This window comes from Pan paniscus, chromosome 12 (assembly GCF_029289425.2).
Source record: "Pan paniscus chromosome 12, NHGRI_mPanPan1-v2.0_pri, whole genome shotgun sequence".
Lineage (NCBI taxonomy): Eukaryota > Metazoa > Chordata > Mammalia > Primates > Hominidae > Pan > Pan paniscus.
In genome coordinates, this window is record NC_073261.2 from 33,329,567 (window position 1) to 33,401,655 (window position 72,089).

Consider the following 72,089-nt stretch of genomic DNA (forward strand, 5'->3'; position numbering starts at 1 on the left):
GCCACAGTGTTGGCATAGAATCAGGTAGATTTGGAGTTGAGGAAAGGGAGCTGGAAACCCAGATAGGCCAAGACGTGTGAAGACCCCAGTATAGACAGTGGATTGCAGAACACCGTTCAGAGAGAGAGCCCCACAGAAGGTAGGAGAGAGACCCAGGCTTGATAGAGTGCAGATCAGTGTGTGGGAGACAGGGCAAGTTGGACACGAGAGGGAGCTGTCTTCAAAATATACAACTGTCCAAAAATATACAAAATATTTGCCTAAAAAGTTTAAAATATGCAGAAATGTACCATAATAAAGCCAAATAAAAGACAGGTGGATTCACTACATGAAAACTTAGAGAAGTGTGTTTCCAAGCAAATGGTAATACCAACGAGGGAGAACAAATTAATTCCACCATGGCAATCGGCTTAAGAGAAAGACATTCAGAACGTGAAGAAGCTTCAAACACAAATATGAATAGAGTCATCTAATTACCAGAGTGGTGGCATGAGGAGCCCTAAGCTTTCCACCGAAACAATCACTTCTGGTAAAACAACAACAACAACAACAACAACAACAACAACAAACCCCGTAAATCTCAACCATTAAAAATCAATGCTTAGATGACGAGTTAGTGGGTGCAGCGCACCAGCATGGCACATGTATACATATGTAACTAACCTGCACAATGTGCACATGTACCCTAAAACTTAAAGTATAATTAAAAAAAAGAAAATAAGTCCAAAAAAAAAATCAATGCAAATTATTCTAAGAAAATGCAGTAAATAAAAATTATTGATTAATAAAATGTACTGCTGTAGACTGAATGTTTATAACCCCCGACAATGCCTGTGTTGGAATTCTAAACCCAACGTGATGGTGTTAGGAAGTGGGGGCTTTGGTAAACGAATAGGTGTTTTGGGGAGGTGTCGAGGTGCTATCTTTGTAAGTAGGATTAGTGCCTTTATGAGAAACTTCAGAGACTTTTCTGTCCTCTTCCCCCATGTGAGGACACAGTAGGAAGATGGTCATCTATGAATAAGGAATTGGGTCTTCACCAGATGCCAATTTCAAAAGTATCTTGATCTTTAACTTCCTAGCCTTAAGAATTCAGAAAAATATGTTTGTTATTTTGGAGCCACCCACTTTATGGAGTTCTCTTATAGCAACTGAAACAGACTAAAACATTTACCAAGTCTCAGTAAGGGCAGTGAGGGTCCATCATACTTGTGAGATGAGAATTACTCTCTCATTTGCAACTCAGGATGACAGAAGCTTGACGTTGAACTGATCTGACAAGAAGATGGTGCTTCCTCTCCACAGATCTCAGTTGAGGCCCTGGAGTCAGATCTCTATGGCAGAGACTAAATTCCAGTCTGAGATGTGATGGATTCCTATCTCCTCCCAGCCCCACTTACAAGACAGAGCTTCTATGCCATGTGCTGTAGGACAAGACCAGGGGGCACCCAATTATTCTCACTCCAGCCCACTTGTAGGGTAGAGGATCCGGGTAGCTTTCTGGGAGAGGCACAATGGGGTTATAGGAGTCCTCCATTCTCATGCGGGTTTCTGTTCTTAAAGCAGGAGTGTCCCTCTGAGATACAGGAAACTTTTCTTCTGCAACAAGGAAGGGGCAGTTATATTTTTATAGTTAAAGTAGCAGGGCATGAAAAATAGAGATACAAAACTCTCTCTAAAGGGTGCCACTTTATTTGCAGTTGAATGTGAATAATTTCTACCACAAGGTTCTCCTAAAATATGTGATGTATTTTTATGGTAAATAATTAATGGAAAGCTGACAGCTCCATAAGAGCAATATGTTAAACAATAATACACTCGGTTTAGCTGAGAGAATGAGAAAGATCAGAATTTAAGAATAATCAGCAGGGCACTGTGGCACGTGCCTGTATTTCTAACTAGTCAGGACACTAAGGTGGAAGGATCATCTGAGCCCAGGATTTCAAGGCCAGCCTGTGAAATATTGCTAGACCCAATTTCTTGAAAAAAAAATTGTGGGTCATGACAAATCTCAAAACCTGATCCTCCAAATAGGAACAAATTTAATTGCATTTGACTGTGGATCAATTTATGACACAAAACAGTGACACCATGCCAGCAATGAGTGCGGAAAACAACATCTAGTTGTTACATTAAGAGATATAGACGCCCAAACAGAGACATCAGGTAAACAGGCTGTCAAAGGCAACACTGCCGAATGACAGCTTTTCCATGGCTATTGTGTATATATCCAGGGATGCACCTGTGAATAATGACATCATGCCTTTTATAATGTAAGGTAAAGAGACATCACTACCCATCTGACAAAGGATTCATATTGAGAATATGCAAGGATCTCAAACAACTCTACAGGAAAAACATCTATTAAACCAAATGAAAACCAGGCAAAGTTTTTTTCTCAAAATAAGACTTACAAATGGCAAACAAGCATATGAAAATGTGCTCTACAGCACTGATCATCAGAAAAATGCAAAAGAAAAATACAAGGAAATATCATCTTGTCCCATTTGAAATGGCTTTTATGCAAAAGGCAGGCAATAACAAATGCTGGTGAGGATATGGAGAAAAGGGAATCCTCATACCCTCATAAACTTGGTGGGCATTTAAATTAGTACAACCATTATAAAGAACAGTTTTGATTTCCTTAAAAAAGTAGTAATAGAGCTATCATATGATCAGCAGTTCTACTGCTGGTATATGTGCCCCCCAAAAAGAAAATTAATATGTCAAAGGAATATCTGCACTATCATATTTGTTATAGCACTTTTTATAATAACCAAAATTTGAAAGCAACCTAAGTGTCCATCAACAGATGAAAGGATAGATAAAATGTGGTGCATATAGGATATGGGTTAATATTATGTCATAAAAATGAGTCAGATTCTGTCATTTGCAACAACATGGATGAAACTGGTGTTCATTATATTGATTGAAATAAGCCCAGAAGAGAAAGACAAACTTCACATGCTCTCATTTATTTCTGGATGGTAAAAATTGAGACAATTGAACTCGTGGAGAGAGAGAGTAAAAATATGGTAACCAGAGGCTGGGAAGGTCTGTGGTTGATGGGGGTTATTGGGGATGGTAAAGAGTACAAAAGGTAGTTAGAGATAATGAATAAAACCTAATATTTGATAACACAACAGCGTAAGTGTAGTCCTTAATAATTTAATTGTAGATTTTAAAATAACTAAAAATGGGCCGGGCGCAGTGGCTCACACCTGTAATCTCAGCACTTTGGGAGGCTGAGATGGGTGGGTCACGAGGTCAGGAGATCGAGACCATCCTGGCTAACACGGTGAAACCCTGTCTCTACTAAAAATACAAAAAAAATTAGCCGAGCGTGGTGGGGGGCACCTGTAGTCCCAGCTACATGGGAGGCTGAGGCAGGAGAATGGCGTGAACCTGGGAGGTAGAGCTTGCAGTGAGCTGAGATTGCACCACTGCACTCCAGCCTGGGTGACGGAGCAAGACTCCATCTCAAAAAATAAAATAAAATAAAATAAAATAAAATAAAATAAAATAACTAAAAATGTACAATTGCAATGTTGGTAACTCAAAGGATTAATGCCTGAAGGGATGTATAACCCCTTTACCAAAATGTGATTATTATGCATTTCATGCTGTATCAAAGTATTTCATGTACCCATAAATATATACATATACTATTTACTGGCAAAAATTAAAGTGTTTATGTATCTAATCTTCTGTATCCACATTACATTAAACATAAGAATACACTGGTGTCTTCACCCTACTGTGATCCACATGGACATTCATAGCCTTCCTTCTTTGCCTGTCCATAATCCCACACTCAAAGGTGAGGAAGCCTCTCTTACCATATGACATTAATTTACTTAGTGCATAATTTCAAGATACACAAATTGTGTTAGGATTGTTTAACTGATGCTTGTTGGAAGTGTGTTTATCAACTAGAATACAGTGCTTATGTGCAGCTTATTTATATTTTACAAACAGAAAACTGAATTCTTTCCAAAGTTACTTGTGTCAGAGATTTATGCCCGACCTTCTTCAATGAAATTAGTTCAAACAAACATTTTTGTAGTTGTGAGATGTTTTCACACAGCTTTCATTTCCTGCAGTGTTTCATGACCTGCTAGATACTTTTTATGCTGTTATGCATTTAGGTTAACACTTTGTCTCAAAAAATTCTGAGTTTTCACAAATTATTTATGCCAAGTGTTCATCATTGGCTATCACAAAAAATAGTTTCATTGTGATTAAAAAGCATCTGTGTTTCACCTATTCCACACACCCTCTCCCCAAATTCCTGGAAAACCTTAAAGGTTTGCTAGATCTATACTGTTTTATTTGGCAAAGTAGCCTGGCTGTTCTCTGCGCCTCTTCTGCAAAGCATCAAGATTCACCTCCACTGACTACAGCATGAATTGGGCCCAGACGGCTGCAGGACAGAGGCTGGAGTGGATGGTAGCAGTGAGTGATTCAAGTGAAAGTTCTCAGTGATGCCCTGCGTCAGTACAAAGAAGATTCAGAATTCCCAGGGACAACACTTGCCAGCACAGTCTCCCTTAAAATGATCTGCCTGAGAGCTGAGGAGTAGGTAGTGTATTACTGTGAGAGACACAGTGAGGGGACATCTGTGTGAGCCCGGACACAAACCTCCCTGCAGGGAGACAGGAGGGGACCTCGTAATAAATGGCGCTCAGGACACCAGGGGGTACTCAAGACACCAGGGGGTGCTCAGAACCACCAGGGGGCACTGAGGACACCAGGGGGCTCAGGACAAGCAGGGGACACAGAATCACGATGGTGGATTCTAGATCACCAAGAAACACGCAGGACCACCAAGAGGTTCTCAGGAACCACCAGGGGTAACATGACCACCTAAAGGCACACAAGACCATCAGGAGGCACTCAGGACACCAGGGGGAATTCAGGGCCAACGGGGAGTGCTCAGGCCACCATGCAGCTCTCAGCAACCACCAGGGAATTGCTCAGGACACCAGGGTTCTCTTAGGAGGCAGCTTCATATCAGATTCCTGGGGAGGGTGCGGTTTGCTTTTTGATCTTGCCGATTCCTGAGCTGGTCAAGCAAAAGTTTTCTCGGGAGCTCTCACCTTGTAATCTATGGTTTCTTTCAACTACAAATCATTAACTTAGAAGAGGGATTTAATTCAACTTTTGATCTTTCATATTTCTAGAACAATACTAGCAATACTAATACTAGCAATACTCAGTATGATTTTGATAATATAATAAGAAATTGCGTATGCCTAATTTAAACTCTTGTTCTATGCATGGGTTTTTGATTTCTGTGCTGTGTCCGTCACACTCTTGTAAATGCCTTTTTAACTGTAACACAGCATATGCATGGTGTTGAGTTTCTTTTCCTTTCATCTGCCTTTGTGGAGTTGAAACACCACCTTAAATGCTCAGTTCCTCTGTCTTCGCTGGGTTCTGATGTTCTGCTCTTCAGACTGTTTCTCTACTTTTCCTTCTTCTGTTTGCCTTTTGTCTTCCTCAGCTTCCTGGCAAGGAAACAGCAAGTCCTTTTATTTTCTCTCTTCCATGTCTGGTGAATCAGTTCACTTCTCTTCATGATCACTGAAGCCAACCATGTTTAGTAGGGTAACAGTTATCCTTAGAACATGCTCATCTACCTGTAGACTCTCCGCCCTCCTCACCCTTTTTTATAGTTCTTCAGACTCACCCCACCCCATCCCGTCTCTTCCCTAAGTACCACAGAGCGGACTCTGCAGCTCCTGCTGCCTCCTGTGTGCTCATCCCTGGGACTCACTAGTGCTTTGATGATGAAGTCCAAATTCCTAATGCGTTGAAACACTGCCAGACGACACTCTAGCAAGCTGCCATTGTGAGTGCATTCTGGGAATCCTGGGCTGATTTCAGTTCCATATTACTGGATGTTCTCTAGCATCCAGGAGTATTGGCAAATAAACATCTAGAATTTGTATTGAAAATTCATGCAAAAACAATTGTCAAAAACAAACCTAATTTCTTCTTTTTCTTAATTTTATTTATTCATTTATTATTATTATACTTTAAGTTTTAGGGTACATGTGCACAATGTGCAGGTTAGTTACATATGTTTACATGTGCCATGCTGGTGCACTGCACCCACCAACTCGTCATCTAGCATTAGGTATTTTATCCTGAGTTTTATAAAAAATACAATGTGAACTTAACCAATAATGTGATACAATTTTAAAGGTGTTTATCTTATTGGTTATTACATGTATTAATAATTGACTGATATTTAAAAATTATGTCAGCCAGGCACAGTGGCTCATGCCTGTAAATCCAGCAATTTGGGAGGCTGAGGTGGGTGGATCAAGAGGTCAGGAGTTTGAGACCAGCCTGACCAACATGGTGAAACCCTGTCTCTACTAAATATACAAAAAATTAGCCGGGTGTGGTGGCGGGCACCTATAATCTCAGCTACTCAGGAGGCTGAGGCACAAGAATCACTTGAACCCAGGAGGTGGAGGTTGCAGTGAGCCGAGATTGTGTCACTGCACTCTAGCCTGGACGACAGAGCATGACTCCATCTCAAAATACATATATACACACAAACACACACACATATATATATGTGTATATAGAATATATACACGTATATATATTGTATATGTATTTTATATATACACAAAAAATGTAAATGACAAATAAACCAACACAGAGTTTATGCATAAATACTATGTACATTTAATTAATGTATTTGGCAAGAATGGCATTTACATTTAGTTTTACCAAAACATGCATTTAGATATATTTGTTTATTGGCATTGGGATAGAGAAACAATCACATAGAAAAACATTATTTTGCACTACATCATAGTGTAAAACAAAATAATTTCAATTAAATTCAATAACTATAACAATAGTAAATAAATTCAGGTTTTGTTTTGGTATTTGATGTGTTCATTTTTGTATTTCCCTATGTACCTGTAAGTACTGGGCATATGTGTGTATGTGTATGCGTGATTATGAAGTTCTGAAATATATTATTAACCTGTATAGTTGTGTAAATTGAAGAGCAGAGACTGGGGCTATGCCTGAGTCTGGGGTAGGGGCTGGTCCTGCACACCTCAAAGCCTGTGGAGAAGCCAAGTGCAGTTTTACAAACTCAGCTGTTTTCTCATTCAAGTGGGGTGACCTCCACTGCCTCCGATTTCTGCTAAGATACTGTGGGGGTCTGTGAGATGTTAAGATACTTTTCTATTATTGTATTTTTTTCTATTTCACCCTTTATATCTCTTAAAGTTTGCTTAATGCAGATATACTTATATTTTTAAAAATGTTAAAAAGATGTAAAATATATTGCTAAGTGATTTTCATGGCACAATCACATATTAAGTAATTATGCTTCTCTAAACTCTTTTGTTGCCACTAAACTCCAGGAGTCTCACATCTGCTCTGGGCCCTGTCCTATCCTAAGGCATCCCACCTTAGAGCTTGCTATGTAGTAGGAGACATTCCAATTGGGTTCTCCTTCTACTGATAAAAAACAGCCCAGTTCTGGTCCTGCATCTCTGGGAGAGGAGTACCAGCCCTGGGATTTCCAGGTGTTTCCACTTGGTAATCAGTACTGAACACAAGATTCAGTATGGGCTTTAAGCTATACTAGATTTTTCTTGTTGCTATTTTAAAAGCTTATTCATGGAGAATTAGAGATAGTGAGTATAAGTGGATGTGAGTGAGAGGAACAGTGGATACATTTGGCAGTTTCTAACCATGCCTATGTATATGAAGATGTCAAGTGAGGTTCAGCTGGTGGAGTCTGGAGAAGGCCTGAGACAGCCTGGAGGGTTTTGAGAGTCTTCTGTGCAGCCCGTGGATTCAAATTTAGTAGCTACTGAATGAGAAGCTACTGAATTAGCTGAGTCCACCAGGCTTCAGAGAAGGTGCTGGAGTGAGCAGTAAATACGAAGTATGATGAATCAGTTATACCATTCAAAATCTGTGAAGGACAGATTCACCATTTCCAAAGACAATGCCAAGAACTCACTGTAGCTGTGAATGAACAGTCAGAGCTGAGAACATGGCCTCGTATTATTGTACATAAGGTACCAAGTGAGGGAACACCAGTGTCAGCCAAAACGCAAAATTTCCTGCAGCGAGAAGGAAGGAGCCTGGGCTGCAGAGGGCACTCACTCCCACAGAAGTTAGGGGCATCCCCAGGGCAGGTGCAGTTGAAGGTCAAGGGCCGCTTTCCTTCAGGGTCTGTGGCTTCCTCTGCATCGAACAGTTTCCCTGGGAGCCTCTCTATATTTGTGTTTCTGTGCCTACCACTGAGGTCTCTAGATTAGAAAAGTTTATTTAAAAAATTTCTTATTTGTCCCAAAGTGAGATGTAAGGCAGGCAGAAAAACACACAGGAGGCTGGGTGAGGCTGTAGACACTGTCAGGCCAGGATGCCAGTCTTACAACTAGTGATGGGGAAATGTGGGAGTTTGGTGGTGCTTCCTAGTTAACCTGTGGAGCAAGTTAAGTCCGGCAAGGCTGTTGATGACTTCCTGATTACAGATGCCCATCAGGAATCTCCGATGAGTCCCAGGAGCAGCCATAGCTTAACATCTCCCCTGTGCACAACCATTTTTTGGGAAGAGCTCCCAGGGTTAATGCTCTTGGCACAAACCAGGTGATATATGTCAGAGAGCAGAAGCTGGTTTCCTGTGTAAACATCAATTTCTGAATCAGTGTTTTAAATATTTTGAAACACAGCCACTAGATCATATTTCAACTTTTTTATCTCTGTTAAAAAAAAAAGTCAAAATGTATTTCATTTTGTGCATGCACCATTTGGGATTCCCAACATAAATGCAAATTAGTTCTTGTTTTTTCACATTCTTACGGCCATTTTTCACCATGAGGATTGTGCATTTTAACCATTCTAATAGGTGAGCAATGGAATCTAATTTTTGTTTCAATGCTCATATCCCTAATGAAAAATTTATATTTAACAATTTTTATATAATGTTGTTGAGTTTACTTGCATATTCATTATAGAAGTCAATTAATTCTTTACTGAATTAAAAGAAATTATTTAACAAAAATGCTACTTGAAAATATTTTCTCCAAGTCTGTGATTGTCTTTTTAGTTGCTTATCAGTGTTTATTGCAGAAAAATGTGTGTTTGCAAATTTGGATACATTACCATGAATAATTGTGTTCACTCAGAGACCATGTTTTTGGCATTATTTCTAAAAACTGGTTATAAAATAAACTGGCAGTGATTTTTTTCCCCATGTCTATAATCTCAGACCACAATCAACACGAGTGTTTAAACCTCACCTACATGATGAGAATATTATCAGCCTAAAATATTTTGAATAACTCTGTAAGGAAGATTCGTCCTTCTTTTCACATTTTATTTACTCATCTATTATAACAGTATTGGCTTAAAGATGCTTATTTTATACTATGAGGAAGATCCATGCTTCATTATTTATGCTTTTGCTCAAATCATCACAGTTTTTTTTTATGTGCTTGGAGTTCATTTAATTTGGATCCTGTATCCTTACATGACATCTCTTCCTTTTGTTTTTGAACACTTCCCCATTTTCTGGTATTATAAGAAATCGTAAGCTTATTTTCCGTATTATCTTTTCCATACATAGAATCTGCTGTTTTTCTGAAGATTACTGGCTTCTGGTGTTGAAGAATGGTATTAAAATAGAGAATTGTGAAGTTGGGTGTATATATTGTTAGTGGGATGTAAGTGCCTCAAGGACCTCTCAACTAAATGGCTTAGAAAATGTGCAGGTGTTTATTAACCCACGTTTAGAGATACATCTCAACTATTTACATATCTAGTCTTCTGTACCTGTAACACATTAAAAATGAGAACACATTCTTGTCTCCACCCAATTACAATACCACATGGACATTTCTAGCCTGCCTGCCTTGCCTGTCAATCACCACCCACTGCCAAATGAGGAACTCCATCCCACCGTATTCCATTGTATTACTTAGCAGCACAATTTCAGGAAACGTGCATAGCGGAATCAAAATTGTGAAGCTGTAACTCTGCCGGAAACATGTTTATCCACTAGAGTACAGTGATTATGTGCAGTTTACTTACACTTTAGACTTTCAGAATTCCCTCATTTCCAAAGTTATTTAGGTCATAGCCTATTTTGCACTTTCTTCAAAGAAGTATTTTCGTTTAATTTATTGCATGCAGATTATGTCAATCATACAAAATTACTAGCACTTTCACTCTAATCCAGTACTACATGGACATTTCTCACCGTTCTTCCTTGCTGTCTGTAACCTCCCACTCCAAGTGTGAGGAACCCCCTCCCACCACACACCATCTATGCCCTGTGTTGTCCAATTCTAGGATTCTTGTAGCGTGGAATCACAATTGGTAAGCTGTGCTCCTTGTGGAACATCATCATCAACTAGAGGACAGTGCTGACGTGGTTTATTTTTTAGTCTTATTGGCGTCACTATTTCTAAAGTGATTTAGCAGCCTTTTTCACATACTTTATTCGACAAAGTTGTTTCGTGCATTTATAAGGACATCAGATATTTTCTGTACGATCTGCATTCCATCTTGGGGTCCCTCATCTTTTATTTGTATTTTTTGTAAAGTAAAATCTAGCCTTCATGCTGTATAGTCTGTGGATTTTGACAAATTTATGACATCACATACCTACCATTGCAATATTATACATAATAGTTTCATCATCCTTTAAAGTCTTCTTTTTTTTAATCTATTCTCACCTTCTCCCCAAATTGCTGGCAAATATAATTTTTTTTCACTTTGTTTAAAGTTTGGCCTTCTCCAGATCAAATAAATTAAATTATATATTGTATAGCTTTATCAGACTATTTTACTTAACAATATGCATTTAAGATTTATTCATGTGTTTTCATGGTTTGCTAGCACTTCTTTATCATTGCTATATCATTCCATTATATGAATTTATCACAGTTTGGTTTTCACCTACAGAAAAACTTTCTGAATGTTTATAGTTTTGGGAAAATGTAAATGAAGCTATTGTAATTACTCATGTGCAGTTTTCTTTGTGGACTTACTTTTGCAGTCAGATAAACACTTAAAAGCATGATTGCTGGATTACATAGACAAAGGATGTGATAATTTGACTAAAATCACCTCCTAGTAGTTGTCTGAAGTGAAGGCACTCAACTGACCTTGTCTCCTTGCTGGGAGGAAGCCCAGTTCACAGTGGTAGGGCCACCTGGGTGGATCCAGGCCCAGCTCCCTCTCAACCATTATGAAGAGCAACCGCCCTATGTATGCACATCTAGGAAGCAGATGCCCCAGACGTGCATTGTCCAGGAACACAGAGAAGCTCAGCACTCTGGCAGGATGGGGCGCACTGAGGAGCAAGTGCTGGGACAGACAAGGAGGGGAGCTTCTGGACAAATCCTGGGTCATCCTTTAGCGGAACCACATCTAACCCTCGGGAGACCTTCCACTCCATCATTTGTAACCCACGCCCTGAAACTTTCCAAGCTCAAACACAGTAAAATTAGGTGATTTAGCTACAAGTGTGAAAAAACTGAAATGAAAACGACTCCAGTTAATTCTGAGACAATTGGTCATTTTCCATGGAACAACCCAATACTGACAACAATCATATTAATGTCAAAAGCCACACACACAGTCAGCATGATAGCTGTGTGTCTCACGGTAGAATAAACTTATTTGCTTGAAAGTTACATTCACACTAGTCTGTTCCCACAGAAAACCCCACTTTCTCTTCTCACACAGCCAATTTCAGCATCCTGATCCTCAGAGTTGGAAGCACCGTGTCCTCAGGAGGTAGGAGGGGAAATCACTAGCATGGCCCTGGAGTCCTGGTGCCACATCCTTCTTCATCTTTGTGGCAATCAAAGGAAAAGATTTTGTACATAGTTGAAGGACTTTATAAACAAATTATGATTTAATTTACAAGAATACTATCTCAAACACGTACACACACAGGTTTTTAATATTTGTTTGTTGTCTTATCCGTGATAATCTTATATGTTTATTTTAATTTTTTTTTTTTATTATACTTTAAGTTTTAGGGTACATGTGCACATTGTGCAGGTTAGTTACATATGTATACATGTGCCATGCTGGTGCGCTGCACCCACTAACTCGTCATCTAGCATTAGGTATATCTCCCAATGCTATCCCTCCCCCCTCCCCCCTCCCCACCACAGTCCCCAGAGTATGATATTCCCCTTCCTGTGTCCATGTGATCTCATTGTTCAATTCCCACCTATGAGTGAGAATATGCGGTGTTTGGTTTTTTGTTCTTGCGATAGTTTACTGAGAATGATGGTTTCCAATTTCATCCATGTCCCTACAAAGGATATGAACTCATCATTTTTTATGGCTGCATAGTATTCCATGGTGTATATGTGCCACATTTTCTTAATCCAGTCTATCATTGTTGGACATTTGGGTTGGTTCCAAGTCTTTGCTATTGTGAATAATGCCGCAATAAACATACGTGTGCATTTAATTTCATGTACGTTCCTCATTCCTTAATCTGTGTATTACATTTCTCTACAATTATAACATATTTTATATACTTTGCAACATAAAGCTCCTGGATGCAGTTGTCTGTGAAGCCAGCAGGGGGAGCAGAAGGAAATGGGTCACACTCCTGACACTCCCTGCACACCAGCATGTTCCCAAAAGCAGAGTTCCCTGCTCTGCACCTTCTCTGGGGACAGCTTTATTATTGGTAAGTTTTGTGCTTAATTATTGAGAGTTTCTGTTTTAGGTGTGCTGGTCGATGTGCAGCTAATGAGTCCAGTGCAGGAGTGGAAATAAGCTTCCAAAACATAGTATCACCTGAGAGATAACTGAGTCCATCTCTGTAGTACCACCTGAGTTCCAGCTTCCTGGAGAAAACCTCAGAATCAAAAAATTTTTCATGTGTTCTGTGGTGTGGGTCTTCTGTGTCACTGCATGTTCAGCTACATCTGTGGTGCCACTTACACTTAATGAGATGAGATTCCTGCTGCTTGTCAGGTCAATGGTGATCTCTGAAGCTACTTCTGTTTTCCACTTTAATATGTAAAGAGCATGTCAGTCATCCCCTACATTCCTACAACAATGAAAGCCTGGAAAATTGATTATCAATAACTTCTTGGATCTATTTAAGAAATCAAATTGCAGGGAAAACCAAGACCCAAAAACTAGAAAGACATTAAAATAGAGATCATCAGACTGATGGAACAATCTTGTTGTGGCAATAAGATACCAAATTATAAACAAGACCCAAGGCCACATCAAGCAAATATTAAGTCACTCACTCCTACACTTAAAAAATAGACTATGTTGTAACTGCCACAGGGCTTTTCATTTTCTTTAGCAGCTAAAAAACACTGGTCCTAAGATAAGAATATTAAAATATTTGCAGCTCATGGAACTCAAGACACTGGGTAACTGTGCCCCTGTTTCACAGCCATAAAAAGAGCTTTGAATGGAGAAGGACTGATTTCAGTAACTTTCTCCTGAGACCACTCACCATGGACTTGTCCTTGCCAAATTATGGAGGCTGTGCACTGTGTGTCCTTCTGCCTCTGCACAAAGCCCTTTTGATGTACACGGCCCAATTGTAATTTGTTTAGTTCTTAAGTCCTCCCCCCAAAGCAAACATGAAATGCATGTAACATTTGTGTTTGCTTATTATGCATGACAGCCTGCCCACCATGTGAATATTCATAGCTCCTTCTATAGCCTGCTGAGTATGTGCACTTGGCTAATCCATTTGCATGAACTCATTTCTCACCTTTCCCTCTCTTGAAGTGCCTGCTCACTGTCTCTGTGGGAGACTTTGCTTTCCGGCCTGTTAAGATGGCCATCCTGCAGCTTCACCCATTTATCAGAAATAAAGTTTCTTTTCTAAATTTATAAATTGGGTGACTCTTCCATTGAAAGCACAAGCTGGTGGAAACAGTTACATGATAATTCCATAAATGCCTAGCAGACAAGTGTGGATAGGGTAGGGTAAGAACTCCTGGGGGCCACACACCCCACACTTTTATGGAATTTCCCTCCAGAAACTTCTGGGTTCTCAAGATGAGAATCCAAACAGATTCCCTCATGGCTCTGATATCAGGAGAACTGTTCTCTGATAAATATGCCCAGAACTTTGCCCGGACAGACCCTACATAGAAAAAATACTTTTCAAGATCTTTATTCCATGTGAGGAGAACGAATTCTTTTCCATCCAAGACAGCTTCATCTTAGCCTTCCTGTGTCACGAAAAGGGGTATAATTAATAAAACAACTGGGGTCAGATTCAAGAGAGCAATCTGTTGATGCTGCAGCCATGAAGGGGATTAGAGTATGGAGGAAAATCAGCTGTATCACTGGAGACTCCTTGTAAAGGGCACAGCCTAGAGAAAGTACAGCAAGAAATCACTGGAATTCAATGTCAAGAACATTTACTGCTTCCCTGCCCACCACATCACCTTCTCACCACTAGGATTAATATGGATTAAAGAGAGAAGTGTGGCAAGGCACAGACTCCGTCTAACGACTAGAATGTAGGGAAACCAAAGGTGGTAGGAGAGAACAAATCAAGGACAGGGAAGTGAGACCATCAGGCCTCTGAGACCAACAGCTTCAGAACCAAGATCACAGCCCCTCCCTAAATGGCCTTAGATTTACCTCTCATGGGGCATCTGCAGGGTTCTCAGGTGAGAACTGGCAAAAACAATATGAAGGCACTTTCCAAATCACCAGTAGTACTGAGCTTGCTTTAGCTCTGGAAAAAACAAAACAACAACAAACATAAGCAGGACTAAGGTCAGTGTTGGAAGCACCTTTCTTTGGGAAGACACTATGAAGGAGGGCAAATTCGAGGCCCATTACTGTGCAAATATGCCACTGTGTGTTGGGGGACTTTGAGACATAGGGTCTGTGTGTAAAGTTAGAATCTGATGGGATATTCAAACACAGAATCCTAAAAAAGAGGCTGCCCCAAAGTCCCCATCAGTTCCTGGACTCGACATGTGTCTGGACCGTATCAGTGCACCTGGAGCTCCAGGGAAGGGGCTCCCTCGTGGCTTTAGTGATCCCTTGCTTGCTGTGCTGAGGTCTCCCTGTAGGATAAGGCCTACTCCTACTGTAAGGCCTATTTCCTACTGTAAGAGATGGTGGGAGAAGCAATTGCTGCCACTAAAACTTCATTCTGAGCCAAGGCATAGCCACTTCATACTGGGCTTGATATGCTGGGTGGAGAATTCTCTGTGAGCCCAGACAGGAACTTCTATGCAGGGCAGGAGCTGAGCTGCAGGGGGGTCCTCGGGGTGCACCCAGCACAGGATTTAGCCCTGGAGCAGGTGCACAGGAGGACGGGGTGGGGTTTTCTCTCAGGAATTGAATGTTTCTTATTTCAAAGCAATAATGACCTAAAATTTAAATAAGAATTTAGCAAGTACTGAGGTACCGTTAAGTATTTTATCGTATATGGAGCCGATACCTAACCCAATAATTTAATGCAAACCATATTTAAATGGAGAAATGTCTAGTCTTTTCAAATGTATTTATAGTTAGGAATTGAGTGGTTGTTTTATTAATTCAATGGGTGTTACTACTGGGAGATACACTCATCCTAGAAGTTAAGGTGCAGAGGTGAAGGACCAGGAAATGTTCAGGTTGTCAGAGTTCCATAGGAACAAGGAATCACATTGAGGACAATGTCCTGGGAGACTGTGGTTTTCTGTGAGACGAGTTCTGTCTTCACGGACTTCTGAGCATGTCAGAGGACAAATATCATTAAACAAAGTACAGGGCATGGAGCTCAGCATCCCACTGTGGCGTGGTCTGTGTGTCACCTAACTTCTTCCTCAGGTTGGGGGGCTTGAGCTACGAAATAGGTAGCTGCCTCATGAATATGCAAATGCACTGGTGTTTACCGAGGTAAATACAGATCTGTCCTTGCCCAGGGAGCATCACACAACAACCACATCCCTCCTCTGTAGAAGTCCCCAGAGCACAGCACATCACCATGGACTGGACCTGGAGGATCCTCCTCTTGGTGGCAGCAGCTACAGGTAAGAGAATTCTAAGTTCCATGGCTGATGACGGGACTGGGTCCAGTTAAGTGGGGTCTCATTCACTCCTCTGTCCTCTCCACAGGTGCCCAGTCCCAGGTCCAGCCAGTGCAGTCTGGGGCTGAGGTGAGGAAACCTGGGGCCTTAGTGAAAGTCTACCCAAGGCTTCCAGCTACACCTTCACCTTCCACTACATGCACTGGGTGCCACAGGCCCCTGGAAAAGGGCTTGAGTGGATGGGACATGTTGATCCTGAAGATGGTGAAACAATATATGCACAGAAGTTCCAGGGCAGAGTCACCATGACCGCAGGCATGTCTACAGACACAGCCTATGTGGAGCTGAGCAGCGTGAGATCTGAGGACACGGCCATATATTACAGTGCAAGACACACAGTGTGAAAATCCAGATACTGAGAGTGTGAGAAACCTTGAGGAAGGAGGCAGCTGTGCTGGGGATGAGAAGATAACAGGATTTATGAGGTTTAAACGTGTTTAGAAAATGGGTTAAGTACACACAATAATAATGGGAGGCTTTAACACCCCACTGTCAACATTAGACAGATCAACGAGACAGAAAGTTAACAAGGATATCCAGGAATTAAACTCAGCTCTGCACCAAGCGGACCTAATAGACATCTACAGAACTCTCCACCCCAAATCAACAGAATATACATTCTTCTCAGCACCACATCGCACTTATTCCAAAATTGACCACATAGTTGGAAGTAAAGGACTCCTCAGCAAATGTAAAAGAACAGAAATTATAACCAACTCTCTCTCAGACCACAGTGCAATCTAACTAGAACTCAGGATTAAGAAACTCACTCAAAACAGCACAAATACATGGAAACTGAACAACCTGCTCCTGAATGACTACTGGGTAAATAACGAAATGAAGACAAAAATATAGATGTTCTTTATAAACAATGAGAACAAAGACACAAAATACCAGAATCTCTGGGACGCGTTCAAAGCAGTGTGTAGAGGGAAATTTATAGCACAAAATGCCCACAAGACAAAGCAGGAAAGATCTAAAATTGACACCCCAACATCACAATTAAAAGAACTAGAGAAGCAAGAGCAAACACATTCAAAAGCTAGCAGAAGGCAAGAAATAACTAAGATCAGAGAAGAACTGAAGGAGATAGAAACACAAAAAACCCTTCAAAAAAATCAATGAATCCAGGAGCTGGTTTTATGAAAAGATCAGCAAAATCGATAGACTGCTAGCAAGACTAATAAAGAAGAAAAGAGACAAGAATCAAATATGTGCAGTAAATAATAATAAAGGGGATATCACCACCGACCCCACAGAAATACAAACTACCATCAGAGAATACTATAAACACCTCTATGCAAATAAACTAGAAAATCTAGAAGAAATGGATAAACTCCTGGACACATACACCCTCCCAAGACTAAACCAGAAAGAACTTTAATCCCTGAATAGATCAATAACAGGCTATGAAATTGAGGCAATAATAGCCTACCAACCAAAAAAAGTCCAGGGGATTTACAGCTGAATTCTACCAGAGGTACAAGGAGGAGTTGGTACCATTCCTTCTGAAATTATTCCAATCAATAGAAAAAGAGGGAATCCTCCCTTGCTCATTTTATGAGGCCAACATCATCCTGATACCAAAGCCTGGCAGAGACACAACAAAAAAAGAGAATTTTAGACCAATGTCCCTGATGAATATTGATGCGAAAATCCTCAATAAAATACTGGCAAACCGAATCCAGCAGCACATCAGAAAGCTTATCCACCATGATCAAGTGGGCTTCATCCCTGGGATGCAAGGCTGGTTCAATATATGCAAATCAATAAATGTAATCCAGCATATAAACAGTACCAAAGACTAAAACCACATGATTATCTCAATAGATGCAGAAAAGGCCTTTGACAAAATTCAACAGCCCTTCATGCTAAAAACTGTCAATAAATTAGGTAATGATGGGACGTATCTCAAAATAATAAGAGCTATTTATGACAAACCCACAGCCAATATCATACTGAATGGGCAAAAACTGGAAGAATTCCCTTTGAAAACTGGCACAAGACAGGGATGCCCTCTCTCACCACTCCTATTCAACATAGTGATGGAAGTTCTGGCCAGGACAATCAGGCAGGAGAAAGAAATAAAGGGTATTCAATTAAGAAAAGAGGAAGTCAAATTGTCCGTTTGCAGATGACATGATTGTATATCTAGAAAACCCCATCATCTCAGCCCAAAATCTCCTTAAGCTAATAAGCAACTTCAGCAAAGTCTCAGGATACAAAATCAATGTGCAAAAATCACAAGCATTCTTATACACCAATAACAAACAGAGAGCCAAATCATGAGTGAACTCCCATTCACAATTGCTTCAAAGAGAATAAAATACCTAGGTTTCCAACTTACAAGGGATGTGAAGGACCTCTTCAAGAAGAACTACGAACCACTGCTCAATGAAATAAAAGAGGATACAAACAAATGGAAGAACATTCCATGCTCATGGATAGGAATAATCAATATTGTGAAAATGGCCATACTGCCCAAGGTAATTTATAGATTCAATGCCATCCCCATCAAGCTACCAATGACTTTCTTCATAGAATTGGAAAAAACTACTTTAAAGTGCATATGGAACCAAAAAAGAGCCCACATTGCCAAGACAATCCTAAGCCAAAAGAACAAAGCTGGAGGCATCACGCTACCTGGCTTCAAACTATACTACAAGGCTGCAGTAACCAAAACAGCACGGTACTGGTACCAAAACAGAGATATAGACCAATGGAACAGAACACAGCCCTCAGAAATAATACCACACATCTACAACCACCTGATCTTTGACAAACCTGACAAAAAGAAGAAATGGGGAAAGGATTCCTTATTTAATAAATGGTGCTGGGAAAACTGGCTAGCCATATGTAGAAAGCTGAAACTGGATCCCTTCCTTACACCTTATACAAACATTAATTCAAGATGGATTAAAGACTTAAATATTAGACCTAAAACCATAAAAACCCTAGAAGAAAACCTAGGCAATACCATTCAGGACATAGGCATGGGCAAGGACTTCATGTCTAGAACACCAAAAGCAATGGCAACAAAAGCCAAAATTGACAAATGGGATCTAATTAAACTAAAGGGGTTCTGCACAGCAAAAGAAACTACCATCAGAGTGAACAGGCAACCTACAGAATGGGAGAAAAGTTTTGCAATCTACCCATTTGACAAAGGGCTAATATCCAGAATCTACAAAGAACTCAAACTTACAAGAAAAAAACAACCCCATCAAAAAGTGGCCGAAGGATATGAACAGACACTTCTCAAAAGAAGACATTTATGCAGCCAAAAGACACATGAAAAAATGCTCATCATCACTGGCCATCAGAGAAATGCAAATCAAAACTACAATGAGATACCATCTCACACCAGTTAGAATGGTGATCATTAAAAAGTCAGGAAACAACAGGTGTTGGAGAGGATGTGGAGAAACAGGAAGGCTTTTACACTGTTGGTGGGGCTGTAAACTAGTTCAACCATTGTGGAAGACTGTGTGGCGATTCCTCAAGGATCTAGAACTAGAAATACCATTTGACCCAGCCATCCCATTACTGGGTATATACCCAAAGGATTATAAATCATGCTGCTATAAAGGCACATGCAAATGTATGTTTATTGCGGTACTATTCACAATAGCAAAGACTTGGAACCAACCCAAATGTCCATCAATGATAGACTGGATTAAGAAAATGTGGCACATATACACCATGGAATACTATGCAGCCACAAAAAAGGATGAGTTCACGTCCTTTGTAGGGACATGAATGAAGCTGGAAACCATCATTCTCAGCAAACTATCACAAGAACAAAAAACCAAACACTGAGTGTTCTCACTCATAGGTGGGAATTGAACAATGAAAACACTTGGACACAGGAAGCGGAACATCACACACTGGGGCCTGTTGTGGGGTTGGGGGAGGGGGAGGGAAAGCATTAGGAGATATACCTCACATAAATGACGAGTTAATGGGTGCAGCACACCAACATGGCACATGTATACATATGTAACAAACCTGCACATTATGGACATGTACCTTAGAACTTAAAGTATAATTTAAAAATGCAAATATTGTTAAGGTGCTTAATACGAAAACAAATTACGATAAATGTGTTCACTGTAATACTACCTATCATTTATAACAAATAAATGCCTGATACACACAAGAAAAAGCTAAAATATCTAAGTATTTGTGTTGAGTAAAATAAGCTAAACCAATAAGAATATATACTATGTTATTTCATTGTTATAAATCCTGATAAATAAAAATGCATCTAACATAAAATAATGAAGATCAGTAGTTGCCCGGGAAACTGGTAGAAGAAGGGAAGGGGAAAGGAGGAGGAATATAGCTGAACAAGAGGAAATGTTGAGAAGAATTCCCATGTACACTTTCTTGATAATGATGACAGTTCTATCATGTTTATTAATTGTACATTTTAAATATGTGAAATGCATTATCTTTCAAATAAGCCTCATAAATTGTATTACAAGCAAACAAATGGAACCTTAGACAAGGAGTAATAGAGAGAACAAATATGTTAAATGTCAGAAGTACCTGAAAATTAATGTGCCTGGACCCTAGTTTTCCCCGTATTTTCAGATGAGTGCTGGAGTGCAGCAAAACCACACATGCTCTTACTACGGAAAGTGGGCTCTGAAAAAAAACATTAGACACATCCAGCTTTGTACTGGAGTTGGCTTAGGGAGCAGTCGGAGCCAGTGATGAGAAGCACAGGGCTAGATACCAGGGTTCACTCATCCTAGACATGAGCTCTTAGATACACACAGAGCCCCCTCCATGTGTGGATTTACTTCCACATCTGTAAATGAAAAAATATTGACTCCTACAGAACATAATTTACACAAATATTTTAAAATGAAATAGGGTGATAAAGGCAAAATGTTTATCACAGCACAATTTCATAATAAGACAGCATATTTTCCAAATACCATAATTACCAGCCAACTTCTGCGGGTAACAGCTTCTTATCTAGATACAGCCTACTTCTCAAGTGTCCCACCCTAGCACTTGCTATATAGTTGGAGATATGAAATTAGTGCCCTCCCTCTACTGATGAAAACCAACCCAACCCCGACCCTGCAGCTCTGAGAGGAGCCTTAACCCCGGGACTCCAAGGCATTTCCACTTGGCGATCAGCACCGAACACAAAGGACTCACCATGGAGTTCGGGCTGAGCTGAGTTTTCCTTGTTGCTATTTTAGAAGGTGATTCATGGAAAACTAGGGAGTTAGAGTGTGAGTGGATATAAGTGAGAGAAACAGTGAATATGTGTGGCAATTTCTGACCAGGATGTCTCTTTATTTGCAGGTGTCCAGTTTGAGGGGCAACTGGTCGAGTCTGGGGGAGGCTTGGTACAGCCTGGGGGCGTCCCTGAGACTCTCCTGTGAGGCCACTGGATTCACCTTTAGTAGCTATACCATGGATTGGGTCTGCCAGGCTCCAGGGAAGGGGCTGGAGTGGGTCTCAGTTATTAGCAGTGGTGGTACCATATACTACGCAGATTCTGTGAAGGGCCAATTCACCACCTCCAGACACAATGCAAAAAACTCACTGTATCTGCAAACGAACAGCCTCAGAGCCGAGGACACGGCTTTGTATTACCGTAGCTGCGGTCTCCGATGTCACCACCAACCGCAGCGAGGCAAGCCGCCGTGGCTCCAGCCTCCAGCATGCGGTGGTGCCTCTTCCTTCTGCTTGTCTTCCAGCCCAGCAGGAGAAGCTCCCGCTGCTAGCCTCCCTCCTACAGCTCCGTCACCACCACCACCAACAGGGAGGCAGTGCCCCAAGCGCCAGACTCCAGTGGGCAAAAAGAGACGGACCCTTCTAATTCTCTAAGCCGAGCATGTAGCAGCCCCACACACCAACACAGAAAAGCCAAAAATGACGTGCGGCTGCCTCCGCATGCTTTATATACTGAGGTTACGGATCCTGGACTACATGTTCTGATTGGATGAGAGAAAAACCTCTAGGCCTACTCTGATTGGACTTTATTTTCATGCTGTGATTGGTTATCTTAAGACTTGCTCTCATCCAATCAGAACATGATAATAAAGTCCAATCCGAGTAAGCCTGGAGTTTTTTTCTCATCCAATCAGAACATGCAGTCCAGGAACCATCATGCGCAAAACCTCAGTATATATATAATGCCGAAGAGAGGTTAGGGTTTCTTTAGGTTTCCGTACCTTCTTGTTGAGCACTGTTGCGCAATTCACCTTGCTGCGGTTGGTGGTGGCGATGGAGATTGCAGCGCGGCTGAAGGGGTAGGAGAATGAAAATAGTTTTGGGATAGATAGAAGAAGTGGTAGAGAGTGTGGTGTTAGTGCAAAGGGAAAAAAGGATAGCGAGGAGGAGAAGGCGTTGCAAAAAGACGATGGGGACAAGATGGTGGGGAAAAAAGTTTTTGGGTAGATGGAGGTGGAAAAACGGTGCAGAGCGGGAGGGAGGGATGGTTTTGCAGAAAGACGGTGGGTAGAAAGTTTATGGGTGGATGAAGGGGGAAAAGAGGGTGGCAATTGGGAAGAGGAAAGAGAGTGTTGAGGGGGGACAATGGGCGAGCAGTAGGGAGAGAAGGTTTCGTGAAAAGAGGGTGGAGAGAAAAGTATTTGGGTAGATAGAGGAGCAAAAGAAGATAGCAAGTGGGGGAAGGAAAAAGAGGGTAACCAGCGGGAGGAAGACAAGGTTTTGCCAAAAGACAGTGGCAGAAAAGAAAGATGGTGGAGAAAGAAAAGATGGTAGGTAAAAAGTGAGTAGATGGAGGGGGGAAAGAGGGTGAAGAGGAGGAGAAAAGAGGGTGGCGAGAAGGGAGCAGGGAAAGAAGGTTGGGAAAAAGACGGGAAAATAGTTTGGGGTAGATGGAGGGCAAAAGAGGGTGGCAAGCAGGATAGGGGAGAGAAGAGGACGAGTGGGAAGGGAGGGAAGACTGAAAAGATGGGGAAATTTTGGGGGGTAGATGGAGGGGGAAAAGGGAGGTGAGCAGGAGTGGGGAGAAGGCCTTGAGAAAAGATGGTGGGGAAATGTTTTTGGGTAGATGGAGAAGGGAAAGAGAGTGGCAAGGAGGAGCGGGGGGAAAGACGATGAGGAAAAGAGTTTTTGGGTAGATGAAGGGGGAAAAGAGGATGGTGAGCAGCAGGAGTAGGGAAAAGGTTTTGGGAAAAGATGGGGGGACAATGTTTTTGCGTAGCTGAAGGAGCAAAAGGGCGTGATGACATCGGGAGGGGGAAAAAGGGTGGCCAGAGAGAAGGGGAAAATACGGTGGGAAAAAACGGGAGAAAGTGTTTGGGTAGATGGATGGGGAAAAGCGTGGTGAGCGGGAGAGTCGAGAAGGCTTTGCAAAATGATGGTGGGGAGAAAACGGTGAGAAAGTTTGGGGATAGGTAGAGGAAGAGAAACGGTGGTGAGAGGGAGAGGGCCAAATGCGGTTGGGAAAAGAAGGTGGGGAAATGGTGGGGGACAAAGGTTTTGGGTAGATTTTTAAAAATAAGATTATTTGTATTTTCACTTTTGAGTAGTTTGAGTTCTTTAGATATTTTGTGTATTAACCTCTTGCCTGATGCATAGTTTGCAAACACTTTCTTCCATTCTCTGGGTTCTGTCTTCATTATACTGATTGCTTACTCTGTTTTGGAAAAGGTTTTAAGTTTAATGTAATTACATCTTTGCTTTTGTTACTTGTGCTTTTGATGTCTATTTGAAAATTCCTTGTCCTAACCAATTTCGTGAAGCATTTATCCTGTTTTCGTCTCTGGTAGTTTAATAGTTTCAGGTCCTGCATTTAAATCTTTATATTGAGTAGATTTTTGCATACGGTAAGGGTAATGGCCTAGATGTATTCTTGGACATGTGGGGGTTGGGTTTTCCTAGTACAGTTTATTGAAGAGATTGTCCTTCCCGAATGTGTGTTCTTGGGGACTTTGTTAAAAAAGAATTGACCGTAAATGCTTGAATTTATTTCTGATTTCTCTATTCTGTTTCACTTGTCTGTCATTCGTTCACCTCTGTCTCTCTCCCACCCCTTTTATTGATAGTACCATACTGTTTTGATAGTACCATGCTTACTATAGATTTGTAGTATATTTTGAAATCAGGTAGTGTGATGCCTCCCGCTTTTCTTTCTATTCCAGATTATTTTGTCTATCTGAGGTATTTTGAACTTCCATGTGAATTTTAAGATTCTTCTTCAATTTCAATGAAGAATGTCTTGTAATCGAACACGGATTGCATTGATTCTGTAGATCACATTGGGTGATATATATATTTTAACATTTTTTAGTGCATGGACATGGGATATCTTTCCATTTACTTGTGTCTGCTTTAATATCTTTCATCTATGTTTTATGAAGTTTTCATTTTGGGATCTCTTGCCTTTTTGGTTAAGTTTATTCCTAGATACCATTTTTTTTGTAATGAAATAGCTTTCTTGATTTCTTTCTTAGGTATTTCACTATTGGTGCATTGGTGTACTATTCATTTTTATATTTTGATATTGTATTTTGGAACTTGATTAAATTTATTATTTCTAGTAGGTTTTTTGTGGAATCTTTAGGGTTCTTTCTATATATGTTCATGTCACCTGGCAACAGACAATTTGACTCCTTTTTTTCCAATTTGGATGCCTTTTATTGCATTCTCCTGTCTAATTGCTCTAGCTAGGACTTCCAGTACTATGATGAATAAAAGTGGTGTAAAAGTAGCCACACTTGTTCCAGATCTTAGAGGAAGAGCTTTTAACTTCTCCTTACTATGTTAGCTGTGGGTTTGTCATATATGGCCTTTATTGCGCTGAGATATGTTCCTTCTGTACTCATGTTGTTGAGTTTTTATCATGAAGGAATGTTGATTTTTATTTTTTTCAGCGTCTACTGAAATGACTATATGGTTTTTGTTCTTGATTGCTGAATGTGATGTCGCATATTTATTTGTGTTTATTGAATCATCCTCATATTCCTGGGATGAAATCCACTTGGTCATGGCAGATCATCTTTTTATTGTGTTGTCAAATGCAGTTTTGAAGCATTTTGTTGAGGATTTCTTGCACCTCTGTTCATCAGGGAAAGCCTGTGGTTTTCTTTCTGTGTTGTGTTCTGGTCTGGTTTTTGTACCAGGGTCATGCTGTCCTCATGGAACAAATTTGGAAGCCTTTCTTTCTCTTCATTTTATGGGGAATATTTTGAGTAAAATCGATATTAACTCTTTTAAAAATGTTCAGTAATTCAGCAGGAAAACCATGATTCTTGTGTTTTTCTCTGCCAGGAGACTTTTTATGACTGCTTTAATTGCATTACTCATTATTGGTCTGTTCATTTTTTTTATCATTCTATCTTGGGAATTTGTTATGTGTCTAGAAATTTATTCACTTCTAGATTTTTCAATTTGTATATAGATGTTTTTAGTAACCTCTTAAAATGCTTCGTATTTCAGGGTTATCAATTGTAAGTCTTCTTTATGATTTCGTTTTCTTTTTCTTATCCTTCATCTAGTTAAAGCTTGTCAATTTTGATTTTTTTTTCTAAAACACCCCAGCTCTTTGTTTCATTGACCTTTTGTATTGTTTGTTTTTAAAATTTCTTCTCTAATTTTTACAATATTTTTTCTGCTAATTCTAGCATTTGATTGTTCTTGTTTTTCTCATTACTGGAGGTATACTGTCAGGCTGTTTGAGATCTTCCTACTTCCCTGATGTAGGCATTTATAGCTATGCACTTTTCCTCTTAGAATTGCCTTTGCTGCATCCCACAGGATTTGTTATGTTTCTATTCTTGTTTCAATAAATATTTAATTTCCTTTGTTTTTCATTTCATTTATCGGTTCATGAGCATGTATTTTAATTTCCGTATATTTGTACAGTTTTTAAAGTTCTATCTTATTGACTTCTAATACTATTCGATTGTGGTCAGAAAAGATAGTTGATATGAATTCAGTTTCTAAAAATGTGTTGGGTAGCTGAGGCGGGCGGATCACAAGGTCAGGAGATCGAGACCATCCTGGCTAACACAGTGAAACTCCGTCGCTACTAAAAATACAAAAAATTAGCTGGGCGTGGTGGCGGGTTCCTTGGGAGGCTGAGGCAGGAGAATGGCGTGAACCCGGGAGGCGGAGCTTGCAGTGAGCCAAGATAGCCCACTGCACTCCAGCCTGGGAGACACAGCAAGACTCCACCTCAAAAAAAAAGAAATGTGTTGTGACTTGTTTTTTTTGGCCTAACACATAGTCTGTCCTGTAGAATAATTGATGTGTGCCACTCAGTAGAATGAGCGTTGTGCAGTTGCAGAGTGAAAGGCTGTGTAAATGTCTGTTTAGGTCCATTCTGTATAGAATACAGTTTAACTGATGATGTTTTGTTGTCTGGATGATCTGTCCGTTCACGATTACAGTGGAGTGTTGACGTACTCTATTATTGTATTGCAGTCCATCTGTCCTTTAAAGCCTGTTAATATTTGCATCTGTATTTAGGTGCTTGAGTGTTGGTTGCATATGCATTTAACGGCTACTGTTTTTTTTATTATATAATGATCTTTTTCTTTTTTTGACTTAGAGGCTATTTTATCTAAGTATAGCTACTCCTTTTTTTGTTTCCGTTTGTATGGGATATCTTTTATCATCCCTTCACTTTGTCTGTGTATGTCTTTATAGGTGAACTGAGTTCCTTGTAGGCAGTACATAATTGGGTCTTTTCTTTTAATCCATTCAGCCACTCTGTCTTAATTCATGTATATTCAGGATTATTACAGGTAAAAACATACTATGCCATATTTTACTTCTTTTTTGATTGTGTTGCTACTTTTTCTTGTGTTCTTTCTCCCTTCCTCTTTTTTTTCTCTCTGATCTCTCTTTTTATTTCTTCCTTTTTTTACTTTCCTCCTTGCCTTTCCTCCGGTCTTTATTTGTAGTAAAGTAATTTTTTTTGGTGGTGTGTTTTAATAACTTGCTTTTCACGTTAGGGTGTCTATTGATTTTTGCTTTCTGGTTACCATGAGGCTAAACAACATAATTACAACAAGTTACTTTAAACCGAAGAAAACTTAACTTTGATTGGTCTCAGCTACTCAGGAGGCTCAGGTGGGAGGACTTCTTGAGCCTGGGAGGCCGAGGTTGCAGTGAGCTGAAATCGTGCCACTGCACTCTCCAGCCTGGGTGACAGAGTGAGACCATGTCTCACAAAATAAATAAAAATACAATAGCTTATAATGAATTCTGATTGTAAATTTTGAGATGTTAAGGTATGAAGAGGAAAGTGAAAATCATTCATCTCATTACCCAAGGATAACTACTTCTAATATTTTGGTACATACTCTTCCTAATTCATAATCCCCTCTCTCTCTCACACACAAATGTACACATAAAATAGATACACTTTACACACATATAATTTTATTGTAACATTTTCAGAAACACAGTTTTGTAATTATTTAAAGATATTGTGAATAAATTTTGTGAATAGTACATAACATATTATACATCTTAGTTTTCAGATTTTGTTTTCTGCTGTTTGGGGTGGCAGGTTCACTTTTTGCTAACATGAATCGTCTCAGTGTCTTTGATTTTCCTTCTCTCCTCTAAGCTATTGCTTTTGGAAGGGGCGCCTGGATCTCCCTCCTGTTTACTTGGGGGCAAACACATAGTATCATGGGGTTTTGAAGACATGTTGCCTGCGCCAGATAGCAACACTGGCTGTAGTTCTGAAAATATTAGCGTTTTTGTCCTGTGATTAATACTAAGATGTAAATAAAGTGGTTTTAGATAATTGTAGCAAATGATCCAGATATAACTGTGTTTTAGATCATTGTAGCCAATTATTTAGATACAACTCGGTGAGTACTTTTTAATTAAGAGCTCAAGATTTCTACACAGTATGTTCATTGTCTGCTTTATTTGTGGAAACATAAAACCTGATACTGGGTGAGGTAAGAAAATGGGTAGGTTTTACTATCACAAGGAAAAGGTAATATCCATACACTTTTGCCAAGGAGGCATGGATTAGTTAAATTGGCTTCTGGATATTTGAGTTTGGGTATGATAGCCTTATGTTGAATTTTTTGGTTACTGCTTGATAATATTTATTTTAGTAATTGATTGTGTTAATGAACGCTCCTGTCCTAAAAGCAAAAATGAAGTGGTTCAAGGGAGCATGAATTGTTAACATCTCCTTTAAACAAATAGGCTAGGTTAAAATTTCTTTACAGAGCTTTACGGTATTACATGTGACTTTATTACACTATTACATGTCAACAAAAATGGCAGAAGCTCTCTTAACTGACTTGCCAGATGTATTAGCTCTCTCCATTCACTCAATAAAATGTCCATTTTATTGAGTTTTAATCCATTCAGAATCAATTTAGAAATACTATCTTATTTAATCCGTACCCTGTTTAAGCTGGCGACTGGATTATAAGAGTATGTGTATTAAATATTTTAGAAGGATAGGTTCTTTTAAATAAATAAAAATTATCACACAGGATGTCTTAAACTTTTTAAAAAGAGATCTGATTTTAGATTTTGTTAAAATACTAGCCTACATAAGTATTCTTTTTATGAAATAAATACTCATATAAACTGTTTTTCCAGAAATTGACCCTGAATACAGATTTCAGATCGTTGAAAACGGAACCATTTGAAAACTGCATTTCCTTTACCTAATTTATTTCAGTCACTCAATAGGATTTTCTCATGGAATTAACTTTTCTCTCAGCGTAGTTACATAAGCTTACTCTTGTAATCATGAAAAATAATTACCCATTTCAGCACTTACTAACGTGGACTTTACTTGAAGGGTCTCTGGTTTTAAAGTTAGAGCACATGACTAGAGGCAGATGAAGAGTACCTCATCATTCATGGCCACTGAGTCTGTATAATTTTTAAATGCCTTTGGAAAGCTAGATCTTATACTCAAAAGCATGCTTTTGTGTTAGAAATCTTTTAGTGAACTACCTACTCGGGTGATAATGCTTTTAAAGCCCTGCTTTTCTCAGAATAAACTGAATTACATGTTACCAATAACAATGTCACATCATTTCAAAGGAAACTGAATTAAGTAATCCAAGTCCAGGTTGCTGAAAACTAGATGACACAGGGTAGGCACTGTTTTGGTTACCATGCCAAGGATCTCTATTAGTCAGCTTGGGCTGCCATAATAAAATACCATAGAACTGGGTGGCTTAAACAACAGAAACTTATTTTCTCACGGTTCTGGAGGCTAGAAGCTGCAGATCAGGTGCTGCTGCTTCGGTTCCTGATGAGGGCTTTCTTCCTGGCTTATAGGTTGCTAACATCTTGTCCTCACGTGGCAGAGTGAGAGTACCGTAGTCTCACCTTCTCTTCTTAAAATGACACCAGTTCTATCAGATTAGAGTCCCACCCCTATGACCTTATTTAACTGTTACTACCTTCTCACAGGCCCTGTCTCCAAATTTAGCTACATTAGGGTTTAAAGATTCAATATATAAATTTTGAGAGGGCAGAAACATTCAGTCCATAAAAGAATCTAGTATAATTAACAAGGATTGTTGAGCCCTGATATCTTGTTATACCTGCCTGTGTCCCTTCCCCCATTCCCCTCCACTCTAATTTCCTCACAAACACTCAGATAAGGATTTTTTTCAGATACTGTTTTTGTTACTTACCAAACTAGTAACATTATGAATTATAAATGTTATTAGCCATTGAGAAAGTAGCTGTGCACTGACTGACCTCAGTTGACTGGGAGGGCTAGATGGTGCATGGTGCCTTCTTTGTGGTGGAAGATAGGTTGGAGAAATGTGGTTGGTAGCAAATGCTGTCTGGTTTGAACAGCTTTGGAGAAGTCTGGTTCTAGTTGGTTTCAGTTCTCTCCAGATGCCGTTTGAATCTAAACGAATTTTCTAGTTCTTATTACAGAATTGTCTTCTGGAACAATTATTTCTTTTTATTATGTGGTAGCAATATGGATGTAGTTTTGTGAATCATTAAGGCCTTTTAATTCATCTTCCATTCTCTTTTATTTTTCAACTCTTTTAGGTTGTTTGAGGGACGTTCATCAAGGAAACCAGATAAACTTAAAACGCTCTTCTGCTTCTTTAGAACAGTCACAGAGAAAAGTAAACTCCTTTCATTCTTACCGTAATTTTTCTTGCTGATGGGAACAGTTCAAGTCAAGTGACATGTGAGGAACATTTTGTGTTTAACGTAAACCTTCCTCTCCCAACCACATCGAAACAGTAGTGATGATGCGACAAGATAACCTAGATTTTATGCTTATGTTGTGTATAAGCATAAATGTGTGCTATAAATGTAAGGGGGCGGGGTTTACATACTCTGAAATTGGACCCGTATTCTCTGAAATCTGTAGTATACATCAAAAGATTTTCATGAATAAAAACCAGAGAAAGTATATTGACCAGGAAATAAATTTTGGATGCTCTTTATTTAAAGAAACGTTCACTAGTTTATTTGCATAAGTCATCTGACACGTTGCTTTTCTACCCATTCCTCTCTTTTGTGCCCTCCTAAGCCCTTTGTGGAGCTCTTATAAAAACTTTTGTACTGAGTTTTGTATCTCCTTCTTCCTCTGTTGAACCTTAACATTCTTGCTTCCCCAAAACCCGATAGCAGCTGAGACAGTAATAGTAAATGTCCAACAAATACTGGTAATGACCAGCTGATAATAGATTGGTATTGCCACTCTTATCTCAGAAGCTGAATGACCATGGTCAAGTTTCTTGACACCTCTAAGCTTCAGTTGTATCATCTATGAAATAATATACTAATGGCCATTACCTTACAGGGTAGTTATAGATATTAAGAAGATACATGCTTAATAAATGTAAGCTATTGTCAATTGGTAGCCTTTCCTACAAGTGGATGTAAACCAGAAAACCTCAAAAGTTTCTTTGTGCTAAGTAGGTAATGTCAACCTGGTCAAGTGAAATGGCTTTTTTTCAGTTCTGGGTTGTAGGATTGTCTGAAAACATGTCTTCGAATAATTTTAAGATCATTTTTCTCATATCCTCCTTTTACTCTTGCATTACAATGTACTTGGCATCTTCTCCCTTGAATGTATTGCTATTGGACATTGTTAAATTTTTAGAATGAAATCAATTATCAGGATTTTGATATTTAAGGGAAAATTATATGCTTCTTTGATATGGAATTATTTATCTCATAGCTTATTGAATTTCAGTTTTGTGTCCTGTACTGAATGAAATATTAAAATGCAGAATCATTTGGACCTCTGAGACACAAAATCAAATTAGAATTTGTAATGACTTGTTAAAAAGATGACTACATAAGGCCAGGTGTTGGTGGATCACGAGGTCAGGAGTTCCAGACCAGCCTGGTCAAGATGGTGAAACCCCGTCTCTACTAAATACAAAAATTAGCCAGGTGCGGTGGCGGAGCCTGTAATCCCAGCTACTCAGGAGGTTGAGGCACAAGAATCACTCGAACCCGGGAAGCGGAGGTTGCAATGAGCTGAGATTGTGCCACTGCACTCTAGCCTGGGTGACAGAGCAAGATTCTGTCTAAAAAAAAAAAAAAATGACTACTTTTTTTGGCTATTCTAGGTCTAGTTAGAATTATTACTATTGTTCTTTTTTGTTTGGTTTTTACAGTACTTTGAGTTGCCGTTTTATGTAGAATTACTATAAGTAGTACAGAGTTTACTTTTTTGTCCTGGGAGTCAAATCATGTATGTCTTCTCTAAAAACTAACTTGGCTTTCTAAATTTTAGGATTTTAGATACTTCGAGGAAAAAGCTAAAAGTTTGTTTTTTCAACTAGAAATGTATATGCCATTATAAGTATTGGGAATTTGAAGAAATAAATTATAACTAGACATTTTATTTTCTGACTTTTTCACTGTATATGTTAATAAAGTTCTTTGTAGAAATGCAGTACAACATTGCTCTTGGTCTGCAGTATGTAAAGCTAACGGTTTAAAGAGGAAATACTAAAGAGAATAAAAGAGGTTTGCAGTATAATGAGTCATTGTGTAGAAGTTCTGGAGCCTACTCAGTAGACTTGAGAAGCTTAAGGTACCATATTTCATCGAATCTAAGATGTCATAGATTATTTTTAAAAAGTGCTATTACATTATATACCTCTAAGAAGGAAAAAACACTCAGGACAGGGAATTCAGTAGGAGACCTAACCCACAAGGCTGGTACACCCAGGGATAAATCAGAAATTAACTTGGTCATCCAGAAAAGGGACCATAAAGAAACATATGCAGGTCTCAACCTTGACACTACATAGAGAATGGAAAAAAAAAATTTCTCTGAGAATTTGAACCACAAGCCCTAAGCTTTGGGTGTGCAGCCTTACCACCAGTGTGGTCTACAAAGGCCTGCCCCAAAGGATTAATTCAGATGGTATCGGGCTGATAGTGTTCCCAGACGACAGCAGAAGCAGATGCACATCTTCTCTGGGAAAATTCTCCTCTAGTCTAGACCTATGGTAAGATATCTCCATTATAAAAGATGTATTCCAGTTTCAGAAATGTAGTATGTGAAAAAACCTGGCTTTTAGAATTGATAAAATAGAGTTCCATCAGGACCAACTTTTCAGTGTTATTAAACATGTGTATTTTATATTTGATGAAGATCTTGAGACTGAAATATTTTTAAAAGCCTTCTGAATTAAATTATTTTCTGTATAGTTTTAGATAAAGTATCCATGACCTGAATGTAGTATATATTGTGATTTTATTATGGGAAGTATTTGATGAATTTAAAGTATCCTATTCTGAGATGAAAGTTGCCTTGTTATGAAAGAAAGCTAACAGACGTGCTCTCAAGGCATTTTTTGTTAATCTAAGAAACCATGTTCTTCTGCCTTTTCTTGGTTTGCCAGCAGTGTTTATGAATTTTTCTTAGCATCTCTCAGTATGTATGAAGGACATTGGATGTTCTTACTTCTCTGCTAAGTTACTGAATGACAAGAGAGATGTTTTCTATTATATTCATAGAATTGCTTCTCTAGTGTTTGAGTTGTTTGACCACTTACTTGTGAGTTTTAAATATGTTATCCATTTATCTTAAAGTTAGGTATCTAAAGAATGTAAGACCCATGTTAACAAAAAATTTTGTTTTCTTCTGTAACTGCTCCATATGGTTTTTGAGTGGTTCCTGCTTTTGACTGAGAACAAGGAGAAATGTGGAATTGTGTGCATAGGAATGAAATGATGGCCAGGCTTTCACTGGGTTATACACTGTCATCACTAAGTTCCTGACATCTCTCTCTTTCCTTAAGAGCTTTTTTCTATTCAAGAAAACAGAAATGGCATGGCCTTTTTAGTTTGTTCTTTGATTTGAATCAGACAGATTACTTCTGGCCAGCTGATTTGTTTGTTTCTTTTGCTACTAGCTTTAAAAAATAAATCTGACTAGAAAAGGATCTCATCCTCTTAAAATTATTGACTACGTTAATAGTACTCCATTTTGATCTTCCCAAATTTATTGCTCCTTGAAAAATATGTCATCTTTGTTCTGTAAACTCTTAGAACCAGTAATTTCTTCTCTGGCTAAGACTGCTACTAACAAGTAGAGTGATTGCCCACTATCTAAGCCTGAGACTTAGCTGTACTAACTCCAGAGGATGTGCAAATGATTTTCTTTTTAAATCTGTGGCATTTCAGTTTACTATAAAGTACATAAATGTGTATTTATTCACCAGTTTTTGAATGTAGGGTTAAGTCCATTCTTTGTAAAGGAGTCTACAAATTTGAATTCAATTTTGTCTTTACTGCATAAGCTGTGCCAGTTATACATCCTTTTTTTAATGCTTTTTTTTTAAAAAAAGTGTATTCAGCTTCAAAACTTTAGCAAAAAGTACTAGCACTCAAATTCTATGTTGTGCTGTTATTTGTATAGTTTCGTTTAGTGAAGTCTTACTGAAGGAGTTTTATACAAGGAGTTTCTACTGTAAGGAGAATATTGTTTTCAATCAATATTCTGTTATTTTCCAATGCTAGGCTTTGTATTTCCTGGTTAGTTTTATAGTCAATGTTAGACCTATTCTTTTACCGAGTGTGTGTGCGCGCGTGCGTGTATAATGTTTTCAAAATTGAAACTTATTTTGGGTATGTTTTTCTTTTATTGCTTCTGTAGAACCTACTGGGTTGGTGACATTTACAAGAGAGTCTTGAAGATTTTCCAGAACGGGAAAGGTAACAATAATAATAAAAATAATCCTAGACCCCTAGAATTAGGACTCTTGCACCATGAGAGGATTCTGTTTTATAGCACCTGGAAAGATGGTTTTCCAACCTCTGTTTATCCTAGTGCCAGGGAATTTGTTCTCGTAAGTGATCCATCGATAACTCTCATTTTTGAAAAGGTTATGCCTTTTAAATCAAAGTCTGTAACCCTTTGATTTCTACCATTTTGTCTTGGTTTTGTCTTCTGAAAGAAAGTGCTGTTTAAAATTGAGGAGTGTTGTATGTGAAGACACTAATAAAAGGAACACCAATATATAAATGTTTCTCCTTACCCTTTTTTTGGTTAGTGTTTGAACTTTATGGCTTTTCTTTCTGGAGGACAAGATTGAGAAAAGTCTTTTTATTATTTACATTTTAGTAAATAGTAACCATCTAGAGTTTGAGTGGCAAGAATTTTGAAGTTTGGCTGCCCTTGTGTACTACTGGTAGATTTTGTGGAAGTTGCTATTTACTGTTTGTTTCTTATTTATCAGAAAATAATTGAGGAGATAGCAGCCAATCTGAGCTAATTCAGATTTGTAAGGTCCTTAGTGTCCTGAAATAGTTAACATATTTCTTAATCTAAAGCAAGTTCCCCAATGCACTTAAAGAAGTGTGGATTAACTTTTTAAATATGTTTGAGGACATGGTGAAGCATACTAAACACATATTTAACCAATGCCTCCCATTTTCACTTTCTAATAATTTTATGATAGTTTGCAATTGTTTTGTTTGGAACTAGTGATGAATGGAAATCACTTTAAAAAAAGTTGAGAAGTCATATCTGCTTAGGTGGCTTTCTTGCGGTGTTTGCATCCATCAAAGATGTTTATTTGTGAAGTGAAAGATAAAGAAATTTACTTCAGAAGACTGAGTGCATGGTTTAGGTGATTATTAATACAGGGAAGTAGATAAAAGGTTAAGAAACCTGAAGAGAGGAAAAAAAAATGAGCCAGAAAAAGGTGAGAGCATGTACAGCATTTTGGCATCATGGCATGTTAGATCTGAAAGGAACCCCAGCCGCCTACTAAAACTCTTGATAGCTCTGTAATACCTGCAACAGTCAGAGACTGGATAGCTTCAGTGACAGCAAATCCACTGTTTCACATCAGTTTGTTCCATTGGTGGCTGCTTGTGTTATCATCTCATGCTTTCATTCACTAAAAATGTTTTCTACATTCATTCTCCACCATTCCTGGTTCTTCCTTCTAGAGCTACATAAATAAATCTGAATTTCTAGTTTTCTTTAACATTTGACCTTCCTTCATGTATCTTAATGGCTTCTTAACCTACTTTCCTCTCCAACAGTGCATACAAGTTCATACTAAACTGATTCGTTTCTTCTATTTTACATGTAATATGGAGTCTAAACCCTTTATCTCTGCTCTTAACAGAGTAGATTGGTAGCAGTTTCTTGGGTGCAGGAATGAAAAAATGAGTACATTGGCCTCAGCCTCCCATATAGGTGGGACTGTATATAGGTGCATACCACTACACCTGGTTAATTTTTGTATTTTTTGGTAGAGACGGTGTATCACCCTGTTGGCCAGGTTTGTCTCGAACTCCAGACCTCAAGAGATCTGCCTGCCTTGGCCTCCCAAATTACTGGGATTACAGGCATAAGTCACTGCGTCTGGCTTGGGGGAGTTACTGTTGAAGTATTGTCTTTGTATCCCAAAGCAGGCCCTTCTGAAACTGATGATATTGACGAAAAACTCCTTCTACTGAAGTCTTTGCAATGTATAATCTTTTCACTTCCATTTTCCTACATACTGTTTCTATTTAATGGTTCCTTGTATTCCACAGACTGTGTTTTAGTATTTATAAGTATAGTATTCGTTTTCTATGTGGAAAAGGGAAAACGTATTGGCCTTTTTTTAACATACAAATGAACTTCACAAGCAACAATTTTTCAAATCAGTTTTCCCTGTTGTGAATCTCAAAGTGGGTACATGATGCACTTTGCCATTTAAGGTAAAGTACACATTTATCCGTTATCTCAGTATAGTCAGAAGTCAGGTTCTTATTTTATGGTTGGTAATGCAAATATTGATAAGGTCATGTCGATACTTGGTATTTAGAAGAATTCTGAAATAGCACCTGTTAATCTGTAAGTTTTATGCATTTATTACTTTTTTTGAGTTTTTTATAGTGTTCCCAAAGTTGACTCTCTCATAGGCTATTAGTAATAAGTTTTACTTCTATCTCTTCTGGCCTCAAGTACACAAGATGTATTTTCTTTAGGTTTAGCATATAATATAAATTCAATTGTTTATTTCAGATTTTGAAAGAACAAAGAGGAACTACAGAATCATTGCTTACATTGACACAATTGAATGGGAAAGTGCATCATGCACCCACTTTGATGGATGTGTTTTTTTTTTTGGATGAATGTAAAAATTGACCCTGCTGTTAAAGCTTGAAACTTGGATCTGTTTTATCTGAGTTCTCTCCTCAAAAAAAGACCTTCAGGAAGTATCAGATAACTGAAACATACCAGATCACAGCACCACATGCCTCCTGCCCTTCCCCTAATTTCTGTTCTCTTACACATTGTTACGTTTCTTTCCTGCTCCTATTAGTCAAGCCCATGGATTTGGGACTGAGCTCCCAGCTCCTGGGCTGCAGCACCAGGTTAAAGCTTTCTTCCTTGGCAGTACTTGTCACCTCAGTGACTGGCTTTCTGTCCTGTGAGCAGGAGGACCTGGACAAAACTCCTGGTGTTTGGGTAATAACATGAACAACCATCTTAACTGTTACTCTCTATTGAAATTTTACTTTCTAACTACTGCCTTCTTGTACATTATCTCCCATTCCTTTGACTTCTTATCTCTTTTTTTCGTTGACTTTACAGTCAAGGAACTTAATGCTCCCTAAATCCGAATATTAAGGTTAAAAGGAGAGAGGAAATGTGTGCAGAGAAAGTATACTTTACAAATGAATTAAACATGGATTCTGAGATACAGGTTTATAGATTTACCTAGAGTTTTGAGTTCAGGTGAGTTTTCACAATATGCAGTAAGTGGAAAAGAATCGCAAAGTAATTGTGCCATGAAAAAGCTAGATGTTGAAAACCAAAAAGATTTCACTTCAGTATGGCACTTTTAATTCAAGAATACAAGCCACCAAATGAGTTTTTCTGACTGTAATCATTGCTCTTTAAAAATTAAGAGATGTATTTATAACTTTTACTTTACTTTTAGTACAGCTTCTGAATTTAGTTATCAATAGATAGGACAAAATAGATGAGCATCTGCTTCCCTTCCCCCTAAACAATGTATTCTTACTGAAATGTAATATATTTTTATTTATACTTGAAGACAGTGTTTTTCAATCTTTTCCATGTTAGTAGTTCAGATCTTTAAGGACAGAGGGTGTGTACTGGGGGCAGCTTGTGGTCTTAATCCTAACTGGCATTCTGATATTTTAGATTATTTCTTTCATATTTGTGAGTAAAACTTCTGTTCCAGTAGGATGAGCCTGTTTACCTTGTGACTGCCTAATAGACCTGTTGCTTTATATGCCAGTTTTTAGAGGCAGACAGATTATGTTACCTGGATTAAAATGTTTTTGACACTAAAGGGTAGTACCTTAAATTTTTACTTACGAGTTACTTAAAGTACAGGTTTGCTTTTAAATTATGGAGATTGAGTTTCCATAACTTTCACCATAGTGAAAATGGAAAGCAGGGAACATTCCACAGCAAACCCTGAGCTTATTTACAGTTAATTGTCTGAGCAAAGCAAGCATTCACACTTGTGTATGTGTGTGTGTCAGTGACAGATGAGCATGGTACTTGAAGCATAGTTGTGCTTCTTCAGATTCCAATATCCAGTAATTTTATCATGTGGCTAGAGTAACTAATATTAAATTCCCAAGCCTACTTGGGTGTACTGTATTTGTATTTTAAAATAATGTTTTCAAGCTACCAAATAGACATGTTATATATTTCTTCTGAATTAGAAAACGTTATTTGGATTAATAGTTAATAGAATCATATTTTATGTTTATTATGTCTTTTTCTTTTTTTTCACGAGACGGAGTTTCACTCTCGTCACCCAGGCTGGAGTGCAGCGGCGTGCGATCTCAGCTTACTGCAACCTCCGTCTCCTGGGTTCAAGTGATTCTCCTGCCTCAGCCTCCCGAGTAGGTGGGATTACAGGCACCCGCCACCACGCCCAGCTAATTTCTTAGAGATGAGGTTTCACCATGTTGGCCCAGGCTGGTCTCGAACTCCTGACCTCAGGTGATCTGCCCTCCTCGGCCTCCCAAACTGCTGGGTTTACAGGTGTGAGACCCCGCACCTGGCCTTGCATCGTCACCTAGATTATTTTTTGTCTTTCAATGTGAGTTTTTATTGGTTTATTGTATGTTGTTTATTTTCTTTTTAGGAAGCCATCATTCTTTAAAGGGCAATGACCAAGCAGTACCAGCAGAAATTGAAGTACCAGCAGAAGGCTAAGAAGGTTAGGAGAAAAAGACATTTTGTATTTTACTGTTTTTTTTTTTTTTTTTTTTTTAGAGGGAGTCTTGCTTTGTCGCCAGGCTGCAGTGCAGTGGCACGATCTCGGCTCACTGCAACCTCTGACTCCCTGGTTCAAGTGATTCTCCTGCCTCAGCCTCCTAAGTAGCTGGGATTATAGGCACACACCACCACATCCAGCTATTTTTTGTATTTTTGGTAGAGACCAGGGTTTCACCATGTTGGCCAGGATGGTCTCAATCTTTTGACCTCCTGATCCACCCACCTCGGCCTCCCAACATGCTGGGATTACAGATGTGGGCGCTTGGCCACCTCCTCTTGGGAGAAATGCACTGATTCTGGTTGCCACGTGGATTTATTTTGGGAGTGATATTCATCTAACTTCATGGAAATAATACTGGATAGAAAGTTAGCGGATGAATTCTCTATCTGATGAGAGTTTTGGGCAAATCGAATACCAAGTTACCAAGTTTTATTTTTTTCTCTGATGCAAAAAAACAATTTGCCAGCCGGTGATAAAAACTCACAGCTCTGGATGTGAGTTTAGGATACTGGATTTCTACCATTCAATATCTTACTATTTTTTGCATAGGGATCATGGCACAAGTTGCAGTTTCCACCCTGCCCATTGAAGATGAGGAGTCCATGGAAGATGAGGAGTCTGTTGAAGACGAGGAGTCCGTTGAAGATGAGTCCGCGGAGAGCAGGATGCTGGTGACATTGCTCATATCAGCTCTCGAGTCCACGGTGAGACCTTCTGTTCTAATATTCTATAATTAGGTAGGACTGGGTGGTAGATAAGGTTGATTTGTTTTTGTAGAATTTATAATTTTATGATTTATAGTTCCAATGAGTAGATATTTTTCTTGAATAGTAGTTACGGTCAAACACTTCTAACCAAATGTGCCATATTGTCCAGCCTGGTCTCAAAATTCGGGGCTCTAGAGACCTGTCCACCTTGGCCTCCCAAAATACTGGGATTACAGGTGTAAGCCCCTGAATCTGGCCAGATATTTTTCTTTTTATGACTGAATAATACTCTGTGTATGTATATATTACATTTTCTTTATCCATTCACCTACTGATGGGCATTAGGGTTGGTTCTACCTTTTGGACACTGTGAATAATGCTGCTGTTAAACGGGTGTACAAATACCTGTTTCAGTCCCTGCTCTCAGTTATTTTGGGTATATACACTTAAAGGGTGTTGGTGGATCATATAATTCTGTGCTTAATATTTTTAAGGAGCTGCTAAACCATTTTCCACAGTGTGCTGTACCATTTTACATTCCAAAAAGCAATGCATACAGCTTCCAATTTCTCTATAGCATTGCTGACAGTTAATATTTTCTGTTTATGTATTGTATTTTTATAGTGTTTGAAATTAATTTGAGGGTTTTTGCTGATACCAAAATATTAGGAAAGGTTTTCCAAAAATAATACTGCTTATTATAAAGAATTTGATGTGTTACTTGATGCCCTGTGATCTATTTTCTCAGTAAGAAGAGGAACTTCTTGGCTGAGCGCAGCAGCTCATGCCTGTAATCCCAGCACTTTGGGAGGCCAAGGCAGGTGGATCACAAGGTCAGGAGTTCAAGACCAGCCTGGCCAACATAGTGAAACCCCAGTCTCTACTAAACAAACAAAGAAACAAACAAAAATTAGCTGGGTGTGGTGGTGGGCGCCTCTAATCCCAGCTACTCGGAAGGCTGAGGCAGAGAATTGGTTGAACCCGGTAGGCGGAGGTTGCAGTGACCGAGATCGCGCCACTGCACCCAGCCTGTGTGATAGAGCGAGACTCCATCTCAAAAAAAAAAAAGAAAAAAAGGGAAAGAAGAGGAACTTCTCTCCATCCAGCCTCATTCCACTGCACCAACTCTTCTGTGTCGGGTTGTGCAGGGGAGAAAGGGAGCTTGGCACCTCTTTGCTGTGTTGAGTTGTGGTAGCCCATCACTGGGTTGTAAGGTGCCTTGCCTCCTTCCCTCCCTCCTTTTTTTTTTTGAGACAGAGTCTCACTCTGTCACCCAGGCTCACGTGCAGTGGTGCGATCTCTGCTCACTGCAACCTCAGCCTCCTGGGTTCAAGCGATTCTCCTGCCTCAGCCTGCCAAGAAGCTGGGACTACAGGTACGTGCTACCACACGTGGCTAATTTTTTTAATTTTTAGTAGAGACGGTATCACCATGTTGGCCAGGCTGGTGTTGAACTCCTGACCTCAAGTGATCTGCCCACCTTGGCCTCCGAAAGTGCTGGGGTTACAGGCATGAGACACTGCGCACGTCCGCCTCCTCTTTTACTTGGGAGAAATGCACAGATTTTGGGTGCCATGTACATTTGTTTTGGGAGTGATATTGATCTAATTTATGGAAATAATACTAGATAGAAAGTTAGTGGATGGATTCTCTATCTGATGAGAGTTTTGGGCAAAAGGAATTCCTAGTTTCTGAGTCTTATTTTTCCCCTGATTCAAGAAAACTGTGAATTATCCAGCCGGTGAAAAACTCACAGCTCTGGATGTGAGTTTAGGACACTGGATTTCTACACTCACTTTCTTACTTCTTTTCTTGTGCAAGGATCATGGCACAAGTTGCAGTTTCCACCCTGCCCATTGAAGATGAGGAGTCTGTTGAAGATGAGGAGTCCTTGGAGAGCAGGTTGGTGGTGACATTCCTAATGTCAGCTCTCGAGTCCACGGTTAGACCTTCCGTTCTCACATTCTGTAGTTTGGTAGGACTGGCCAGTAGATAAGGTTGATTTATTTTTGTAGAACTTACAATTTTATGATTTTCAGTTCTAATGAGTAGACCTTTTTCGTGAACAGTAGTTAGGGTTAAACACCTCTAACCAAATGTGCGTGTGGAGTTTCTACACTGATTTTCAGACAATCTGGATCCCAACTGGGTATCCCACAATTCCATCCTGACACTCCCTGGAGTTAGTGCTGACCCGTAGGATGGGGGCTCAGTCCCAGGAGTCTACCCTCACTCCACATGCCAATTGCAAGTCTTGGGTTGTTACATGTAGTTTTGACCAACCAGTTAGAAAACAGGGTTTCATGACCCCATTGGTGGGTGGAATCATTTGCTCCGACAGCTTGCAGAACTCAGAAAAACAGATTTTCTTTTTTTTTTTTTGAGATACAGGGTCTCAGTCTGTTGCCAGGTTGGAATGCAGTGGTGTGATCAAAGCTCACTGTAGCATGGGACTCCTGGGCTCAAGTGATCCTCCCACCTCAGCCTCCCAAATAGCTGAGACTACAGGCCCGCACCAGCATATCTGGCTAAGTTCTTTTATTTTTTGTAGAGATGGGGTCTTGTTATGTTGCCCAGGCTGGTCTCAAATTTCTGGGCTCACATGATCCTCCCACCTCAACTTCACAAAATGCTGGGATTATGGGCGTGAGCCACTGCATTTCACCAATTTACTTTCTTTTACTGGTTCATTTTAAAGGCTATATCTCAGAAATAACCAGTGAAAGAGATGTACCTGCTGGGCGCAGTGGCTCATGCCTGTAATTTCAGCACTTTGGGAGACTGAGGCGGGAGCATCGCTTAAGTGCTCAGGAGTTTAAGACCAGCCTGGGTAACATGGTGAAAACGCATCTCTACAAAAAGATTTTTCTAAAAATTAGCCAGGTGCAGTGATCTATAGTTCTAGCTACTCAGTGCCTGTAATTCTAGGTACTCAGGAGGCTAGGATGAGAGGATGGGGCTTGAGCTAGGGAGGCATAGGTCACAGTGAGCCACGATTGTGCCACGGCACTCTAGGCTGGGAGACAGAGCCAGACCCTGTCTCAAAACAAAAAATAAAACACAGGGCAAGGTGTGTTGGGAGGGGTACAGAACTTCCATGCCCTCTATTGTGCATGTTACCTTCCTGGTATCTCCCTTGTGTTCAGCAACCCAGACATTCTCCAAATCCAGTTGTTGAGGGCGTTTACGAAGGCTTCTTTAAGCAGTCGTGATAGATGAAGTCATTGACCATTGGCGATTAAGTCAGTCTTAGGCCGCTATTTCTTCCTGGAGCCCAGTAGGTGAGGCTGACCCCAAGCCTCTAATCAATCGCATGGTTTGTTCTTCTGGCAACCAGCCCTTTTTCTGAAGCTGTCTAGGAGCTTTCAGTCACCCAGTCATCTTAGTAATATCACCAAATGCATTCTTACTATGGTGAACCCAAAGGTCTTAGAGGCTCTTGTGTTAGAAACCTGGGACTAAGACCAAATAGTCAAACAAAAAATGCTCCTATCATCTTTATCACCAAGGCCTTTATAAGAACTTGAGAAGCTCTGTGCCAGGACGAGGGGCAGAAACCAAATGTGTATTTGTTTTCTTTTTCTTTTGGACACAGAGTCTATTTCACCCAATCTGGAGTGCAATGATGCAGTCATAGCTAACTGCAGCCTCAGACACCTGGGCTGAAGCAATTCTCCCGCCTCAGCCTTCCAAGCATCTGGGACTACAGGTGCACACCATCCATGCCCAGCTAATTTCTGTATTTTTTTGTAGAGGTGGGATCTTGTTATATTGCTGAGGCTGGTCTTGAACTCTGGGGCTAAAGCGATCCTTTCACCACAACCTCTCAAGTAGCTGAAACTACAGATGCATACCACCATGCCCAGCTAATTTTTTCTTACTTCTTTTTGTTGTTTAATTGAGGGGGTCTCACTGTGTTTCGTGGGCTGGTTCTGAACTTCTGGCCTCAAGTGTTTCTCCTGCTTTGACCTCCTAAACTGTTGGGATTATGGTTGTGAACCACAGCCTCTGTGTCCAGCAATCACAAGAGGTCTTTATAAGTGAAAGAGGGAGGTAAGAGAGTCAGAACTGAAGGAGATTTGATGATGGAAGCACAGGTCACAGAGGGAGATTCGAATATGCTTTGCTTCTGGCTTTGAAGATGCAGTTAGGGGCCATGAGCCAAAGAATAGGGGTGGCTTTAGCAACTGGAAAAGGCAAGGGAACACATTCTCTCTGGAACCTCCAGAAGGGATGCAGTCCTGCTGACACCTTGACTTTAGCCTTAATAGACTTATTTTGGACTTCTGGCCCCCAGACCTGTTAGGTAGTAGATTTGTGGTGTATTAAGCCACTCAGTGTAGGGTAGTTTGTAACAGCAGCAAGAAGAAATGAACATGAAGCCAGGGGTAGTGGCCCACTCGTATAATTCCAGCTATTTAGGAGGCTGAGGCAGGATGGTTGCTTTGGCCCAGGAGTTCAAGATAAACCTGGGCAACAAAGTGATACCCTGTCTACATGGAAAAAAAAAATTAGCGGGTGTGGTGGCATCCACTTGTAGTCTTAGCTACTAGAGGCGCTGAGGCAGGACGATTTCTTGACCTAGGAGTTCCAGGTCTCAGTGTGTTGTGATCGTGCCATGGTGCCATGGTGCCTCAGCCTGAGTGACACAGTGAGATCATATCTTAAAAAAAAAGAAAGTAAAAAGAAATGAGTGAGCATGGCAGGAATGGGGACACATAGTAATATTAAACAGAGTGGTCAGGGTTGGCCTCCTAAGTGAAAATTGAGCAAAGACTTGAAGGAGGGGAAGGAGCTGGCCAAGGTACTGAGGGAAGAGAATTGTAGGCAGAAACAACAGAATAAAGATGCTAAGAGGGAACTCCGTGGTGTGTCTGAAGCTCAGGAAAGAGGCCTGTGGAGCAGAGAGAGGGAGAGAAGGTAGGGGAGGAGGCCAGGGAGTTGTTGGGCTCAGATCAGTACAGATTGTGTAAGCCCTGGGAGGCTATTGCTGGGGCTTTGGCTTTTATTCTGTCTGAGATGGGAGATTCGGAAGGGTTCTGAGCAGAGAGGTGACATGAACTGTCTACTGATTTAAAAGCATCCCGTGGTGGCTGAGTTGAGAAAGATTGTGGGAAGATTTGGGTAGAAGCAGGGAGGCCAAGCTGTGGCAACATCCAGGTAGGAGATGATAGTGGTTCTGACCAGGGTCCTGGCAATGGTGAGAGATGGTTGATTCTTGTTGAAATACTAAGTAATTAAGAAAAAAACTACCGATTTTCCCAATTATATGAAGTATGGGATGCTAGATTAAAGAAATCTTAAGTCGGGCCAGGTGCAGTGGCTTATGCCTGTAGCGTCAGCACTTTGGGAGGCAGAGATGGGAGAATTGTTGGAGTCCAGGAGTTTGAGATCACCCTGGGCAACATAGCAAGACCTCCTGTCTATGCAAATAAAAATTAATAAAATATAATTACCCAGGGATAGTGGTATTTTCCTGTAGAACCAGTTACTCTGGTTGTCGAGGTGGGCAGATTTCTCGAGGGTGGGAGTTTGAGGCCAGCTTGGGCAACATAGCAAGGCTCCTCTTTCTACAAAAAAAAAAAAAAAAAAAATTATCTGGGTGTTGTGGTGCTCATCTGTAGTCGTAGCTATGGTGAGGCTGAGGCAGGAGGATCCCTGCAGCCCAAGGCTGCAGTTAGCTATGAGTGCACCCCTGCATTGTAGCCAGAGTGACAGAGCGAGACCCTGTCTTAGAATACAAATACAAGTAAAGAAATCTCAACTCAGACCAGTCTCTTTGTGACTATGCAGCCTTTGCAACCCCATAGCTGAGTGATTGGGTTTGTGTTGCTGGAGGTGAGGAGACCCGTGCCCAGCTGTTGTTGCCTGTCAGTTTATTTTAAAATACATTAATGAAATTCATTTCATCATACTTTATGGCCTCATACCTGAGTGGTTTTTTGAATTCTCCTTTGAACAGTTTGTAACTATTCAAACCTCTTATTGGTTCCATAATTAATTCTTTTTCTGATTGGCTTTTTAAAAATCAGAATTGATATTAAACTACCTAATCAGTTATTAACGAGGAGATGAAATTGAGTTATTTGTACACTTTACCTAAGATAGTGTCATATTGGTTAACTCAAATCAATAGTTGAGCAAATGCAGAATTAGAGCTTCTTCAGCGTGGAACTCTCTTGTGGTTCTTGAAGATGCCATTTCTTTTTTTTTTTTTTTGAGACGGCGTCTTGCTCTGTCACCAGGCTGGAGTGCAGTGGCACAATCTCGATTCACAGCAATTTCTGCCTCCCGGGTTTAAACATTTCTCTTGCCTCACCCTCTGAAGTATCTGGGACTACAGGTGCATGTCACCACGCCCGGCTAAGTTTTGTAGTTTCATTAGATACAGGGTTTCAGCATGTTGGCCAGGCTGGTCTTGAACTCCTGACCTTGTGATCCACCGGCCTTAGACTCCTAAAGTGCTGGGATTACAGGCATGAACCACTGCGCCCGGCCTCTTTTTTCAGTCTTTAATAAACCACTGCTGCCATCGTTTCTGACTACTTACTATTTAGGCACTTAGGAATTTTTCACTGGAATTCATGTAAAGAAAGAACGTGGGCGTTGGTACTGGATTTAGTATTCATCATTCGACTGCATGACTCACCCCTAGCGCCATAATTTTACTAATAAATTTTTCAGATACTACTCAGCTAGTGACTGAGCCTAACCAGCAACCCACCCTCAACCATTCAGTGGTCTTTTGTTCTTCTCTGTTCCTCCTGAACGTTGATTACTCTCAGTAGGTGATAAAAACTTGCATTTCTTTTTTTTCCCCCCTAGAGACAGGGTCTTGCTCTGTCACCCAGGCTGCAGTGCAGTGGTGTGATCATGGCTCACTGCAGCCTGAAACCCCGGGCTCAGATAGTCCTCCCACCTCAGCCTCCCAAGTAGCTGGGACTAACATAACATTTGCCCCTATGCCCAGCTGACTTCTTTATTTTTTATTGTACAGGCGGGATCTTGCTATGTTGTCCAGGATGGTGTCAAGTTCCTGGCCTCAAGTGATCATTCTGCCTCAGCTTCCCAAAGTGCTTGGATTATATGTAGGTGGGAGCCACCTGTGTTCAATGCCCATTTTCTTTTTCTTTCTTTTTGAGATGGACTCTCGCTCTGTCACGGAGGCTGGAGTGCAGTGGCATGATCTCGGCTGGCTGCAACCTCCACCTCCCTGGTTCAAGCAGTTCCCCTGCTTCAGCCTCCCGACTAGCTGGCATTACAGGCACATACCACCACTCCCAGCTAATGTTTTTGTATTTTTAGTAGAGACGGAGTTTCAGTGTGTTGGCCGGACTGGTCTCGAACTCCTGAAATCAGGCAGTCCGCCTGCCTTGGCTTCCCAAAGCGCTGAGATTACAGGCGTGAGCCACCACACCCGGCTCTTTTTAAAATAATAATAATATTGAAATATGATTAACATATCATGCAATTCATTTATCAAAGTATGCAATTCAGGCCAGGCGCAGTGGCTAATTCCTATAATGCTAAGACTTTGGGTGGCTGAGGCAGGTGGATTGCTTGAGTTCAGGAGTTTGCGATTAGCCTGGGCAACATGAGAAAACAGCATCTCTAGCAAAAATACAAAAATTAGCTGGGTGTGGTGGCTCATGCCTGTAGTCCCAACTACTTGGGGACATGAGACTGCAAGATCACTTGAGCCCAGAAGGCATAGGTTGCAGTGAGACCAGATGGCGCCACTACACTACAGCATGGTGACAGAAGGAGACCCTGTCTCTAAATAAAGAAAAAAAGTATACAATTCACTGGTTTTTAGAATATTCGCAGAGCTGGCATCCATCACCATAGTCTCTCTTAGAAGTGATTACCCACTTATGAGTTAGCCACTTGTGAGTGAGAAACCCTCACCTCTTAGCCGCTACCTCCTACTTCCCCCATGTTCCTGTGTCTTCATAGGCAACCACTGATTTATTTTCTGTCATTGTAGTTTTTCCTAATCTGGACCTTTTATAGAAATAGAACTGTACAATGTGTGATCTTTTGTGGTTTGCTTTTTTTTCTCTTAGCACAATGTTTTCAAATTTCTTTCAGGTTAGTGTGTATCAGTATTTCTTTCCTTTTATAGCTGAGTAATAGTTTATGTTTATCCATTCATCAGTTGATGGACATTTGTGTTGTTTCTGTGTATTCGCCGTCATGAGTCAGGCTGCTATGAACACTCATATGTAAGTTTTAGTGTGAAAATATATTTTTATTTCTCTTGGATTTACACCCAGGAGTGAAATTGTTGCATTATGTGATTACTATACATTTAGCCTTTGAGAAACTGCCACGTTGTTTTTCGAAGTGGTTACACCAGTCAGGCACAGTAGCTCACACCTTTAATCTCAGGTATTCGGGAGGCTGAGTTTAGAGGATTGTGTTAGCCCAGGAGTTCAGGACCAGCCTGGGCAACATAGGGAGACAATATCTTGATTTTTAAAAAAGTCAAATGCCAAGAAAACACCCTAATTGATGACACCATTTTATGTTCCCACCAGTAATGTATGTGAGTTCCAATTATTCCACATTGTTACCAACTTTTTTTTTTTGGAGACAAAATCTTGCTCTGTTGCCCAGGCTGTAGTGCAGTGGCATGAACACGGCCAGTGCAGCTGTGACCTTCCAGGCACAAGTGATCCTCTCACCTCAGCCTCCTAAGTAACTGGGACTTACAGGTGCATGCTATCATGTGTGGCTGATTTTTACAGTTTTTGGTAGAGATGGGGTTTTGCCATGTAGCCCAGGTTTGTGTCAAACTCCTGAGCTCAAGTGATCTGCCTGCTTCAGCCTCCGGAAGTGCTGAGATTACAGGTGTGTGCCACCAAACCCGACTGGTGTAACCACTTTGGAAAACAGCCATTGAGCCTGGCCTTCACCAGTATACCAATATTTGTTAATATCTTTTTATTTTTTACTATATTTTCATTTTTAAATACATTTTTACCTGTATTATTAATTATAATAAACAACAAATAATTTTGTAGTAGAGTTGAGTCCCCCCAAAAAGTATTTGTTGTTTAACTGAAATAATTTTTTTTTAAAACCTGGATGTATATTTTTTCATATTCACTTTATTTTTAGTGTTTATTTTAAAAAATTATTTATATGTATTTTTACTTTAATAGGTGTTTGAGAAACAGGTGGTGTTTGGGTCCATGAATAAGTTCTTCAGTGTTGATTTCTGAAATGTAGTGCCCCTCATTACTCATTAAATTATATATTAAGTCATTATAAAATCATTAATAAACCAAGGACTTTAGTAAAATGGGAATTTTATTTTAATTTGCAACCTGGGATGTAACTGTCAAAAAAAATTAGAGAAATTACCACATTAAGATTTTAAAATCTTGAACAGAGAAATGAAAACCTTGGTGCACCTAAGAACCACCAGCCCACCGGGTCAAGGTGAACAAAACTAAACAAAATAAAACCAAGAAAACCAAACTCAGGATTATTAGGTATTCTGCAATGCTATTTTATCTTGGGACTTGCAGAAAATAGTTATTATTATTTTGATAGGAGTCTCACTCTGTCACCCAGGCTGGAGTGCAGTGGTGCATTCGTGGCTCACGGTAACCTCTGCCTCCTGGGTTCAAGTGATTCTCCTGCCTCAGCCTTCACAGTAGTTGGGATTACAGGCAGGCTCCACCATGCCTGGCTAACTTAGTATTTTTGGTAGAGACAGGGTTTCACCATGTTGGCCAGGCTGGTCTGAAACTCCTGATCTCAGGCAGTCTGCCTATCTCAGCCTCCCAAGTGCTGGAATCACAGACATGAGCCACTGTGCTCAGCTGAAAATAGTTAATTTTATGTATATTCCAAGTCAGAATACATTCTGTTTTTTAATATTTGATGACTTTAGGATACTAAATTTATTCTTAATTGAATTAATACAAGTTTAGGTGTAAAGTTGATGTTTATGTTGACTAAAAATTAATGTTTTACGTATATGAAAGTAATAACGTCATATACTTTTTGTACTTTTAGAATACTTTGAAATCTATTAGCTAATATTTTATATTCATTTTGGGTTTTCACATTATTGTTAGATCCAGAGAAAACTAATATTTTGTGAATACTCAAATCATAAGCATTTTGCTGGATACATTAATAGATACTTTATTTAAAAAGTACACTAATTGAAGTTTTACACCATTTTATGATTCATCAAACACAGCAACTGAATCCTGGCGTATAGCAACATTACAGATGTTAGTCTAAGATAAAACCCATAGCACATTTTAAAAAGGGTAAAAGGAAGGAAAGGAAAAAGGATACAAGGCTGTATACATATTTTAAAAACAAATGTCATATGTCTGAACCTTTGCCTGGAGTTTCATATTTTGTGAAAAGCAATTTGTAAGTAGAGGACTCATAAGTGCACCTAGTACACTGCAACGGCACAGACGTGGCAGATACTCAATAAAATGATCTTTAACTTCTGATCTAGGTTATTTTTTTGTTGTTCATATATTAATCTAGTGAAACTCAGCCAATAGATGGAGTGGCATTGACCTGTAAAACTTCCAAGATCCCGTGATCAATAAAAAAAAACAAAACAAAAAAACTTCCAAGATCCCATCCAACCTTAGTGTCCTCTGAAGTTCTCCATAATTTATTGTCTGCTGCCACCAACATTTAGCATAAGCTACAGCTTATATTGTTAATCCTACTATGTTTATGTGCTGATTTGCAAATAAATGGGCTTATATAGTTTTCATCTTCACAACCCTAATAATATCTACATAATTTAAAAACTTTGTTACAAACATGATGTTTCATAAAATTATGTGTTATCAAGTATGTTCTGATAGAAGAATTACACATTTTTGCTTAAACTTTTCTGACTCTCCATTGCCTATTGAATACAGTAAGTTCTCACATAGTGTGAGGATTTAATATGTTCTTGAAAACTGTGACTTGTAATTACGCCAATTTTACCATAGCCTAATTGATAGAAATAGTTGTTTCCATGACATATTTCTGGTCATGAAAACATCACCAAACTTAGGCCCAGAACACTTCCAGTATTAAACACTGAAATAAATGTGAGCTCTACATACATATAAGAAAAATTAGGTTGGGCACAGTGGCTCACGCCTGTAATCCCAGCACTTCGGGAGGCCGAGGTACGAGGATCACTTGAGGTCAGGAGTTTGAGAGCAGTCTGGCCAACAAGGCAAAACCCTGTTTCTACTAAAAATACAAAAAATTAGCTGGGCGTGGTGCCACATGCCTGTAATCCCAGCTACTTGGGAGGCTGAGGCAGGAGAATTGCCTGAACCTGGGAGGTGGAGGTTGCAGTGAGCTGAGATCGAGCCACTGCACTCCAGTCTGGGCAACAGAGCAAGACTCCGTTTCAAAAAAAAAAAGAGATAAAAAAATCAATAAAAATGTTACCAGGGCCGCCCTGATGAAATAATTGGGGAAGTTTTTTTTCTTACTGTGTTGTCTTTAGTTTCTTTATTTGTAGGCACAAATGCATAAAGAAACCAGATGGCCCAACAGCACCAGAGTTGCTCCACCCCAACCAGATATTAGAAGGAGGTAACATCCCCAACCACAACCAGCACAAACTTGAACAGGTGACCTCTAGTTGCTTTTGTTTTCTGAGACAGAGTCTCACTCTGTTGCCCAGGCTGGAGTGCAGTTGGCACCATCTCGGCTCACTGCAACCTCCGGCTCCCAGGTTCAAGCGATTCTCCTGCCTCAGCCTCACGAGTATCTGGGATTACAGGTGTGCACCACCTAGCCTGGCTAACTTTTTTTTTTGTATTTCTTTTAGTAGAGACCAGGTTTCATCACATTGGCCAGGCGGGCCTCAAACTCCTCACGTTAGGTGATCCACCCACCTTGGCCTCCTAAAGTGCTGGTGATTACAGGCATGAGCCAGAGCGACCAGCCTAGATCATGAACATATCACTATAATACTAAAATTCCTTCCCCCCAAAAAATCTTGCCATTTTGTGTCGTGGGTTGCATAAGGATGTATGTTTATGCACTGAACCTGTGCACCTGGAGTCCCACCCTGCACATGCTATAACATTGCTCTCCCTCCCTGTACCCAGTTCTTCAAAACCCCATACCTTCTATTTTTCAGGGGGAGAGTGTCTTTAGAGCAAGAAGTCTTGTCTTTTCCGTGCTCAGCCAGGAAGAAAACCTGTTTGACTTTGTTTCTCATTGGGTTTTCTTGCTTTGCAACTAATACAAAGCAGGGAAAAACCTGTTAATTACCAGTGACAAAAACAAGTAAGATTATTACTTACCCACGTGTTTCAGTTCAGGGTCGTGGGTGGCCAGAGTGTCCCCTAGCAACTCAGGGCGCTAGGCAGAACCAGCCCAGCCCTATATCTTGGATAGGATGCCATCCTATGTCAGAGTGTACACACACACACACACACGGCTCAGATGGGGACCATTTAGAAATGCTAGTTCACATAACGGGCACATCTTTGAGATGTGGGAGGAAACTGCAGTACCCAGAGAAAACCCCCAGGGACCTGGGAAGAATGTGGAAAGACCACACAGACAGTCCCTGGCTGATAATTGTTTTTTTCTCATCAACGTTACAATAAAATGATGTTGAATGAAAAGACATTATTCAAGGACCTGCCGTAATAGTCACAGTCCTTCATATAAAAATCAAAGCCCCCTACACTTGGGCACTACACTAGACTTCCGTCCTACACCTACATCCTAGCCACTGTACTACACACCATTTACGAAACTCGCTGTACACTTCTGTGCTGCCAACCGTTTGCCAGGTTGGTTCCCTTTGCTTTTCAAAATTACACACCCATAATTATCCTGCAAAGCCTACCGCATCAGCTCTTCTGTGAAGCTTTCCAGAGTCCACCACTCCTACCATCACCCCAACTCCCTCAGAGGGGAAATCCTTCCCTCCATTTGGCAGCCACTTTTATTGAAACATTTCTCACTGATAATTATTATCAGTCTGCCTTCTCTTTTGGGAAACTTTCTCAGACTACCATACCCAGAATTAAACACTCCATTTTTTTGCCCACCTCAGTCCCTGGTATGTAATTCTACTCCAGCATAGAACATAGAAACCAGAATCATCTTTCTGTATAATTATCTCTTCTATTAGACCGTGTGTCCCTTGAGGATATCATCTTATTCATCATTGTTTCCCAAGAGCCTTGCATGCCTTGACACCTTGCTCTGGGCCCCCAGCTTAGCCTGTTTCTTGGCAGGCCGCCCATGGCTGATGCCAACCAATCCTTTCCCTGTCTATCCAAGCACCGGACTTCCTTGCTGACTGTTTGCAATTTCAGACCCTCCATCAGCCCTCTGTATCCCGCTGGAGATTTTGGAGCATCTCAGCATCCCCGGGGCAGCCCACAGGCATCAGGGAGGGGCAGGCAACAAAGCCCACATAGACCTTTGCAGGCATCTCAGGATCTCCCAGTGGGATCCTCTTTGCGCCAGCCCATTCCTTAAAATTCTGCTGACTCCCCGACTTCTTCCTCTAGTCCAGCACTTAGCTGGAGTTGCCCCAAAGGTGACCACAGGGGAATTTCCACAAGGGACTGCCCCAGACTGTTCTGAGATGGAGGTGGTTAGTATTCCAAAGAAATAAGCTCTAAACTTTGGGATGATGAGCCCAAAGCATTTCTTAGGGGATGTACACACAGTGGGGGCTGCCCTTCATCTTATTGGGAGAAAGGAGACAAAGGATGCTTTGTCTAGGTATGTCTGCAGTGAGGGGTTCTGGTTATGCAGTTTATAGGAGAGCTTAAGGAATTTGTCCTAGGATCAGGGATACTTTTTTTTTTGAGACGGAGTCTCAACTGTCGCCCAGGCCAGAGTGCAGTGGCACAATCTCAGCTCACTGCAACCTCTGTCTGAGGTTGATTTTACCACTCCTAATACTTGATACTAATCGTTCTGATATATTCTTGTTCATGTGTATTAGTTTTTTTATTTCTGATGTAACACATCACTACAAACTTAGTAGATTCAAATAATGTAAATTTTTAACCTTTTGGTTCTGGAATTCATAAGTCTAAATGGTTCTATGAGTCTAAAATTAAAGTGTTAGCAGGGCTGGGCTTCCTCTGGAAGCTCTAGAGAATGATCTGCTTTCATGCCTTTTCCAGCTTGTATGAGCTGACTACATTCCTTAGCTCAGGCCCTGCTGCCCACAGCTTCAAATGAGACAACACCAAGTTGAGTCCTCCTTAGATCACATCAATTTAAATCTCCTACTATTCATATTTCCTTGTGACTCTCCTATGCATCCTTCCTTCTCTTCAAAGGATCTTTGTGATTATACTGGGCCCTCTGAAGAATCCATGATAATCTTACCTCAAGGTGCTTAAGATAATCACATTTACAAGATCTCCTTTTCCATGTCAGGTAACATATTCACAGGTTTCAGGGACTATACTTTATTCTCCACTTCTGGAGAAGTCCTTGGAAGATACTCATTTAATTTAGCATACGCTGTAGAGGCACACAATACTCCTCATAGAACACTTGAGCATGTAATTATATCCCAAATATTTTTAAAACTACGTTTGTTGTTTTACATGGTAAAAGATTTTTGCATATGTGATTGAGATAGGAAGATGACCTAGGTGAGTAATTGCAAGAATATTCATAAGAGAAAGAGGTAGGTATGAAATAGAGTCAGAGAAGGAGACGTGATGACGGAAGCAGAAGTCAGAGTGATGTGATTTCTGGCTTCGAAGCTGGAAGGAGGCTGTGAGTCATGGAATACAGGCAGGCTTTAGAAGATGAAAAGGCATGGAACTTGACTGTCTCATAGACAGAATTATTTAATTGCTACTGAGTCTAAAAAAGGTCTTAGCTCCATGTCTTATCTATCATCCCTGTGAGTGTCAAGAGAATAGATCCTCCATACTCTCATACTCAGGTTTTGTTTCCTCTTTCCCACTAAGTAGTTTTCCTGTTGCTTATTTAAGTGGTTTTTTTCTAGATAGAGGGACTATTATGTATTATTTTGTAGATACATACCCTAAATATACATATCATATCTGTGTACAAATAATGTGTAATTGCATACATTCTGATGATTTCTAATTTCTTGATTGTATCACACACTGTGGTTTAGTGTCAAGCATCCAGTCATTTGGTCTTCCATAACTACTTCTCAGTGTATACATTCACCAGCTTGTCATGCTTCTTGAATTACGTTTCCTTTAGTAGTTGACATATTTCTAATTTTATCTTAAGACTCCCTTCAAGCCATTCTAGCCTCTAATGAAAAAGTGTGATCATTACCCCATTTTCTTTTGCCAGCTGACATGTAGCAGCATTTTTTTCTCCATATTTCTAGAATTCTTCCAGAGTTGCAGTTCATGATCATGCAAGTTGTAGTTTGCACAGCTCCAGGGGCACTCTTTACCTCAGAGTCATCATATAATAGATTGGTATATTACTTACTGCTGCAATTTGAAGATGGTAACAAAGTACCTTAAATAATGGTCAGCTGTTCCTATATTGCACAAAGGTGGCATTCTGGCCAGTGAGTGCTACTTATAATTTGATATCAAAAACTTACAATTTGATAAGAATGACCAAATTTTTGCCCTCAGGTCTGATGGAATAACAAGGATCAAGCTTGCTTTTCTTGAAGCAAATAACTAGAAGTAAATAACTAGAAGTAAATAACTAGACAACTGGACCAAATATATTTATCAATTAGTTTCAGGTATTGAACAATGGAACAAAACAGTGAAAGGAAACAAACAAGGCCAGCTATATGATCACCACAGTTTTCTGCATAGTTGCAATTTCTGAATCACAGGCACAGAAAGGAGCCCAAATAGAACCTCAAAGGCTTTTTGAGTTAAGGAGGAGACCAGAGACTGGAGAGACAGAGGGTACATGGCAGAGCTCCAGAAAGGATGAAAGTATGAAGAGAAGAAGCTCTTGTAATACCCTTGGAGTACCGTTTGCATTTTTGCTGAGAACTAATCAGTGCGTGCATAGAGTTCAAGTCCATGAGACTGGCATAAGATAACTAGGAATATGCAACCTGAATAATACCCAGAGTTGAGACAAAGAGGAAAGATATATGCAATCTGGCTACTGAGAGTCCCTGGTGATAGCTCACGGGACTATGCCTTAGTAGTCGAGCTAAAGTACACCAGGAATGAAGGCTGTTTGTATGCCAACCATAATAAAGCTTAAAAAGAGGCCTTAAAAGATCAAACTGATACAAGTAACTCATACTGCTTGCCAGAGGAAAGTATAGCATTTTTTAAAGGAAAAAAACAACAGTGCAACCACTCACATTTCCAGCATTAAAAAAAAAATTCCTAGACATGCCAAGATGCAGGAGAATGTGAAGCATAATCAGGAGTAAATTAGACAATAGAAACAAAATCAGAAATGTGAAGGATCTTGAAACTAGAAGATAAAAATGTTATTAGAGTTCATAAAACTATGTTTAACTGTTTTAAAATGAATATAATGCACTAGTGTTAAAAGCAAGAGCAAAGTGCAAAAAGTATGTATAGTGTACTATGCTTCATGTAGAAAAGGATAGGATTTAAGGAAATATGCATGTATGATCTTTTGTGCAAAATAAATACAGGGAAATAAAATCCAGAAACAGATTGTTTACCTACAGAGGGTGAGTGTGAATGGGGTGGAAAGAATGGGGTAATAGAAACAATAGCACAAAAGAGGGAAGAATGACACTTTGCTGAGCATTTTTTTTAGCTCTAATTCTTAAGAGTTATAATATTTCACATGCCCTCAAATAAATAATTTAAATTTACCAGATATGGGGGAATGGAATACAAACAGTAACAAATGAACTCAACTCTTACAAATTATTATTAGAACCACACAGAATTGGGGCACAAAAGAGCTAAACAAAGTAACTTTAAAAAAGCAAGAGTTCTTGACTGTATCTTTAAGGCTAAAGACAAAAAGAACTGCACAAATACTTCACTATAGTTTACAAATGTGTTTTCACAAGGGTATGAGTTTGCAAATGTGAAATTTTGTGTATGCTAGGATTGAACAAAATGTAAATATACTGTGGATGAGAACCAGGCTTTCTTTTTTTTCTTTTTGGAAGTGTTTGGTTTATTAATCTCATGAAAAATCCACAATGGCCACAGATAACATCATTGCAGCACCTTTACTCCTTCAGCTTTTTGCCAGCACCAACACTAGCCTTTGCAGTTCTCCTGAATTTCTTCATTCTGTTCTTGGCGTTCCCTTTTATTGCCTTCTTGAGGTTTTTTTCTTCTCATAGAGGCCATGTCTTGCAAGTCTGTGTTTGGGTTCGTTTTTCTTTGCATAATCCAGAGAATTGTAAATCATGCCAAAGCCAGTTGTCTTGCTACCACCAAAATTAGTTCTGAATCCAAATACAGAGATGACATCTGGTGTGGTCTTGTACATTTTGGCTAGTTTTTCCCGAATTTCTGTCTTAGGCACTGTTGCCTTCCCGAGGTGAAGGACATCAGTGAGCATTTGTTTCCTCGGAAGTAGTCTGTTGGTCATGAACTTTCTAGCGTGGATAGTTAGCGGTGACGTTCGTGATGGTGGTCTGATGAGAGCCAGGTTTTCTACCATCAGAGCATGGAGTTACAAATAAGGGAAGGAGAAAGGCTATAATGCATCCTGTAGTGTTGGATTGGAATCAAAAGTATTATATGAAGTCATTGTTTTTAGTATATGTACAGACGGATAATTGTATACATATAGATGTGTATAAATGTGTGAGTATACATACATGCATTTTCTAGCTCCTCTAACAAAAGGGCCTAGAAACATAATCCCAGTAACAATGAGAAAACCATTCTCCAATTAAAGGAACCAAGGCTCCTTGGGAACATATTTGACATGAGGATTAGGCAGGAAAAATAGAAGATTAGTTTGAAATATTTTGTCATGCTAGAAAGTAAGGAAATACAAAACGGGGAAAATGTGAAAAGGAAACAGAATCCACTTTGAATAAAGTTACATAGCCAAATTTGAGAAAATTGGGGCAATAAAATAAATAACAATAGTAATATATTACAATCTACAGAAGAAAATTTTCAGTTAATCCAGGCCGGGTGCAGTGGCTCATGCCTGTAATCCCAGCCCTTTGGGAGGCCGAGGCGGGCAGATCAGTTGAGGTCAGGAGTTCGAGACCAGCCTGACCAGTGTGGTGAAACCCCGCTTCTACTAAAAACACAAAAGTTAGCTGGGCATGGTGGCACATGCCTGTAGTCCCAGCTACTTGGGAGGCTGAGGCAGGAGAATGGCTTGAATCCCGGAAGGTGGAAGTGCAGTGAGCTGAGAGATCGCACCTTGGCACTCCAGCCTGGATGACAAAGCAAGACTGCATCTCAAAAAAAAAAATTAATGAATCCATATTGACATAAATAATATATTAAATATAAACCAAAGGGGGAGAATGGGCAGTATTTTATTACAGTAAGATTTTATTAAACGTAGGAGACATAAAATACAAGAATCATCATTTTGCAAATATAGTAATTGTAGCAAGAAAGAACCTTGGAGGGATGCTAAGATTAGTGGTGAATATATGTTGGGAAAGAACATATTTGCATAATATGAAAGTATCTTCCCACAGGATAATTACAGAATAGTAACTTCAAAGTGGAGATGCTACCTTAGCCAAGTGATCAAAGTTAACATTACTAATAATAAGATAAATGAACTTCATGTAACTTCTTATATGATGCACTGAGTAGGACAAAACATCAGTTCTATGGTATTCTTACACAAAATGTATAACTTTAGTCCTAATCATGAGAAAACATCAGACAAATTGAAATCGAGGAAGGGCGTTCTACAGAATAACTGCCAGTATTCTTCAAAAGCATTTTAGAAAGATTGAGGAATTCTCCAGAGACATGGAGACATGTCAACTAAGTGCAATGGAGAACATGGATTGTTTCATGAACCAGAGATGGACAACACTAGGATGTATAAAATAATACCCCAACATTTGAACATTAAACAAAATACTTCAGAAAAACTCATGGGCCAAGAAAAGTTTCACACACACACACAAAATAGCTTAAACTGAAAGAAAAATTTTTAAAAACTTAAAACATGGGATGCAGATAAATCATTTCTTAAAGGTAAATTTAGATGTAATATTGGAAATAAAAGGCTTAAATCAATGACCTCTAGGTTCTTCTCTAAAAAGCTAAAAAAATGAAGAGCAAAGTATATCCAAATTAAGAAGGAGATAAAGATAAAAAAGCAACAACATAGAAAATAACCAAAGGTGGAGCTAATTAATACACCCACAAGTTGGTTCTTTGACAAAAATTTTTTAATAAACAATGGCTAGCAAGATTTATCACAGAAAAAAATTAGAGAAGCTACAAAATTTAGATAACGGGAATTAAATAGAGTTTGTAATTACAGAACCTATAGACATCAATATAATTATGAAAACTTTAGGCCAATACAATTTGACAAATAACATGGGAAATTATTTGTAAAACTAATTCTTAAAACTGATGCAAAAAGAAAGAAATAATAGCTTCTCTATGTATTGAAGAATTTTTTTTAATTAAAAATTTCTCTAAGAATTCCGGGCTGCATGGTTTCTTAGGTGAATTCTATCAAACATTTAAGAAAGTACAGAGAGTCCTCAACTTACAGTGGTTTGACCTTGTGCTCTTTTGACTTGATAATGGTGCTTTCATGTGTGTACATTAATGATGAGCATCAATATGACCAGTTTTTCACTATCAGAATAGTTTTCAATAAATTTCATGAGATACTCAATATTTTAAAATGGGCCTTGTGGTAGATGATTTTGCCCAATTGTAGGCTAATAAAAGTGTTCTGAGCAAGTTTAAGGTAGGCGAGGCTAAGTCATGATATTCAGTAGGTTAAATGTATTAAATGCGTTTTAGACTTAAAATATTTTCAATTTAGGATGAGTTCATTAAGACAAGCCCATTGTAAGTTGAGGAGTATCTATAATGCCAATCTTGAACGGACTCTTTTTAAGAAATAGAATTTAAGGGCCGGGCACAGTGGCTCACACCTGTAATCCCAGCACTTTAGGAGGCCGAGGCGGGCAGATCACATGGGGTCAGGAGTTTGAGACTAGCCTGACCAGCGTGGAGAAACCCCCATCTCTACTAAAAGTACAAAATTAGCCGGACGTGGTGGCACATGCCTGTAATCCCAGCTACTCGGGAGGCAGAGGCAGGGAGAATAGCTTGAACCTGGGAGGCAGAGGTTGCAGAGAGCCGAGATTGCGCCATTGCACTCCAGCCTGGGCAACAAGAGTGAATCTCTGTCTCAAAAAAAAAAAAAAAAAAAAAAAAAAATTAAAGGGACCCTTACTGTCTTATTTTATGAACCCAGTATTGCCCTGATTCCAAATCGAGACAAAGGCATTATACAACTTTGATATTTATTCCTCATAAACATAGACTCAAAAGTTCTTAAAACATAATAACCAATTGAATATAGCAGTACATAGAATGGATAATAAACTGTGAGCAAATGAAATTTCTAACAAGATTGCAAGGTTAATTTATTATTTGAAAGATCAGTTTAATCAATTTTATTCACCTGGGAGGTTACATCTGGCAAAACTCAGCAAACTGTGCACTTTAAAATAGGAGTATTTATTTTATGTAAATTACGTTTCAATACAATTGATTTTTTAAAAAAACGTTTCCCAGAGTGATCAAAGTGGAGGGCAGGGAACAGTAAACATCATTGCTTATGTTACAGCTACTAGAAGCCTCCGAATTCCAACGACGTGCTTTCAAGCAGGTCTGATCCTTCCCCTGGCGGATACCTCTGACTCAGGTGTGCTACAAATGCATTGCCCCTAGTTGCTTCTATCACCTTAGTGATGGAAGTGAGAAGAGGGTACTGGAGAAAGAAAAGGTGTACAGGGTTCCAAATGTACTTTCTTTTTCCAAAGGACACTCGTGAAGCCAGTGGAAAGCAAACAAGCTGCTAAATAAGTCACAAGCGTGTTCTCATACAGTTTTGCGATTAAATAGGACATTCAATCAATAAAATTTGTTTTACATAGTTCCTCGATGAACTTGTGGATTGTGAGACAGGGCTGATAGAACCTGTTTTCTCTCTGCCTCTTTTTTTTTTCCCCCAAGTTTTGTGTGCAATACATTAGGAAAAATATAATTGGGCTACAGAGCTACAAAAATGGCTTCCTGACAGCCTCATACTTGTTTCCATGTGGTGCCTATGTTTGGCACTGTGTTCTCATTTGCATTTTCCTACTTGATTAGTTAATGTATGAAGGACAAGCCTGATCTCTACTGTGAATTTCTACCAAGGTATTTTAGTAGAAAAATAAGTATGTAATGGTGCTGTGGACTGCTAAAGTGTGTAAAACATTAAGAATCTAAAAATACGCTCATTTCCAAGTTTTGTCCCAGAGCAACTGTGCACGCTGATTAAATCACTACTGTTATTTGAAGTTATCCATTTGCATGTCTAAGAAATGGATTCATACTGATTCTCCCATTTTGATCTCAAAAAACTCCTGAATATGAGAGTCGTGATCAAGGAATGCTTCATGAAATGTTCCAAAGTTAAAGTGTGCAATGAAACTAGATTCATCATAGCCTCATTTAAAATAATTATTTCTAAAATTGTTACTGTTTAATTATAAACTGTATCCTTTCAGGATACTTGGAAGAGCCATACCAGTGTTTATATTTTTACAGAACAAACATAAATTATCTATGAAATAATCACTCAGATATAGAGATTAGTTCCTATTGGCCTTACATATGAATATAAATAAGTAAAAATTAACGTAAGCATACTTACAATTATGTAAATGTGTGTGTAATGTTATTTGTAAGTTCAATAAAGTCATGCTTGTACATAGTTTCAATTCATGCTTCTAAAAACCACTCAATGTAGTCATTATCGTATGTTAATAAATAATCTCTGAAAATATGCTTCTGGTAGTTGCACAATATCCCTTCATAAAGATTGTCATGCTGTTTTTAAGTCATACTTTTGGGTACATAGGTTATATCTGATATTTTCCTGCTACATATATACTATTATAAATCTATTAGTAGTTGATTTTTTGTCAACATATATGATTGTTTCCTCACAACAGTACAAGAGTTGGTTGTAACTTTATTTCCTTCCAACATTTATTTTAGGTTCAGCGGGTACATGTGCAGGTTTATTATGTGGGTAAAATGTGTGTCAGTGGGGTTTGGTGTAAAGATTACGTAGTCATCCAAGTAGTGAGCGTAGTATCTAATAGGGAGTTTTTTGATCCTCACTCTCCCCCCACCCTCCACCCACAGTAGACCTTGTGTCTATTGTTCCCTTCTTTGTGTCCACATATGTGGACTCAATGTTTAGCCCCCACTTATAAGTGAGAACATGCAGTGTGTGTTTGGTTTTCTGTTCCTGCATTAATTCACTTAGAATAATGGTCTCCAGATAGATTCATGTTGCTGCAAAAGTCATTTCATCCTATTTTATAGGTGTGTAGTATTCCATGGTGTATTTTTTTTTTAATCTAGTCTTCTGTTAACAGGCATCTAAGTTGATTCCATGTCTTTGCTGTTGTGAATATTGTTATAATGAAAATATGTGTGCATATGTCTATGACAGAATGATTTATATTCCTTTGGGTATATACCCAGTAATGGGATTGCTGGGTTGAATGGTAGTTCTGTTTTAAGTTATTTCAGAAATCTCCAAACTGCTTTCCACAGTGGCTGAACTAATTACATTCCTGATGAAACTGGAGAGTTCCCTGACTCCCCTTGGCAGGGATGTGCAACAGGGGTGTGGCTTGTCTGGCCACCGTGTGTGCTGTTAAACCCCTACTGGGCAGGAGAGCATGCAGACAGGCAGGTGCAAAAGCCAGGGCAAGTGGCCATGGTAGCGTCTAGGGGTGGGTGCCTGCGACTCCCACAGCCCAAGTGGGCATGTGTTACAGTGCACTCTTTTAGCTTTGCCATCCACAGACAGCTTAAGTGTTAACCCGTTCAGTGCCCTCTTGGTACCCAGGTCCTTGTCCAGCATCCAGAAAGAATTAAGTTGCACACAGACTTGAGAATGGTGAATGTGTGGGGGTTTTATTGAGTGGTGGAGGTGGCCCTCAATGGGATGGATGGGGAGCTGGAAAGGGGATGGAATGGGAAGATGATCTTCCCCAGGAGCTTTGCCATCCAGAGGTTGATCTCTCCAACCACTGCCAGCCAAACTCCTCTTGGCATTCAGATGCTCCTTCTCTTCTTTCTGCCACATCATTCTGCAATTCTGCTCTTCTGTTCATCTCCTCATCGGCTTGTCTGCTTCTGGAGCCTGGGGTCTGGGGTTTATACGGGTACAAGGTAGAGGGGCATGGTAAGCTGAAAGACAACTTTTGGGTGCAAAAGCAGGAATGCCTGTTCCCATTTAGGGCCATGGGTTTCCAGGCTTGTGGGCAGGGCTTTGCCAGGGAACCGCCCTCTTCTATCCAGTATTTCCCTGTCTCCTGTCTGTATCACCACCAGCAGTGTATAAGCATTCCCTTTTTTCCGCAAGCTCACCACCGTCTGTTATGTTTTGACTTTTTAATAATAGCCATTCTGACTGGTGTGATATAGTATCTCATGGTTCTGATTTTCTGATGATTAGTGATGTTGAGTATTTTTTCATATGCTTGTTTGCCACATGTACGTCATCTTTTGAAAAAAGAATCCACAGACAGCTTAAGTGTTAACCCATTCAGTGCCCTTGGTACCCAAGTCCTTGTCCAGCATCCAGGAAAGAAGTTGCACACGGACTTGAGGATGGTGAATGTGGGGGTTCATGTTTTTTGCCTATTTGTAGTGGGTTTGTTTTTTGCTTATTGATTCTTTATACATGCTGAGTATTAGACCTTTTCCAGATGTGTAATTTGAAAATATTTTCTCCTGTTCTGTAGGGTGTTCTCTGTTGATAATTTCTTTTTGCTGTGCTAAAGCTCTTTAGTTTCATTAGGTCCCACTCGTCAATTCTTCTTGTTGCAATTGCTTTTGGAATCTTCATCATGAAATCTTTGCCAGCGTCTATGTCCAGAATGATATTTTCTAAGTTTTCTTCTAGGGTTTTTATAGTTTAGGGTCTTATGTAAGTCCTTCATCCGTCTTGAGTTGATTTTTGTATATGGTGAAAGGAAGGGAGTGTACACGCCCCTGTGATATTGTTCCTAATATCCAGGTTGGGAGAGGATAATATTACACTCAATATTGCAGGAGGTGTCAACCACCCTGAATATTGCTTTTAATACCCGGGGAGAGAGGGTGATATTACTCCCAATATCATCTTCTCCCCCCACCCCCTGCATAGTAGAAACAATATCAAAGGGGGTCTGTGCAACAAGTGCAATATTGGGAGTAATATCCTCCCCCCACCTGGATATTAGAAACAATATCACGGGGTTGTACACCTCCTGCGATATTGGGGAGTGCTATCATTTTCTTTCCCCATGGATATTGAGAACAATATCACAAGGGCAGTATACAACCCCTGCTATATTGGGAGTAATATTGTACTCTCCCCACCTAGATATTAGGAACAATATCACTGGGGGGTTATACACCACTGCAACATTGGGAATAATATCCTTTCCCTCCCTGGATATTAGGAACAATATCTCATGGGTGTGTACACCCCATTCCATATTGGGATTAATATCATTTTCTCCCTTGCTGGACATAAGGAACAATATAACGGGGGATGTACACTCCCTGTGATTTGCCAGTAGTATTATAGACTCCCCCAGGGATATCAGAAACAGTATCAAAGAGGGGTGTACATCCCCTGCGATATTGGGAATAATATTCTTTCTTTCCCTGGATATTAGGAATAATACCACAAAGGGGGTGTATGCCCCCTGTGACATTTTAATTAATATAATCTTCCCCACTGAATATTAGGAACAAATTCCCAGGGGCTTGTACACCACCTACAATATGGACAGCTATATCATTGTCTCTCCCTCGAATATTAGGAACAATATCACAGGGTGGGTGTACACCCTCTGTGATATTGGGAGTAATATAATCCTCTTCCCTCTGGACATTGGGAATGATATCACAGTGGGGGGCTGTACCTTTTCTGCACTATTGGGAGTGATATCACCCTCTCCTCCTATGGTTATTAGGAACACTGTCACAAAGGGGGTGTACACATCCTGCGATATTGGGAGTAATATTGTCCACTCTTCCCCGGGATGTTAGGAACAATATTGCAGGCGGGGTGTACACCCCGCGATTTTGTCTGTAATATTATTCTCTCCCAACCTGGATATTAGGATTAATATAACCGGAGGTGTGTACACCACCTGTGATATTGGGAGTAATACCATTCTCTCCCCCCATGGATATTGAGAACAATATCACAGGGGCGGTTTACACCTCCTGCAACATTTAGAGTAATATCATCCTTTTCCCCCATGGATATTAGGAACAATATCGCATGGGAAGTGCACACCCCCTGCTATATTGGGAGTAATACTTTCTCCCTTGCTGGACATTAGGAACAATATCACGGGAATGCACACCCCCTGTGATATTGCCAGTAATATCGTCGTCTCCTCCCAGGATGTTAGGAACAATATCACAAGGGTGGTGTACACGCACAGTGATATTGGAAGTAATATCATCCACTCCCCCCATGGATATTAGGAACAATATCAGAAGGGGTGTACACCCTCTGTGATATTTACAGTACTACCATCCTATACCCCCTGGATATTAGGAATAATACCACGGGGGGACGTACACCCACTGTGATATTGGGAGTAATTTCATCCTCTACCCCTTGGATATCAGGAGCAATATCACAAGGGGGGGGTGTACACCCTCTGCGATGTTAAAAATAATACCATTCTCTCCCCCTCTGGATACTAGGAGTAATATCACAGGGCTGGTGTGCACCCTTTGCACTATTGGGAGTAATATCACCCTCTCCCCAACTTGATATTAGAAACAATATCATGGGGGGTGGCGTGTAACACCCTGCGCTGTTGGGAGTAATATCATCTAGTCTTCCCCTGGATATAAGAAACAATATCACAGAAGGGGTCTACACCTCCTGAGATTTTGGGAGTAATATCATCCTCTCCAAATCTGGATATTAAGAACAGTATAATGGGGGGGAGTAATATATTGGAAGTAATATAATCCTCTCCCCCACTTGATATTAGGAACAATATGGCAAAACGTGTGTACACCCACTGTGATATTTGGAGTAATATCAACATTTCCCCACCTGGTATCACGGGGGGAGTGTACACTCCTTACGATATTGGAAGTAATGCTCTCTCTCACTCTGGATATTAGGAAAAATATCACAGGGTGTGTGTACACTCCCTGTGATTTTGGGAGTAACATCATACACTTCCGTCTTTGATATTAGGAACAATATCACAGAGGGGGTGTACAACTTCTGCGATATTGTAATATTCTTTCTTCCCATGGATATTAGGAATGATATCCTGGGGAGGGGTTGTACACCCACTGCGATATGGACAGTAATATCGTGGTCCTTCCCCCTACATATTATGAACAATATCACAAGAGGGGGCTGGATACACCCCCTGGATATTAGAAACTGTGACGGGGGGGCTGTATAACCTCTTTGATATTGTGAGTAATACCATCCTCTTCCCTCCTGGATATTAAGAACAATATCATAGGGTGGGTGTACACCCCCTGCAATATTGGGAATAATATCATCCTCTCTTCCCCGGGATATTAGGAACAATATCACAGGTGGGGTTTACACCCCCTGCGATTTTGTCAGTAATATTACTTCTGGATGTTATTGAATATATCACAGTGGGGGTGTACACCCCCTGCGATATGGGGAGTAATAACATCATCTTTCCCACTGGATACTACAAACAGTACCGCAGGTTGTGTACAATTTCCTGTTATATTGTTCACAATATTTAGGGGAGGAGAGGATGATATTACTCCACATATCGCAAGACGTGTTAAATCCCCTGTAATATTATTCATATTTAGAAGAGGACAGGATGATATTACTCCCAATATCGTAGGGAGTATACACTCCCCTGTGATACTGTTTGTAATTTTTAGGGGATTAGAGGATGATATTACTCCCAATATGGCAGGAGGTGTAAACACCTCTGCAATATAGTTCGTAATATTCAGGGGCTGAGAGGATAATATTACTCCCAATATCGCAGGGAGTGTACACTCGTGATATTGTTTATAATTTTCAGTGGATTAGAAGATATTTCTAATATCGCAGGGGTTGTACATCCCCGTATGATATTGTTTGTAATATCCAGTAGGAAAGAGGATGATATACTCCCCATATCACAGGGGATGTAAACCCATTTGTGGTATTGTCCCTTACATCCGGGGGGAGAGGATATTACTCCGCATATCATAGGGGGTGTACACACTGCTGTAATGTTGTCCATAACATCCAGAGGGGAAGAAAATATTATTCCCATGTTTCAGGAGGTGTACACACCCCTGTGATAGTCTCTGTAACATTTAGGGAAGAAGGGGATGATACTACTACAGACATCGCAGGGGGTGTACATCCCCCTGTGATACTGTTCGTAAAATTTAGGGGGAAGAGGATGATATTACTCCCCATTTCGAAGGGATTGTACACCCCCCTATATGTTGTCCATAACATCCAGGGCGGGAGAGGATATTACTACTACCCATATTGCAGGGGGTGGACACCCCCCTGTAAATATATCTAACATCCAAGCGGGGACAGGAGGATATTATTCCCCCTTATCGCAGGGAAAGTAAACCCCCTGTGATATTGTCTGTAACATCCAGTGGGGAGAGGATAATGTCATTCCCCATATTGCAGGGGATGCACACTCCACTCTGATATTGGCCGTAATACCCAGGGGGGGAAGTATGATGTCACTACACATATCGCAGGGATTATTAGTATCAGATTGTTTGAAGGGCTCACAGTAAGGGTAGTAGTAGGGCGAGTTCTAAGTCAAATAGAAGAAATGTGATGGCTACTGGAAAGAATTTTATGGAGAAGGGAATGTGGGCAGAGGATAGGATCAAATCCACATCCGTAAGGGCTAGATTTTTCTATATATATTTATTTTATATATATATATATATTTCTCTTTCTATATATATATATTAAGTTATGGGAGCCAAAATGTAATAATTACTAGTAACAGGGCTAATAGGGTGTTGATTACTAGGGTTAATGTTAGGTGAATTACTGTTTTTTGGATGCTATCGAAACTTTGGAAATCATGGTACTATTTATACTAAAAGAGTAAGATCCTCATCAATAAATAGAAACATACAAGAATAGTCACACTACATCTATGAAGTGTCAATATCAGGCAGCAGCTTCAAAGGCAAAGTGATGACTAGATGTAAAGTGGTATTTTAATTGGCGGAAAAGGCAGACAGTGAGGAATGTTGATCCAATAATGACGTGAAGTTTGTGAAAGCCTGTAGCTATAAAAAATGTTGAGCCATAAATACCAAATACCATCAGAAATAGCAAAGGCAGCTTTGAAGTATTCTGAGACTTGTAGGAGGGTGAAGTAAATACCTAATATAATTGTAATAGGTAGTGCTTGGATTATATGTTTTTGATTATTTTTTGTTAGGCTGTGATGGGCTCAAGTAATTGAAACTCCTGATGCAAGTAATACAGATGTATTCAGGAGAGGTACTTCCAGGGGGTCGAGGGGAGAAATACCTGTTGGGGGTCTGTGTCCTCCTAATTCTGGAGTAGGGGCTAGGCTAGAATGGTAGAATGCTCAAAAGAATCCAGCGAAGAAAAATATTTCCGAGATAATACATAGGACTATCCCATATCGGAGGCCTTTTTGAACAGTTGTTGTGTGGTGGCCCTGAAGTGTACTTTCTCAGATACAGATCACCCTTGGTCAGTTCAATACAAATCAATCACTTTAAGTAAGCTAAGTCCTTACTAAATTGATGAGACTTAAACCCACGAAAACTTAACAGCTAAACTCCCTAGTCAACTGGTTTTAATCTACTTCTCCAGCCGCTGGGGGAAAAAAAGGTGAGAGAAGCAAGATTGAAGCTGCTTCTTTGAATTTACAATTCAACATGAAAATCATCTCGGGACTGGTAAAAAGAGGCCTTGACCTCTGTTTTCAGATGTACAGACTCCGTTTTTAGATGTACATCTAGTAGATGTAAGCCCTACTCAGTCATTTTACCCTTTTTTCTCACTTCATTTATGTTCGCCGACAGTTGACTATTCTCAACCAACCATAAAGATATCGGGACATTATATTTATTATTTGGTGCATGAGCAGGGATAGTCGATACAGCTTTAGGCCTTATTCGAGCTGAACTGGGTCACCCAGGTACTCTACTAGATGATCAAATTTATAATGTCATTGTTACAGCATATGCATTTGTCATAATTTTCTTTATAGTAATACTATAATTGGAGGTCTTGGCAATTGATTAGTCCCTCTGATAATTGGCACCCCCGATATAGCACTTCTCCGCACGAGCTTCTGACTCCTCCCACCCTCCTTCCTGTTATTACTTGCATCCACTATAGTAGGAGCCGGCGCTGGAACCGGCTGAACAGTCTCTCTTCCCTTAGCAGGAAACCTAACACATGCAGGCGCCTCTGTAGATTTCACTATCTTTTCACTCCACTTGGCAGATGTTTCTTCTATTTTAGGGGCTATTCACTTTATTACCACAATTGTTAATATAAAACCCCCAGCCATGTCCCAATATCACACACCCCTCTTCATCTGATTGGTCCTAATTACAGCAGTTCTTTTATTCCTTTGTCTCCCAGTCCTAGCCGTCGGCATTACTATGTTGTTAAATGACCGCAATCTTAATACTACTTTTTTCTACCTGGCTGGCGGAGGTGATCCTATCTTATATCAGCATTAATTCAGATTCTTTGGTCACCCTGAAGTCTACATCCTCATCCGACTGGGCTTTGGGATAATTTCCCACATTGTAACATATTATTCTGGAAAAAGAAGAACCATTCGGGTATATGGGCCTAGTGTGAGCTATAGGATCAATTGGGTTCTTACGGTTTATCGTATGGGCCCACCGTATATTTACAGTAGGGATAGATGTGGATACATGAGCTTGCTTCACCTCTGCTACTATAATTATTGCTATTCCTACTGGCGTCAAAGTTTTTAGCTGACTAGCTAGCTACACTTCATGGTGGGAATATCAAATGATCCCCCGCAATGATCTGAGCCTGGGGATTTATTTTCCTTTTTACAGTAGGAGGCCTAACTGGCATTGTGTTGGCTGAGGCTTATATTATGGTTCATTTATATATTTAGAAACCTGAAAGTTTGTAAATTAGTTGTAAAAAAGTTGTAAAAAACCCAAGCTGAAATAACTGCGAAGGTGCCTTTAATATTCTGAAGACAAAATAGCTAAGACCCAAACTGGGAGTAGTTACCTCGTTATGCTTAACCCTAAACTCGAATAGTTAGATCAACAAAACTGTTTGCCAGAACACTACAAGCAACAGCTTAAAACTCAAAGGACTTGGCGGTGCTTTATATCCCTCTAAAGGAGCCTGTTCTATAATCGATAAACCCCAATTTACCTCACCACCTCTTGCCCAGCCTATATACCTCCATCTTCAGCAAACTCTGGAAAGGCTGCAGGGTAAGCACAAGTATCTACATAAAAACGTTAGGTCAAGGTGTAGCCCATGAGGTGGCAAGAAATGGGTACGTTTTCTACACCCAGAAAAATCTCACGACAACCCTTAAGAAATCTAAGGGCTCAAGGAGGATTTAGCAATAAATTGAGAGCAGAGTGCTTAATTGAATAAGGCCATGAGCACGCACACACCGCCCATCACCCTCCTCAAATATATTCTAGAAACTAGTTGTACACCCCTCTGTGATATTGTCCATAATATCCAGGGAGGAAGAGAATGATTTGTTTCGGTGTTTTTTTTTTTTTTTTTTTTTGAGACGGAGGCTTGCTCTGTCGCATGGGCTGGAGTGCAGTGGTGTGATCTCGGCTCATTGCAAGCTTCGCCTCCCGGGTTCATGCCATTCTCCTGCCTCAGCCTCCTGAGTAGCTGGGACTACAGGTGCCTGCCACTGCGCCTGGCTAATTTTTTGTGTTTTTGGTAGAGACGGGGTTTCACCGTGTTAGCCAGGATGGTCTCGATCTCCTGACCTCGTGATCCACCTGCCTCGTCCTCCCAAAGTGCTGGGATTACAGGTGTGAGCCACTGCACCCGGCCAGAGAGAATGATTTTACTCCCCATATCACAGGGGATTTACATTCCCCTGCGTTATTTTTCCTAATATCCAGGGGAAAGATGAAGATGTTACTCCCCATATAGCATGGGAGAACAATTCCCTGAGATACTGTTCATATCATCTCTCGGGGGGGGAGAGAATGATATTACTCCTTTTATCACAAGAAGTATACACCCTTCTTGCGATATTGTTTATAATATCTAGTGGGGGAGAGGATGATGTTACTACCCATATTGCAGGGGGTGTACAACCCCCTAGGATATTGTTCGTAATATCCACGGGGGGAGGAGATGATGTTACTACCCATATCGCTGGGGTGTACTGCCCCCTGCCATATTGTTTGTAATATCCAGGCTGGGAAAGGATGATATTACTTCCTATATTACAGGGGATGTACATCCCCCTGCGATATTATTCGTAATACCCATAGGGGAGATAATACTACTTCCAATATCGTAAACACCCTGTGTGTACACCCTCTGTGATGATGTTTGTAATATCCAGGGTGGGAGAGGAGTATATTACTCCCTATAAGGCAGTGTGTGTATACACCCCTCTGTGATACTGTTCATAATATCCACTGGGGGAGATGATATTACTCCCAATATCATAAACACCTCACGTGTACACCGTCTGTGATACTGTTTGTAATATCCAGTGGGGGAGAGGATGATACTACTTTCCACATCGCAGGGGGTTTAAACCCCTCTGTGATATAGTTTGTAATATCCAGGGGAGAGAGGATGATATTACACCTCATATCACAGGGTGTGTACACCCCCCTGTGATATTGTTTGTAATATTGTTCCCAATATCTTTTCCCCCCATGGATATTAGGAACAATATCGCATGGGAAGTGTACACCCCCCGCCACATTGGGAGCAGTAGTGTTTTCTCCTTTGCTGGACATTAGGAACAATACCACGGGGGGGTGCACACCCCCTGTGATATTGACAGTAATATCATCCACTATACCCTAAATGCTAGGAACAGTATCACAAGGGGGATGTAAACACTTGGCGGTATTGAAAGTGATATGATCCTCTCCCCACCTGGATATTAGGAATAATATCACAGAAGGGGTGTACACCCCCTGCGATATTGACAGTAATATCCTCTCCCCCGCCCCAGATATTAGGAACAATACCACGGGGGGGGGTGTACACCCCCTGCGATATTGGGAGTAATATCATCCACTGGCCCCTAAATATTAGGAACAATATCACAAGGCAGGGAGTACACACACTGCGATTTTGGGAGTAATGTCATCGTTTTCCCG

The 72,089-nt window shown here is 40.0% G+C and overlaps 2 pseudogenes; one reads left to right on the forward strand and one right to left on the reverse strand.

Moving 5' to 3' along the window:
• The first annotated feature begins 15,991 nt into the window (after positions 1 to 15,991).
• Positions 15,992 to 16,438, forward strand: LOC117979036 (immunoglobulin heavy variable 1-69-2-like; annotated as a pseudogene).
• Positions 16,439 to 56,557: 40,119 nt separating this feature from the next.
• Positions 56,558 to 57,147, reverse strand: LOC129397138 (small ribosomal subunit protein eS24-like; annotated as a pseudogene).
• Positions 57,148 to 72,089: the final 14,942 nt, after the last annotated feature.